The 71,543-nt window shown below is 43.2% G+C and overlaps 3 protein-coding genes and 2 long non-coding RNA genes across 10 annotated transcripts in view; 1 reads left to right on the top strand and 4 right to left on the bottom strand.

The window, feature by feature from the left end:
• Positions 1 to 2,551, bottom strand: part of LOC111859013 (uncharacterized) — a 6,141-nt gene extending 3,590 nt beyond the window's left edge. Inside the window, exons 1-2 of one of the 2 annotated variants that reach the window (XR_002841722.2) lie at positions 1,410 to 2,551; positions 1 to 524 (exon numbers count right to left, since the gene is read on the bottom strand). The exon at positions 1 to 524 is cut by the window's left edge and continues 396 nt beyond it. This is a non-coding gene — a long non-coding RNA (uncharacterized lncRNA). Of the gene's footprint in view, positions 525 to 1,409 lie in introns of those variants that run through there. The other variant, XR_002841723.2, reaches the window with a different exon arrangement.
• Positions 619 to 6,536, top strand: LOC111859012 (actin-related protein 2/3 complex subunit 5-like protein). The gene is made up of 4 exons (XM_023841298.2): positions 619 to 925; positions 4,424 to 4,496; positions 4,951 to 5,127; positions 5,812 to 6,536. Exons 1-4 carry the CDS (start codon positions 786 to 788, stop codon positions 5,872 to 5,874), a joined length of 453 nt encoding a protein of 150 aa, XP_023697066.1. The 5' UTR covers positions 619 to 785; the 3' UTR covers positions 5,875 to 6,536.
• A 10,723-nt stretch (positions 6,537 to 17,259) lies between these two features.
• Positions 17,260 to 17,647, bottom strand: LOC140592046 (uncharacterized). Its single transcript, XR_011992277.1, has 2 exons — positions 17,505 to 17,647; positions 17,260 to 17,299 (listed from the first exon to the last, which is right to left on the bottom strand). It is a non-coding gene; the product is annotated as an uncharacterized lncRNA (long non-coding RNA).
• A 2,919-nt stretch (positions 17,648 to 20,566) lies between these two features.
• LOC111859008 (protein SCAI-like) lies at positions 20,567 to 62,345 on the bottom strand. Of its 5 annotated transcripts, none has more exons than XR_002841721.1 (18): positions 61,499 to 62,345; positions 47,508 to 47,636; positions 43,965 to 44,060; positions 43,337 to 43,423; positions 42,867 to 42,965; positions 42,152 to 42,248; positions 41,226 to 41,324; positions 40,986 to 41,138; positions 40,771 to 40,872; positions 35,535 to 35,639; positions 28,549 to 28,639; positions 27,222 to 27,321; positions 26,873 to 26,954; positions 26,410 to 26,482; positions 23,982 to 24,155; positions 23,775 to 23,875; positions 22,195 to 23,544; positions 20,567 to 21,969 (listed from the first exon to the last, which is right to left on the bottom strand). XR_002841721.1 is itself a non-coding variant. In XM_023841288.1 (18 exons), exons 3-18 carry the CDS (start codon positions 47,612 to 47,614, stop codon positions 23,395 to 23,397), a joined length of 1,716 nt encoding a protein of 571 aa, XP_023697056.1. In that variant the 5' UTR covers positions 47,615 to 47,636; positions 61,499 to 61,582; positions 61,678 to 62,345; the 3' UTR covers positions 20,567 to 23,394. The 5 variants fall into 5 exon arrangements, 4 of the variants coding, with proteins under 4 accessions (XP_023697056.1, XP_023697057.1, XP_023697058.1 ...); XM_023841288.1 differs by having other exon boundaries at positions 20,567 to 23,544; positions 61,499 to 61,582; positions 61,678 to 62,345; XM_023841289.1 differs by having other exon boundaries at positions 20,567 to 23,541.
• A 113-nt stretch (positions 62,346 to 62,458) lies between these two features.
• Positions 62,459 to 69,119, bottom strand: LOC111859009 (serine/threonine-protein phosphatase 6 catalytic subunit-like). Its single transcript, XM_023841293.2, has 7 exons — positions 68,973 to 69,119; positions 68,198 to 68,293; positions 68,025 to 68,090; positions 67,476 to 67,617; positions 66,982 to 67,061; positions 64,815 to 65,024; positions 62,459 to 63,636 (listed from the first exon to the last, which is right to left on the bottom strand). The coding sequence occupies exons 1-7, from the start codon at positions 69,045 to 69,047 to the stop codon at positions 63,388 to 63,390; spliced, it is 918 nt and encodes a 305-aa protein (XP_023697061.1). The 5' UTR covers positions 69,048 to 69,119; the 3' UTR covers positions 62,459 to 63,387.
• Between the last annotated feature and the right edge of the window lie 2,424 nt (positions 69,120 to 71,543).

Genomic DNA, 71,543 nt, shown 5'->3' with positions numbered 1-71,543 from the left:
TGAATGACAGGTTGCCCGGTTTTCTCTGAAGTTTTGAACGATAACAGGTTTCATACATACTGGGGCAAAAAGTGCTTACTCATAATTGTTTATTCTAAGCTGATTAAGCATTTTGTATCTCCGTCCATCCATGTTACAAATCGCAATGTCAGTGTGTGTGTGTGGTTGTGTCAAGGGCGTGGATTTGATTTCAACACTGTTGCGGACCAAATCAATCCGAAACCCCCCGTCCCCATAAACACACACGGTACTCTAACAATATTGGTCGGGACATGTTCTAACCATCCATACCCAAATCTACGTCCTTGATATATGTATATGCATATATAATATATAATGGGTTCTATAATGCGATGAGCGCCGGTGTTACCGCGTCCCCAGTTCCGCACCGGGATGCGTTGCTGATCCAGGTGCTTTGTTTGGACTCTAGGGCACCGGTAAACATCCCGCTGCATCTGTCCTGAGAGTTTAGACACTGGACCGGGGCCGTGAGGTAATTCCGTTTCCGCAGTGAACACCATCAGCTGGGACAGTCGCAGATCCCGAAAAGAGAGTGAGTGAAGGAGGGAGGGGGAAGGAGGGGAGGGAGTGAGTGACTGACTGACTGTGTATATGTGTGTGAGTGTGTAAGTGCGCACGCAGAGACCCAGGCAGCCGCTCGCAGCACTCGGGAGCCGCGCTCTCCCCGGCTCTATCCGCGATCAGTGCCGTACCGGATCGCTGCTACGCCCGACTGCGGCACTTACTCTCGTCCGCCCGGGCTCAGCGCACGGCCACCGGCCCGAATGGCGAAGAACACGCTGTCGTCGCGGTTTCGCAGGGTGGACATCGACGAGTACGACGAAAACAAATTCGTGGACGATCAGGATGAGGCGGCGGAGCACCTCGGACCGGACTCCGCCGAGGTGGACAACCTGATCAGGAAATATCCTTTACCGGAGAGTCGTCAGACATACCGACAGAACAGCACGTATATTTATATACGCGTATAATGTCAGCGCATAAGTGCGTCTCTCTAATCGGGGTGCTGGTGCCCGGTACCCGTTGGCGCACTGCTAAATGTCGGACCCAACAGTCCTTGCACATAAACCTCGATCTGTCACATGCTGGTCCTTAAAAGGTTAATGTGGCGCCGGGTTCGTCGCTCCATAGACAAGCGGACCGGTCCGGCTGCTGCACGGCGGTGCTGAATTTAGCGGCTGTTTGGGGAATCGTTCCATGGAAAGCGGTTGCAGTTGCATGCACACCCGGCATTTTCGTTAAACCTCTTAAAATATGTCCGGACGGGGCTCGGTGCCTGTTTTAAGCAGCACGCCAGCAGGCTGATCGCAAACTGCACACAGAACTGCCCTGTGTTCAATCCGCACCGCGCTGCCGCCGGCCAGGTAGCGAGCTTTCAGGTGACTTACCTGCAGTTCCCCGACTAGAAACAGGTCGGCCCACTTCTCTGAAAAGAGACGTCAGTTCACTGCAGAGGAAATTTAGAGGTCATTTCACAATGAGGCATGGTTGCTTATTTTGTGTCATACCCAGCTGTGGTAAAGTATTTACATAAATTCTTCTTTACGGTTTAAACGGGATATGTTTAAGCGCTTTAGACTACATTACGTTCATGTTTTAATAAAATCCAAAGCTTAGTATCAGCTCATTTATATAAAGAAATGAATCAGCTTCAGTTTGTGTATATAAACGTGTCATTAACACTATTAGAATCACTTTCCGCCGTGGGCGACCTGTCTAGTTCACACCCGTGGACGTTATTCCGATCTGCACAGATTTACAGATTTGTCCCGATTTACTCTCTCATTCTGCTCTCCTGCTCCAGAAGTAGTTTCAGGTGAAGTTTTTGAGTTGCTATAGAAATGGTAGCAGGCTTTCCTCTACAGCTGCATATAGTGTATTGAGGGTTTAAGTGGTGGAGAGATCTGGCACAGTCAGGCATCACGATGGTTGCGACCTGCTGGCATATTCTGGATCACTTCTCACACCTCACCTGGAATCTTGGCATCTCCAGTAGGTTAAAAATGTGTGCCATTTGCCCTCACTTTGTATTAATGTAGTAATTTTTGTTGTATTTGATAGTCTGTTATAGTAATTACATATGTATTCAAAGAAGATTTCTGGGAAGACATAAACAGTCAAATCAGGAATGTCACCATAAATAAGGGCTCTGAATAGATTTATCTGTATCTCAGCGGGTCATTCGGCTTCCGTGATGGGGGGTGATGGTGGTAATTGGAGACTTTGAACGAAGAATGACCTGGCTTGCCGCTTAGTATTTCTCCCTGTCCTGATTTTGGGCTGGTGAGCCAGAGCAGGTCATCATGAGGTCATGGCCGGGCCGTATCAAGGGGGGCCCTGGGCGGGGCACACAAGGCTGTCAAGGTGATGGATTTGCCTGCGGCTGGCTGGCTTTCCACGTTATCCCCATATTGACAAGGTGGGGCGAGATGGCAGTCGCCCGACGGGCGGGCACCTGGGTCAGTGTGATAGCGCCGCTCGGGCCACGTACCCAGGGCGGGAATATGCCATGCAGCCTACACCTTATCATTTGTACATAATTACTTTCCCTCTCTCTCTGTCTCTCTCACTCTCTCATCATGGCACAGAAAAATAAGTTTCTTTCAAAGCTATCTGGGACATCTTTGTGGGGCAGTGGAGGGGTGGGAAGTAGAGGGGGCTCCTCACTCACCCTGACCCCTGTTGGGGTGCTCTGTGTACTGAATCTGCTTATCCAAGGTGACACTTCAAAAATATATAGTTGTTCAGACACACTTTTGTTACAAGTGGTACACGCACACACATATGCACATTTACACGCATGTGCGTGCATGGGCACACACGCACACATTACAGTGCCATTGTCCTATTTATGGACCTTTTGCTGTATCCTTGTGGGACGATGAACAGAACAGGAAGTGTGTTGCTGGCATGGTTTTGCTACTGGACATCTGCCTCTGAGTTTGAAGTTGTGTCCTGGACCAGGGCTTCTGTGTCTGTCTGTGTGTGTGTGGCGGGGGGGGGAGGTTATGTGTATATTTCATTGTGGGAACCAGATGCCCCCACAGTGATAAAAACCTGCTATTTTGACATTGTAGGGACATTTTCCCGGTCATCATAAATTAATAAAAATCTGTGACTGCAATCAAAAAACTAGAAATGCCGAAAGTCTTGCATTTTGTTTGGTTACTTATGGTTAAAGTTAGGGCTGGCTAGTGGTTAAGGTTATCATTGTTGGGATTAGAGTTGTGCCCATAGAAATCAATGGAGAGTCCCCACAAAGTTATAGGTACCTAATCTTTGTGTGCATGCATGTGCTGCAGGATGATATGTATGGTTACACTGACATATGCGACAGTGTGGCTTCTTGTTTTTTTGGGTGTCTCTGGCCCGCTGACGTTTTTTAGCCGATGTAAACGCCGGCTCCTGGTGTAGTTTGGATCACACAGCAGATGCTTAGTTCGTTCTTCCCGTTCGACCTGTCGGCCTGCCTGTCACCCACATACAGGCTGTCCTTCAACCTTTAAATAGAAGGCATTTCTGTGCAAAACCCATTCCTGTCAACCGAGACAGGCAAGGAGGCCTCCTTTAGTGCGTTAACGTGTGGCGGAGCATGGATTTAAAGAACGTGGCCGGTTGGGTCAGACCCAGCCAGGAGGTTAAACCAGCCCCAGAGGAATGTGCACCGGCGAGGATTCCAGCTTGTTCACCGATGCTGGGGTCCTGCCTACAGTCTGTGTGACAGGTTTGTACTCGTAAATCACACGAGCGTGCAGCCTCAGAAACGTGTTTACTGCTCATGGTAACTTCGGTCTTGCTCATAGGCGAGGTGGCCTAGCTCTCTTGGTGGGTGGAGTTGCTGTGACACACCCTGGGGTTACCCAGCAGCCCCTACTCTTTGGCTCCACCCCCATTGAATCAGCCAGGGCTGGTCAGACCCCATGTGGAACACTCGGCGAGCTTCATCCTGTCCAAGACCAAGTGAAATTGGCTTGCTAAGTCAGCACCCCCTTAGAAGGTGGTGCCCTAGGCACCTCAGCGCTAATTTTCACTATTCAAAAGGCCTGGATACCTTAGCCTCCTTCACTCAGTAGAAGAACCTGACACTTACTAAGCCGTTCTTTTCCTTAGCTGATTACAAAGGGTCCTAGTTAGAAGCTGGCTGTTCAAATCAAAGCTGCTTTTCTCACTTGCATCTGCATTTCCTACCTGCTAATTTGTGTAGCAGTGAAAGTGGCATGTGTCCTTTTTTGGGGAAGGTGAAAGACCTCCACTGGATGCCCCAGTCTTCCTGACGTTGTCAGACATGTGGTTGTATGTGCCTGAACATCGCGCTTCTGTGTGGTGGCAGTAAGTGTCCATGGCCCCATCTCCGCCTGAACGTTGTTGCACTTTGCTGGTTCCTTAATGAGCCGTGATGCACTGGGGACATGATGACCGCCTTCCACATCGCCCTGAGGAACCCTCCAATCAATACGAAGAACCCGGCTGTTAAGGTAACCATGTTCCTGTTGGCCCTGGCTGTGCTGAGTTAGTCCTGCAGGTGGTGATCACACTGGTCATTAGTCCTAATTTGCAGTCGTGTTGAGACGGTTCTCCTCTGGCTTGCTTAATGATATGACTGTTGTTATGGGTTTGAATGCAGAAGTCGACTTGTAACTCACATCTGCACCAGCAGCCATGATGCTATAAACCATCGATCACTCTTGTTGGAGCCAGTCGCTGGTCAGCTATCAGTAGCTCTCTCTGATCCTCCCAGAGCAGGTAGTTAGAGGTTTTCATAAAAGCTTCTCAGTAGAGCCCTGGTCAGGTAGATAGTACAGATATAGCCGTGCCATAACTGCTTCCTCCCCACATTCTGACCCACGGTAAACGGCATTCTCCTCCCTGTCCCCGCCTTCTTCCTGTCTCCTCCTCCCCTTCCCCGCCCCCTTCTCCACCTCCCTAAAGGAGCGCGCCCAGGCCATTGTGCTGAAGGTGCTGACATCATTCAGGGCTGGTGACATTGAGCAGGCCGTCCGCTCGCTGGACAGGAATGGCGTGGACCTGCTCATGAAGTACATCTACAGGGGCTTCGAGAAGCCCTCCGACAACAGCAGCGCCATCCTGCTGCAGTGGCATGAGAAGGTGGGTGCCCCTAGCGGGGAGGGGGGGACTTTGCCACAGTGTCTGACAGACCCCTGTACATTGGGCTGGTGCAGGAATCCCATCTTCCATGGTGACATTCCTCACACATGGCAGCGGGTGTTGAATTCCTGCTGGATTCCTGCCCAACCCCCTGCTGACCAGCCAGGCTGCCTGGGGGCCATATCAGGAAGGGTGCAGATGCCAATACAGCTCAGTCCCTCATATACACAGTCACACAGAGTCACACATATTGAGTCGGTCACACAAACTGAATCATACACGGTGTTAGTCACACACGGTGTCGTTCACACAGTGTCAGTCACTCACAGAGTCAGTCACGCAGAGTATGTCACACACACAGAGTTCAGTCCCCGTTCCTACCAGGGTTGGGGTCCAGGTCATCATGTCTCAGGTTGATCCGTCAGGACTGGACGTGAGGTGTCACTCAGTGGGAGCCTGAAGTTTTTGGACTTTTGATGTTCCTGTGGTCCAAACAAAGACATGCCAGGGCTGCATCTGGCTCCCCTCTGATTCCTGCGACTCCTGTCGAGGCAGAGTCTCTGAGAGGCAGTCCTCCCTCGTGGGACATAGCTGGCACGACAAACAGACCATGTGGCGGGGTGGGGGGGGGGTTAGGCATTTATCCTGTTCTCAGAATTGTTTTCTTTATCCTTTTGCTCACAGGCCTTTGCAGTTGGCGGCTTAGGATCCATCGTCCGGGTTCTCACCTCCAGGAAGACCGTCTGAAGGACTCTTTTGAGAGGCACAAAGAACAGACGCGTGCAAACACACACCGCGTCCTCCGGGGGGCGACACATGTCTATTGGACAGAGGAGAGTTTGAATATAAAACTGTTTTTAGAAAAGGAGAGTATCATTTTGTGAATGGGAGCCTCCCCGCCAATGCTTCTTGCCCGTGGCGGATGTGGTGTCGGACGCTGCTGTTGGCCACATTGGCGCTAGCGCCAGCTCTCTCTCCTGCGCCCTGCCTGCCTTCGTTTGTTTCTGTTTTGTGCTTTCGGAGTGGAAAATGCGAGCATTTGCGCCATGGGGAATGGTGACGGATCTGCGGGGTTTCCAGGACTTGGCGCTGTCCCTTGGAATCAATTTTGGATTTTCTTCGTTTGTTTTCTCCTTGTTCCTCATCATCATCATCCTTATCATCAGTATGTTTGTACAGAGGTGCGCTTGGTTAAATGCTAACAGCCGTGTGTAATTGTGTCTGGTTGGGGGGCTTTGCCAGGAGTCCTCCAGCTTTAACACTAACGGCTGCCCCCCCCACCCCCAGCACTTGTTCTGCAATATGTGACATCACTTTAGGCGGGGGGGCAGGGCCAGAATGAAGACCAGGTCCTGAGCTACCCCCACCCAGTAAGGTGTTAGCTCCAATAAATCTTACTGATGATTCTCTTCTGTGGTGAAAAGTGGTCTTCTTTCTGCACTTCTTGCACCAGTGCATTGTGGGGCGGTGGGGGAGGGGGATGCTGAGACAGTCTCAAGGACCATGCAGAAGACCAGCCCCCTTCTGAGAACATAAGAACATAAGAACATAAGAAATTTACAAACGAGAGGAGGCCATTCGGCCCATCAAGCTCGTTTGGGGAGAACTTAGCTAATAGCTCAGAGTTGTTAAAATCTTATCTAGCTCTGATTTAAAGGAACCCATGGTTTTAGCTTCCACTACAATAGCAGGAAGACTATTCCATACTCTGACTACACGCTGTGTAAAGAAGTGCTTCCTCAAATTTGTTTTAAAATGTTCTCCCGCTAATTTCCACTTATGGCCACGAGTTCTAGTATTTAGACTAATATTGAAATAGTCATTTGGCTGAACGGCATCCAGACCCGTTAGAATCTTATAGACCTGAATCATATCCCCCCTTAGTCTCCTTTGCTCAAGGCTGAACAGATTCAGTTCCGCTAACCTCTCCTCGTAAGACATTCCTCTAAGACCAGGAATCATTCTCGTAGCTCTTCGTTGCACCTTTTCTAAGGCAGCAATGTCCTTCTTGAGGTATGGTGACCAAACCTGCACACAGTATTCTAGGTGGGGTCTTACCAAGGAATTATATAAGTGTAACATCACCTCCCTTGACTTAAACTCCACACATCTAGAGATATAACCCAACATTCTGTTCGCCTTTTTTATTGCTTCCCCACATTGGCGAGAGTGGGACATGGAAGCATCAACATACATACCGAGATCTTTCTCGTAATCAGCTACCTTTATTTCAGTGGAACCCATAAAATATCTGTACTGTATATTTCTGCTCCCTGCATGGATTACCTTACATTTATCTGTGTTAAATTTCATCTGCCAAGTATCAGCCCATTCGCTAATTAAATCCAGATCCCGTTGGAGCCTCTCTGCTGCTAGATTAGTATCTGCTACCCCGCCCACCTTAGTGTCGTCTGCAAATTTAACCAGTTTACTGTATGTATTCGTGTCAATATCATTAATGTAAATTAGGAACAATAGTGGTCCTAAAATTGAACCCTGCGGTACCCCACTATAAACAGAGGCCCACTGTGACATAGTGCCTCTAATAACTACTCGCTGCTTCCTATCAGTTAGCCAGTTTTTGATCCAAGCTGCCACAGTTCCTAAAATTCCTGCAGCTTTAAGCTTTAACAAGAGCCGTTTGTGGGGGACAACATCAAAGGCTTTCTGGAAATCTAAGTAAATCACATCATAGGCCTTTTTGTGATCAATTTCACTTGTAGCTTCCTCAAAGAACTCAAGCAGATTCGTTAAGCAGGATCTACCTCTCCTAAATCCATGTTGGCTATCCTTTATAATGTTATTTGCATCTAGGTAATCTACCATTTTCACTTGAATTATAGCTTCCATTATTTTTCCAGTAATGCTAGTTAAACTGATTGGCCTATAGTTTGCCGGATTACTTCTATCCCCTTTTTTGAATATGGGTGTTATATTAGCATGCTTCCAATCTGATGGTACCACACCCGCAGATAACGATTTCTGGAATATTAAAGTCAAAGGTTGGCTAATAATATCCCTCATCTCTTTCAAGACTAAAGGTAAGATGCCATCAGGCCCCTGTGATTTATTTATTTTGAGTTTAGCTAGGCTTAGTATCACATCAACCTCAGTTATACATATATTGGTCATAGACGATGCTGTATTCGTATTAATTGGTGGTAAGTTACTTGTGTTCTCTATTGTGAACACCCTTGAAAAATAATCATTAAACTCATTTACCATATCAATTTCGTTATCAATTATAAGGCCCTTACTATCCTGTAAATTAGTGATTTCAGCTTTTAGTGCTCTCTTGGAGTTAAAATATTGGAAGAAACCTTTACTGTCATGCTTAGCCTCCAATGCAATTTTTCTTTCTACATCCCTCTTTGATAGCCTAATGTCATTTTTTAACTCTGCCTGTAGACTTAGATACTCCTGCTTGATTTTGAAATCATTAGTTATTTTCCAGTTGTGGAACAGAGCCCTTTTCCTCCTGACTTTATTCTTAATTTCCTTAGTAAACCACCTTGGTTGTCGTTTCCTAGATTTAGTTTTGCTGGAAACAGGTATGAAGTCCTCTTGCACTTGCAACAATGTGCTTTTGAAAAATTCCCATGCCTCTTCTACTGTTTTGCTATTTAACTCTGTCCAGTTTACAGTTTCTAATTTCCGTCTCATACCATTAAAGTTAGCCTTCCTAACATTGTATACTTTTAATTTAGACTTTGCTCTTTGGACACTAAAATTAACCTCGAATTTAACCATGTTATGATCACTACCGTACAATGGGTCTAAAACCTCTAATTTTCCAATCCTATCCTGGTTATTACAAAAAACGAGATCAAGAAGGGCTTCTCCCCTGGTAGGAGTATTAACAAACTGAGTAAAAAAACAATCCTGTACTAATTCCACCATCTCAAGTTCATTTACAGAAGAGCCAGAGACTGTGTCCCACTGTATCCCAGGTAAATTAAAATCACCCATAACCACCACATCATTTTTATTACTCATAATCCTGATATCATCATACAATATTCTGCTTTCCTCTACAGCTACATTAGGTGCCCTATAACAAACCCCGACAATTAGGCCATTTGAATCTTTAGCATCAAGTTTGATCCATACAGCTTCTGAATTTTTATTTTTATCAGTGAGATCCCTTGCCTGCAAGTTTTCTTTTACGTATACTGCAACACCACCTCCCTTCTTGCCTATCCGGTCTCTACGGAACAACGTATAACCATCCATATTATATTCATCACCATCATTGTCACTCATCCATGTTTCAGTTATTCCTATAATGTCATAATTGTCTGAAGAAATTAAAGCCTCTAAGTCATTAATTTTGTTTCTAATACTCCTAGCATTCAAATACAGACCACTAATGGTAGGCCTTTTACAGTGTCTACTTTTAATTTTTATTTGGGCTTTCCGTCTCTCCCCACATAAATTCTTAACTGACCTCCCTGCCCCCCCAGTCCCTAGTTTAAACATTCCTCAACTATTCTGCACATACGCCTCCCCAATACACTGGTTCCCCTATGGTTCAGATGCAACCCGTCCGGCTTGAACAGGTCCCACCTGTTCCAGAAGGTCTTCCAGTGCCCCATAAACCTGAACCCCTCTTTCCTACACCACCATTTTAGCCACGCATTTAATCCCCTTATCTCAGCTAATTTTGCCTGACTTGCACGTGGCACGGGAAGTACTCCAGAGAATACCACCGTGGATGTTCTGCTTCTAAGCTTATCCGCGACTTCTATAAATTTATCTTGCAGAACAGCCCTTCTGCCCTTTCCTATGTCATTGGTGCCAACATGCACCACGACCACTGGATCCACCCCGGCTGGGGCCAAAAGCCTGTCCACTCGATCTGGAAGGTCCCCTACCTGGGCACCAGGCAGGCAAGACACCGTACGGGACCCTCTATCACGGGTGCACACATAACTATCTACACCTCTTATAATTGAATCCCCAACTACCACAACCTCCCTCCTACTAGGGTTAGGTGGCTCCTTGGTGCCCAAGGGCCCACCTGCCTCCCCAGTCTCTTCCGGCTCTAAAGCTGGAAGCACCTGAAAGCGGTTAGAAACCGTTACTTCAGGTGATGCCGCCTCTGTGAACTGTGTACGTCCTTTTCTACCTCTACGACCTACGTTCACCCAGCTCTCTCGACCTACCTGTTCATCATTCTCCCCCCTCCCCGCTTGTGACGTACACATAGTCTCCCTAGAAGGCGTATTAACTCTCTCCTTTAACTCATTGCTATGCTGGATGAGAGCCAGCCGCTCCTCTAGGTCACGAACCTGGACCATGAGTGAGTCAACTAACCCACATCGCTCGCAGACGAAGTCCGACTGGACGCAAGCATCCAGAAGGGCAAACATCTTGCAAACACAACACTGAGCTGGCCCCATAATTACCTAACTCACTATGTTCCCGTCCTTTACTCCCAGCCCAGTATATTAATAGAGAATATATAAACTTTTAGTTGATCTAATTAACGTATAGTTAAAACAAAGTGCCGAGTACACTAAAACACTAAATTAACACTTGCGTTAAATCGGTACTTTATTATAAATTATCCGGCAGCGTCAGCGATAACAACCTTTAAATTTAACTTTTAAAATAACCAAATTTACAATTACTTACCCGAGATTAACTTCCTGCTGAACCACGTTTAGCTTAAACTAAAGCGAAGTTGCTCTAGGGAGGCCAAAAAACCACAAAAACCCTCTCAAAGCAGGCTACTGCCGGAGCGGGAAAAAAAGTGGAAAATGTCCTCCCGGCCCCGACCGGCGACCGAGCAAAGCTCCGGAGCAACTGACCTTTTAGAGTTAATGTTACCGATGTTCGATAATATTACCCGCGGGTGTTTGATGCGAAGGACGCAAACAGAAACGCCACTCGCGCCCGCAGCTGTCGGTAACACTCACAAGGACAGACAAGTACACACGTAAAAATAAGAGTAAAAAATGAAAACAACAACAACCACCCACGTAACCGTGCTGGCACACAAACGCTCAAATATACTTTACAGATAATTCAAATCAAATCAACCGCTTCAACAGGCACACAACGCAACCCGTCCGGCTTGAACAGTACAGCAATCCCAGCAGCCTCTACAGCAATCCCAGCAGCCTCCAATCCCTCCAATCCTGGAGAACTACGTCTGGCTCCTTAACAACTGAACTACCTGCTGGCCCTTCCATACCCAAGGGGGATTACCTGAGCCAGATATAGTCTGTCGGGGTGTCGTTGGTGGCTGAGGGCCCCAAACCTGCAGTGACGAATTATGGGCCGGTGAAACTGGAGCACCCTGAAAAGCACTTCTCTGGAGGTCTGCATCCTCACATGATCCCATTTAGTAGCAGCTGCAGAAGAACCATGTGGTTGTATCTGACTGCCAGACCTAGAATGCCGCTGGGCTGCACTGAGCGGTGCCCCCCCCCCCCCCCCCCTTTGCACACGGTCCTGAGCCCAATCGAGGACAGAACCTCTTATTTGGGAAAATGCAACCTGGCGACCGTGTGTGGACCGAGCGGGACCATCAGAGGCAAAAGATAGAGGTGTTGTATTGGTGCTGGTAGGGAAATCCACGCTATCTGGAAAGAGCCATCCAGCCTGCATGCTGCCGCCAGACCTGCTACAACCTGGCCATCATCAGCCTTCGCCACTTTGTGCTTTAACAAGGCACTGTAGAAGTGCGGCCTATTAGTCTTTGAGGCTCGTTTGCTGACCTTTGACTGGATGTGCAAAAATATTGAGTTAGGTTACATCCCTACCACCACACAGGTGCTCAGGTTTACATCAGCTCCCCCTTTTCTGAAAAGTATTTTTTAGTTATATGACCCCCCCCTCCCACAACTGTAACAAATCAGGCTTGCTTGTGGTGAGCTTTTTGGTATGTAGGCCAGCACCCCCCCAACCAGAAGCTTGTGGGAAGGTTTCCCATGTAGTGATGACACTGAAATTCATGAAGGAGAAATTATGCTTTATTTGCCATTTGCACAATTATGAGCGTGGGAAAGTGTTGGTTTTCACCTGCCCTTCTTCCTCTCCTTTGAGAGAAACACAAGAGTAAAGCTTTGAGACTGAGCACAGGATCATTCATCTATCTGGTACCCCCAGAGTATCTTTCAGGGGGGTTAAGGGGCTTGTTCAAGGCCCCAGCAGAGATGTGACTACCCTGCCAAACATGGTATTTTAACCAGTGACCAGTGACGTTCTGATCACAGACATAGGGGCCTAACCCAATGTGCCACCCACCATCCCCAAGTCCTCAGCTAGTTTTACACTTTGGAGAAAGAGCAGCTGTTCCTCTGAAATATCACGTGCTACATGGGGACCTTCAGGTCGATAATCACAGATTAAAATTTTTGCACCCTGCAGAGCTGGTGTAATCAGAGCAGATACAGATTTACATAACATTTAACAGTGTAAAAGACAGCATTCTCATCTATGACTATACAAAGCAGCCCCCTTCCTGATGTGGGATTTAGCTGTCCTGTTCTGTGTCGTTACCTTTGCTGCATATTTGCATTTCCTGTCTTTGCACTTGTTTGATAGTAGACAGTCAGGAATTCAAGGTCAAAGGTCACGACCACACATAGATATCACTCAGGGAAGATTTGCCTCGTCATTAAAACTCTTTGATAGTTCGATGGTCCAAGTCAGGATGTGTGGGTGGGGTCCTGTTATGTTTTCTTTTGGCCAGAAGGGGGTGTTTTACACATCATGTTCCTCAGTCCTGATGGACAAAAACTCTAAACAACTAGCGGCTTCCACGGCAGAGACAAGGTTAAAATTAGGCCAATCAGAGAAGCAATTATTTCACCTATTACTCAAGGGCTCATGGGAACTGCAGGGCCATTGCACCATTGCTGAGATGTTACTAGTGAAGCAGTGGAAGGTGGCACAGTGCTTCTGGAATACGTTCGTCACTATTTCTGCTATAACTCCAGGCTGTGCTAAACACAGCAGTCTGTGATCATCTCTACCTGCTTTTTGCTGGCTCAGTGGACAGCACTCTTGCCTCATAGCTCCAGAGTTGTGGGTTTGAATTGCATCTCTGTTCTGTCTGTGTGCAGTTGGTATGTTCTCTCTATGGTGTGCTGGTTTCCTATGACACTACAAAGAGATGCAGTTATGCAGACTGATGTCTGACCCTGTGAGGGACTTGCTTCCTGGCCAGGGTGTGCCCCTAACTCATTCAGGCTGGGATAAGCTCCAGGAAATGGATGGATGTGTCAAACTGAAGCTGCAGTTAGCTTTTCTCTTGTGGGAGCCTTTGGCAGACTCAGAGCAGAGTAATGTGTGGCCAGTGACTAAAATGCTGCTGAAAGGTGTGTCTGTGCCTGCATGTGTTCACTGCCATCTCATGGTCTGCACATGACCCAAAACCAATGGCGTCATCTTCTGGAAAGGCTCAGTTTTGTGATTCCTCAAAAGGGGGTGCTAGAAAGCCGTGACACTAAAAAGCTGGCGTCAATACACCCAAAATGTGAGCAGAAGCTGGTGGACAGAGCCAGGCCGTGCCCGACCTGCCAGATGGGGGCACCACAGGGCCGGAGGTTGTGGTGTTAAAGAGAGAGTTGGTGGGGGGGACCAGCCTGCCGTGTTTCACAGCCTAAAAGCAGACCCCCGACCTTCCCAGCTCTGTGTGGAGGTGGACAGATGGTCCCCACAGCCAGAGGGCGGCGCCAGCGAGATAAACAAACCGATTGCCAGATTAGACAGGCGTGTATCGGAGGTGATGTAATGTTGGGGAATGTGGTGTCAGCGAGTCGGGAGGACTGTGCGCTTATTTTGCTTAAGTAATTCTATTAAAAATAAGGTGAAACAGCTCCTGTGGGCAGTGGCAGTATTTACCACCACTTAAACCATGCACAGTCATTACATTAAATATTTTAAAAATGCATTCTTTCATCTTAGCCTGGTCAGGGTCACAGGGTCCCTGGGAATCTTCAGTCACGAAAGCTGAAGAATGAGCCAGGCTTTGCAGTGCCATTTCTGAGTGAAGCTGATGACTGCCAACATGGTCCAGCTGATGAATGTAGCCTCTCAATGCACCTCTTCCAGATTAAACTCCCTGGCCCAAAGCTAGCTCATCTTTTCTCATTCCCAGACACGCATGCTATACTTTCACCAGGAGGGCACACACCGGTTGACAAACTTGTAAAAGAGGGTATCACATTCCTCGATGTGGGGGGGCTTGCGTGAATGACTTCAGTAAAATGTATAAATTACGGATAAATGGCAAAAGCACATCTTTAAAACTCTGCATAAGACCCCCCTGTGTAGTGTTACGCCAGCACATACCAGTACTGCCTCACACTTCCATTGTGGGGGGGTGGCTCGGGGGGTTTCTCAGGCTGCTCTGTTTTCATTGTGCAAAAAGCTCTTTCTAAACTGCCCATAATGAGTGCCCTGAACTGGATACATGGTTTTAAGTTGGCTGAAATTATCTGCTATTAAAAACAATTATAAGACTGAGATTTATGGGACTGATGGCTTTGCAAACAGGACAGGCTCTCACTTACATGCAGGATTCTTCCCGTCCAAGTTGATGAGACCCAGGGTTAAGGTTCTTCAGGCAGGGGCTGGATCCATTGCCGATGGCCGTACCCGTTTTGCTGGTTCTTCCAGTTCCATTCCCATGGAGGTGCTCCCAGAGGGTGAGTCAGCGTGCTTCCAGGCTGGAAACAGAATGTCATCAGTTTGAACCTGTCACTGTGTGTGAATGTACACCACCCTCATTACCGGCCTGTCATCCCTAAGGTCAGCAATGGTGTCTCAGAAAGAAACTGCCAAACCCTGAGCTACCCTCTATGTGTGGAGATGAATGTAGTCTTACTGTCACACCATTGTCTGACTGGACATCACACCTGATCCTTACGGATACACTGAGTCCTGGTCATGAAGTCTGAAACCAACAGGATGATTCAGTCCAGATGTCAGAGCACTATCTGATGGAGAACAAGCAGGAGAATGACATGAAGATCTATCAGCAAACCCTGGCTATTCTGAGCTCTATTACACAGCCTGTGGTGGCCTGATCTTCTGTGGGCAAGTACAGTACTGACTGAAGTATTTCCAGGCTGGCCCACCAAATCACAATCTTGGCTGACCTGCTCTGCCTCAGGAAAAAAATCAAACAGTTACATTTATCAATCTACTAACCCAGTGTTTCCCAGCCCGGTCCTGGGGGACCTCCAGATAGTCCATGTTTTTGCTCCAAAAATGCAGACTGCCTGGCAGGGAGCTTAGAGGGACAAAAACATAGTGCATCTGTGAGCCTCCGAGGACCAGATTGGGAAACACTACACAGTGGTACCTCGGTTCTCGAACTCACTAGAACTCGAATTTCTTGAAAGTCGAACAAAGCAGTTTGACCTAGAACTCGATCTGAATATCAGAAGTCGAACCGTGAATGCTGACCTAATATAAATTGTACGCGCCAGGAAATGAGTCATACTACAATGCAATTCTTACTTGAATGCCTTCTTCACAGACTGAACGATTAACCAAATAAAGCACTGCAACATTACAGTAACTAACAATAAATAAACCACTAACTTACGTGTACTATTAGAGCACTTATGTGATTTATTTAAACTTTATTTTACCAGGTAAATTAACTGAAAACCAGTTCTCACTGCTTTACGTGATATTCGGGATAGTTGCAGTTTTATTAATACATTTTATCTCCACCCAAAAACAGTTCAGCACCAATCACTGTTATCTATGCACAATATCAGAGGTGTCACATTTTTTGACTGAAATGGTTTGTCATCATGTCGGATCACGATGATTTTCTTTGCTTTGTAAAAAGAAAAAAAAAAAGAAGCACAAGTTGATAAACTGACAATAGAAAAAAACAAGTTTAAGTGTCTATTTCCAAAAAATGCTTTTATATTTGATAATTAAAAAAGGACAGTTTAGCCGAGGATATTCATGCAGGTTCACCCTGAAGATAAGCTTCTTTATTGCTTGTTCCTGTATTACACTGTTTACCTGTTACATGGTAGAGCCTCCAAAGTGTACTGGTGTGAAATCCAGCACAGAGGAGTGCAGAAAGCTTCCTTTGACTTCACCCCCTTCTCTCCAGAACTGGGACTAATGAGATGAGCATCCAGAAAACTCTCTGAAACTAACAGGGAAAAAAAACAAAGAGAAAATAGCAAAGAAGAATTTTTTAAGTTCATAACAAATAAAAGTTAATTTTGACCATGTAAATAATTACATTTTACTGAGAGCATCTTTCTACACATTCTTAAAGAGTGCCCAGAATCTAGTCCTGGTTGGATATTTTGTCATTTATCCTGCTCAGGGTAACAGAGGGCTGTACCCTATCCCAGGCAGCACAGGGACACACAAGTGAGAGTAAGTTCCCAGAGCATTTTGAGGTGTCATTTTATCAGAAATGACTGTGCTGACCCTAGAACTTCATCTGATGACCTTCCAATCTCAGGCACAGCATGCTAACCTACTGGGTTACAGCCTGAACAAGATGGCCATCCATCCTGGGGCACATACATTCACACACAATCAGAGGCGGAGTCAGACATTTTATACACCCGGGGCTTAGCCCCAAAGGGTAGTATGCATGTGGGATTGGGGGGGGGGGGGGGGGGGGGGGGTCGGGGTTAGAAATGACTGAAAAACATGCTGTGAAGTTGAAGATTTATTAGGCTGTGACTCTACTAACCTATCAGAAGCTTCTTAAGCTCAGAATGGAATCGTCTGGAGTTTTCTTATTAATTAAAGACACAATAAACATAGTGTATATATACGCCTAAATTTGATGAAAGTGATAAAAAATAGACATCTCTCTCTCTCTCTCTTTATTCTGACATTTAACTAATTCAAAAGATATTTCAATATTTATTTATATAAAACAAAAAAGTTTACTCTAAATTGATGTTTAACAGTAAAAAAATGTTTTTATGTTTTTTCCCTAAAGTGTATGTAAATATTTGGTTTCAACTGTGAATATACTGCTGTGTATTGAAATTCCTCTTTTTTTGCATAGAAATATATTGAACAACATACAAAGCATAATATATAAAATAACATTTACCTGAGTTTTTTTCTGTGAAAGAAGCCCCTTATGTCCATTGTTGTGTACACCAGTACATAACTGAAACCGATTTAGAGTGCTTTATTTAGCCGTGGAGGGTAACAACTGAAAATATGAAATAAACACACATGTAACCTAAGACTCTCTAAAAAAAACAGCATTGTTGTTCGGCTTTTCATTTCGCCATTTCTTGATTCACTCGAAGAGCAAGTAACGTAATATGGGTCAAGTGATCAGTTTGATATCAATCTTTTGTCAGTGTCATATTTACATTAGCTATTTGTACAGTACGAATGATTTGCTTTGGTACCTGGTCAAACTTAAGCTCTCCTCTGTCTGCCTGTCTGCACTTCTCCTACAGCAAATTCGCAGGCAGCAGCTTCTCCCCCCTTGCTCACATGCGTAAGTGCTGTGCTCAGTCGCCTAGTGCCTGAGCTCGGATCATACCAAAATTATGGGGAATTTACGACTGTGCGCTATGTGCTTCGAATATTGTGTGTAGTTTTTGTTTTATACAGTTGTCAGTCAGGCATCTAACTATGAAATAAATTACACTCTAAAAGACCCTGGGCTTCTGAAACAACAACCCGGGCTTAAGCCCAGTAAGCCACCCCCCCGCTCCGCCAATGCACACAATCATACACTACAGGTAATTTAGGACGCTAGAGGAAAGCCATGCAGGAGAATGTCACAGACCAAGCTGAGGTGGGATTCAAACCGACATCCCTGGAGACCAGGAAACAATGCCACTTATTGTTTACTGTGTCACTCATCCATTTGCCTTAGATTTAACAATATTATCTGATTTATTTAAATAAATCTATTCATTAAAATATCCCAGGATAATCTGGACAGGAAGCAGCTGTGTGATATGATTAGATAACTAAAGTATTTTCCTCTCCATGTCTTCAGAAAGTTTTTTTTCTCATTTCTATATTTTTTATTTTTCCAGAATTATTTTCTGAATCAGATGTGTTTTGTGTTTCACCAGCCTGCCAGCTGAAAAACAGAAGAACAAAGTAGCTCAAATTTTTGAAGATGATATTAACAATGCAAACTAATGAATTCTGCAGTTACATTTTCAACCAATTAGAAAAGAAAGAGCTTGTGGTTGCCAGGTGGGGAGATGGAAGTCACAGACCCCAGAAGCAATAAGTTTTTACTGGTAGTTTGGTAATGTCTGTTTGTGTGACATTTTATTGAGCTGATACCCAGAGCACTCTTTGTAGCTAAACTTTAAGGGAAATACATTTAATGTTTTCTTCCTGCCCCATTTTTATGTGACCTTGGGGTTGGGACACCTGACAGTAACAGACCTCATCACACCCCGCACTGCACCACGATCTCTCCGATCCTCCAGCACTGCTCGACTGGTCCCACCACCCCTCAAGGCACAAGGAAGACACACCTCTCGGCTCTTCTTCTCTGGCACCAAGTTGGTGGAATGAACTCCCCCTAGATGTCCGAACAGCTGAGTCACTGAATGTCTTCAAAAGACGACTTAAAACACACCTTTTCCAGAAATACCTGAATTAACACTTCTGGCATTATACTCTGTCTTTTCCTTTTATATAAGAAAAAAAAAAAAAAAAAAAAGCACTTTCCCAACAGAGTATTAGATCGATGGTATTCATAGCCTTGGTTTTATTGAGCTAGTATCGGGAAAAATTCATTGTACAGTCTTAAAGCACTTATGTAAGTCACTCTGGCTAAGGGCATCTGCCAAATGCTGTAAATGTAAATGTAAATGTTTACAGCAGTCTGTCTATAGAGCCCCATGGAGGCTCAACTGCAATGAAGGCACTGCCATCTATAGGCAACTTCTGGAAAAGCAATTAGTCTTGCCAAATGATGCTAGAGACTCTTCAATATTCATAAGGCTGGCTGAAGGAGGCCTTGGGGACTAGTGCTATCAGAAATGTCTTATGATATGGTCAATTTGATGATATAGTCAAAAATGGATCATGAAGACAGAAATGTCAACTTTCTAAGTTGCTGTGTAAGTATGTAAGTTTACCCAACACAAAGAGCTCAGTATAGGCATGTGATATTCCTAGTAACCTGCATACTCACATCCTGCAAGTGTGTTCAAAACAACAAATGATGCAGGAACATCACATAATAGACACGTCCTTGTCAAGTTCATATTTTTATTTTTAAACCACACAACTAATAATACCAGAATTCGTCATTTTTCAGTAATTTTTCAACATTGAAAATAAAAGCTATAAAAAAATTGCTTGTGTAAGTTAGTATTTGGGAGGCTACCTGTTGCTACAATGCTACCTCTGAATCTACTGGATAGCATCTAACCAGCTTTGCAGAATGGATGTAAGTGATCTCCCACTTCACTCGAGAGATCTGCTCCAGCTCTCAAGTTCCTGGGACAGACATTTTCAGAGAGAAGATTCCTGATGGGTTTGAGGTTTTTGACTGGAGTGCTGTAGGACAGAACATCTTTTTGTTCCAAAAACCTTTTGCACTTGTCATATTGTTGCTTTTCTCTTTGTGTGCAGGAGCAGAACATTTTGACTGGCTTGTGTATCAGGGATATATCAGCTTTTCATCTGTCGTGTGTGCTGAACTAAAAACCTTGCCATGGAACCAAATACTGGCTGACAGTTGGGATCTATTCTGTTTAATACCCTGAGTAATTACTGTTGTACGTATTCATTACTGTTCATTATGAGTGGTGGTGTGGGTAATATTATTTTATATTACAGGATCTGCAGTGTGGGTAGCTTGAATGGGCAGCCAAATGAAGTATAGGATTTAATAGCTTCTGCTCTGATGCACTCACAATGCCATTCAATGGAGGAAAGGACTGAAATGGGCTGGGTTTGGGTGTATGGGCTTTGTTAGATTAGTGGTGTTTCATTTTGCATGTAATGTGGCCTATACTCTCAGTTACTCAAAGATTAGTGTTAATAAACCCTATTGAAAGTAAAGCAAGCCATGAAAAAGGCAGCTGTCTGCTATGACTGGATAATTTTCACTCTGGGACTTAATGGTGATACAGTAGGCATAAACTGTATATGCCAACTGTAGCCTTTTCTATACATGAGGCCAAATGAAGCTCGCAGGAGTGGGGTGTGTCCTTTAGTGCCCGAAAGGCATTTCTCACTCATTGTATCACACATGTCCTGCATACACACAAGTATTCCACCATCTTGCCATCACAATTGCAGTCCAGCAGACATGTTCACATTTCCCTTGTAGGTTTAGAAGTCTCTTCCAAAGTTTCTTTTAATCAGTGAGACACTGTGCTTGTTCTGCCCAGGTCTTGTTTTATTCGAGTGATATTAACAGGCAGTCAATGTTTCTCAGTGATTCTACCTCGCTGACTGAACATAAAACAAAGACCACAAGAACTCTGTACAAAGGAAACAATACATAGTCCCACTTTTATTACTCTTAAATAGCATTCAGTTAAAACTTTTTAAAGAAAGCTCCATGTTTTGGGATGCTTATGTTTATTTTTTTCTTTTATGAACAATAATATAATTTGGCAACAAATGGGACAAAACATCTTAAGTAATATAACAAAATGAAGCTGGTTAAACTAGTAACTAGTACCAACCCTGAACTTATAAAGCATACTCTCTAACTACTGTCACCTTTATAGCAGTCCCTCGTGCAACAGTAGGAACCATGACAAAATCATTCATACGAACTGAGTAACATTTTAGATCAGCTTACAAATTACGGTGTAAAAAACAGCCTGGAGCATTCGAGTGCTGCGCTTTCACTTTTCACGCTTTACGAGATGCTATCAAGGAAAGGTAGCTATGTTACTTCCATGAGCACATTTTACACACATGAAAAGTGCTGTGTGATGCGTACTTCGCGATCACTTGCACCACAGTTTCATCACTTTGTTGTCTCCTGGAGGAAAACTGTTATTTTTTGCAGGATAAGTACCTTGTTGCTCTCCAAATAAATATGCCTGTGCTTCTTTCTCTGGCCTTTAAATCTGTGCTATTAGCTCCCAAAGCCTGCAATCACTGGACAAACAACTAAGCAGTGACCATTTTGAGAAGGAATGGATGCAGAGCCCACAGACGGAGGCCAGCCTGGCACCATTCAAGGACGCGGTGAAGCTCCACCTGTAAATGGCACTGAGCAATGGTGTCCACGACACAGACTGCCTAGGGTTAGGGTCCAGCTGCTGCATTCTAGGGAATGCTCCTTTTAGTCTGGCAGTGATTAATCCATTGGGATTTCATTTATAGATTCAACTTATCTTTTATACCATAAAACAAACTCAGGACTCGAGAATAATTTTTGCAATGGCAATAAATGCCTCAGCACTTGTTCCAATCCTGTAAATCCAGAGAGGGGTGCATCATGCGACTTTCTGGAAGGTGGCCTATAAGCCCATCATTCAGGGATTCAGGGACAGGCAGCTTCTGTGCATTAAGACTGTATAAAAATTCTTGTGGGTATTCTTGTCCCAAGGTGAAAGGTACAGTCACGTGCAGAGGGGTATGAGAAACAGCACAACTGAGAGGGGGTCACTAACATGCCTGATACCAACAGCACAAGAAACAAAAGGAGCTCATATTTCAATACAGTAAAGTGCAAGGTATTATTATGATTATTATTATCATCAGTCAGATAAAACAGATTAAAAAGTCACAGGAAGAGACAGAGGAATGATTCAGTCCCAAAGTGCTCCAGGGTCACCACCTTAACACGGTGGGGAGGGCAGTGGGAAGCCTCACCCCATCAGCTCGCCCTTCTTGTCCTTGGAATGTAGGCAGGGCCAGGCTCAGCTGACAAAACAGAAGGGGGTGGGGCACAGACAGTATCACGGTCCAATAGCAATGTCTCCAGGGGACATGGAGCCAAACAAGTGTCTTTTAATGGATTCTGTGACAAAATCCCATACATACTAAAAACAAGACCACTCACATGTTTACCACCTATACACTTATATACATATGTATACATTTATAAATGTGAGTGGCTGTTAGCACGGACCCTAGGGTGCAGCTCACCCCCAGCCTCTGAGTGGCACTGGCTTTGGAGGGGTCCATGCCAGCTCCCTTCCCTTTTCCCTTTTGCATGATCATACGTATCTATGTGCACTCGCCTCTCCACTTGCATTCTCCTGCGTTTCTGGGACAGGTGCCATTCACCATAAGGACCATGCCAATTCTGGGGACTTGGCAATGTGGCTGTGAAATGCTGGAGTACAGACAGTATAACACACTAAACAGGCTGCACGCCACAGACTGATGTGCAGGTTTAAGGGGGACGATCTGACCAATGGAAGACCTTTGTGCATAAAGCTCTACTGATACACTGCGAAGCTGTGCATCATGCATGTCCTCTGCCAGGCCTGCCTATGGAGACACATGCGTGGCCAACAAGCTCAACTGGCTGACCTCTACAGACACATGACACTGTCACTCCCGGAAGACCCATTTGGAAAGCAGACAGGGGGGATCAGAGGACGACAATGGCAACCTGCAGCAGCCCCAGGAAGATAACAGAGACAGCAACACCAACCTCTGCATGCAGGGAAGCTACAGTATCGATAATAATAAAAAACAGAACCTTTTAAACAAACATGATTAATTTACATTGTAAAAAGTGAATGTTTCTAAAGTTACAAGGATAGAACTATGTTTGGAAAAAGCGGGTGGGAATGTGCATCTGATGCAGTCTCTTTCCAACGGCGCATGCCGTGATGCCGCTGAACACGGGAGTCCGCCTGGGGGTAACTGTGCAAGCAACTTCAGAGGTAAACTTCAGCAGTTGCTTGCAGGCAGTGATGTCGTCCCAGTGGCCATCGGCTCCGTTCACGTTGCTGTCAGTCAGGGAGCTGCTCTGTTTGCTGGTAGGTGTGATGTATGTATGTATGTATGTAAGTAAGTGTGTGTGTGTGTACACATGTGCGATGTGGGCTGTGTGGCACGTGTGCAGCCCACAGCGTCACTCTGTTCTATCAGCGCATATCTCTTAGTACCGGGAACAAAGCAATGTGACAGCTGCCATGACCTCTTCACAGTTAGCAAGCAGAAGGATGTGGAAAAGTCACTGAAAAGTCACAGATATGAAACTACTGAATCCAATCAATGCTTGTGTATTGGTTTGTAGGAAGCAGCATTCGGTGTGTGTGTGAGTGAGTGTGTGTTTGTGTGCATGCATGTGTGAACATGCCTGTGAGTGTGTGCATGTTTTTACAGCGCCAGTCAGTAGGTGTCCAGCGTGCTGTCATAGAAGAGGTCCTGCACGTCCAGCATGGCCGCGAGCTCCAGCACATGCTTCTGCAGCAGGCTGCTCTCCACCGTGTCCTGCTTGGGCAGCTGCGGGTACGACTCGGGAAAGCTGCGCGACTCCTGCTGGGGACAGATGGAGATACATGCCATCAGTTGTAACATCACACCATTTCAGGACAATTTAAGCCCAGTGCTAGTATTTTTTTAAAGTATTTTCATATTTGAATGTTATATTGCACATTTATTTTTAATCCAGTATTGAGCAATAACTGAGCATTACTTGCAAGCAGATATAGGGCATGGATTCATGTCCCCTTCAAAAGCATGTTTAGACTGTAAGGGGCTGTACCTACCCGGAAAAGCTTGTGCAGCCGGAGTGTGGCCGAGCAAAACATGAAGCGGATGATGAGCAGCCGCAGGAACTCGTCCCCGTAGAACTGCAGGAAGGCCTGGTCTGTGGGAAGAGTACAGGCAGCGTGAGAGGCAGAAAGAAATGACAGGGACTCCTGGAGTGAACAGATGAGGTGTGGTGGCCTGTAAGCCCTTCACAGGTGGGGTACCTATGGAGCGGCAGCGCACAAGTGCCTGCCCGATGTCACGGAACGCCTTGCGCAGCAGATCCTGGGCCTTCTCCCACAGGCTCTGGCGGAGGCTGCTGAGGCCGCATACAGACAGGAAGGCCATCAGTGGGCTGTACAAGAAGAGCGTGAAGAGGCTGCCTCGCTGCGTCTGATCTGGGGAGGAGACGCAGACACAAAGCAGCTGGAGTCAGGCCATAATACTGTGCTACTCACTTGAGAAAATGGCATTGATAAACACACGGAACTGATGACACTCACATGCGAACACCATGTGGGACTGAGACGGTACTGATAATCACACCGAACCAATGTCACTCACAAGTGAATGCTGTGTGGCACTGAGACAGCACTGAGAAACACACCAAACTGCTGCCACTCACGAGTGACGCTGCATGGGGCTGAGAAGGCACTGAGAAACACACAGAACCAACGACTCTCACAAGCAATACAGCACGGGGCCCGAGACAGCACTGAGGAACACACCAAATTGACATTCACGAGGGACGCTGCGCTGGGCTGAGACGGCACCGAGGAACACACCAAACTGACATTCACGAGGGACGCTGCGCTTTCACATAACTCAATAAAAACAATATACAACTGAATACTGAATGAAAGGCCCCCAAACACAGGAGCTCAGCCCAAAGAAACAAAGAAATTCCCGAAAAAACAGCTTACAAACATCTTTTCTTACATTTGGTAGAACACAAAAGCCTTCACATAACACCTTCCTTTCTAGACATAGCGATACAGACAAACTAGGAACCTACAGTATTATGGGCTTAATGTCACAGCTCCATAAAGGGACAGTGAATAGAACAATACCGCACATGTATGTTCATGCTCAGTTAAATCTAGTATGTCTATAGCTGAAATATTAATGCCTGTTCAGTACTTCTGTGCTTGGTGCTTTGCCTCATTGATTTAAGTCCTTGTCGATACTGGTTTATAGTTTGGCTAAGTTATTAATGAATTAGGCTTAATTGAGCTGCTGATTAGACAAGGTAGTAATCTGGGGGGGGATTTTCCATCACCATCAAGGCCATTCACAACCTGGCACCTCCATACCTGCATGATCTCCTTCACATTGCTACCCCCTCCTGCACCCTCAGATCATCTTCTTCTATTCACTTGGCTGTTCCCTCTGCCCGTCTTACCACCATGGGGTACAAGGCCTTCAGTCGCTCTGCTCCACGGCTCTGGAGCTCACTCCCACCAGATATCAGAAACATCAACTCACTTTCACTTTTTTAATCTGCCCTCAAGTCCCATCTTTTCAAATTAGCATTTTCTCTATAATTTTTATATTTATTTACTTAATATTATTACAATTATTTTTATGAAACTCCTTTTATTCTATGTTCCCTGTATTTTATGGTTCTATGCTTCATTGTGCAGTGTCCTTGAGTGCTAGAAAGGCACCTTTTAAATAAAATGTATTATTATTATTATTATTATTATTATTATAGGTATAGCCTGAAAAATTGTGAAAATACTTGTAGCTTTAGCGAGATGCACCACGAACAGAAGTGAGGCTACATGATGGCTAGTTGTTCAGCAACACATGTGCGTCGGAGACATCATGTCGGCTGTGTGGAAATACAGTTACTGTACTTTACTCTGAAGTAAAACTGAAGTAAAAAGTAAGCAAAATTGCCGAGCACAATATAAATAAGGCTAGTGCTCAGTTGGAGTCTGAACACAGTAAATTTTATATAAACTAGATGTTTTCACACTTGTATTCTTTCTAAAGTTTGGTTAAAAAGTTTCATCCCTTCTCCATTGTATATTTTGTACTGGAAATTTAAGCATACTTTTTGACCAGGAATGGCTAGTTGGGGCATACAGAGATATTTCATGATTGATTTCTTTATTTTATTTAATTGTGCTATTTTCACTTTAAGAAATATTTCCATTCATTTCTGCTAAAGTTGTTACTGATAAATCAAACCATGCTGTGTAAATCATACTGCCTATGGATTTCTTCCTATAGAGTTTTGGTAGCTATTTCTTGAGCAACATGACCATTATATTTTCCTGTTCTTAGCATACTCAAACAATGCTGCTGCAACACTAAATGCAGATAGTTTCCCTTGTTAATTGAAATGTATTCATACAAATGTGTCATTTAATACTTAGCAAAATATTGGACTGGTATCAGTGGATACACAAAATTTTAATTTTAGTTTCGGGATCAGACCAGAAAAACTTCAGAGATGCCAGCCAGCCTAACAGAGGCCAGTTAGCCTGAGGGAGGAAACCCATTCATAAAGGGAGAACAATCAAACTCCACATGTACAGTGGTCAGCAAAGAACAATTTTGAGAAACAACTGCATGTATTATTTACAAAACATTCAGCACATTGCTTTGGAATTAAGTGATTTCCTGCATTAGGGCAAAACCAACCTTGCATGCTCTTTGGGTACACTGTGGGAGAGAGCAGGCACACCACTGGCTGTCCAAAGAGGTTCGAGAAATTCTGGGGGGGGAAACCCAAAATGAGAGCCACAGTGAGGACAACAAGCATAATGAAACACAGGCTGTTTTTGCACCTGACTGCTCACACCTCAAAAATTGCATACTTAATTCCTAATTGCAGCAGCTCTTGCACTCCTTTTGTATTAAACCAGCCACCAGAGGGAGCCAAGTTACAAATAAACTCTTTGGTCATAGCCCGAAACCGCCTTCTTTAGCAAAGCAAACTAAATACAGACCCGATTAGCACCATTTGAAAAGTGTACTTTAATTAAAATCCTACGCTCCTGGGCCCCTCTCAGCAAAGTCTGCCAGTCTTCTTCCCAGCAGGCAGCGGGAGACTGAGACGGGTTAGCAGGGGGGGGGGGGGTGGATAGAAGAGAGACCTCCTGACCTTGTAGGCTGTGCTGTTGGAAGAGTCGACAATGATGAAGAGGGGCTTCCTGGTGAAGGGGAAGAGGTCTCCGGGGTGCAGGCTACAATGACATGGGCACAGCACCAAGCCCATATATGCACACTCTTAGAAGGCGATACAGTCTCACTTTAACACATATCCTTCCAAAAAAAACTCATCTATTTATCACATACAAAATATACATAAAAACAAGTACACTCAAGGGACAGGCAACCTGGGCTCTGTAATGGCTCCCAGTGGTTTATACAATAGTTTCTGTGGGGTTTGCAGGTTAATGTTGTGTGGCTAAGCTGATGTACACACTGCAGCTCTGCTCCCTTGCCCTCACCAGTGCATCTCCTTCAGGGCCTGGTTCCTCTTCTGCACGGCCTCTCCGTTCACCACATCCCGGTTCGTATTGGTTAGGACACCCCCGAAATCATACGGCCCTGCCATAAGCAGAATCACAGCTGTTACTTGTCTTATGTAGACATTTAACCACACACACAGACAAACACAGACACACAGACAGAGCTATCTCTGTGAGGGCCATGTTTTGTTAATTATGGATCCCTAACCCTAACCCTATCTCTGTGAGGGCCATGTTTTGTTAATTATGGATCCCTAACCCTAACCCTAACCCTATCTCTGTGAGGGCCATGTTTTGTTAATTATGGATCCCTAACCCTAACCCTATCTCTGTGAGGGCCATGTTTTGTTAATTATGGATCCCTAACCCTAACCCTAACCCTATCTCTGTGAGGGCCATGTTTTGTTAATTATGGATCCCTAACCCTAACCCTATCTCTGTGAGGGTCATGTTTTGTTAATTATGGATCCCTAACCCTAACCCTATCTCTGTGAGGGCCATGTTTTGTTAATTATGGATCCCTAACCCTAACCCTATCTCTGTGAGGGCCATGTTTTGTTAATTATGGATCCCTAACCCTAACCCTATCTCTGTGAGGGCCATGTTTTGTTAATTATGGATCCCTAACCCTAACCCTAACCCCATCTCTGTGAGGGCCATGTTTTGTTAATTATGGATCCCTAACCCTAACCCCATCTCTGTGAGGGCCATGTTTTGTTAATTATGGATCCCTAACCCAAAAGCACAATGTCAGTATTTTTTAAACAGCAGACAGCTACTGTCTGGAGCCCCAGTCATGTTCCAGTTCATTCATAAAAGGAAAAGTGATGCACCTTTAAACACTAAGAAATCAATGGCATGCTGGTTGTTAGTCCACTGTAAGCAAAGCAGAGTGATTGATTAGGGGCATCCAGGGCATTCCTACCACATCAGGGTGCCTGGAACCAAAAACCTATAAGCACTATATGCTTTGACTGAACAGACAGTAGCAGGATTTCATGAACCAGGCCAGGAAAACTAGGAAAAAGAGGACGGACTCATTTTTTATTCCCGACACACAGAGGCAGATTTAGGCAAATTCATCTTGTCAGAAGGCTGACAGTGATTCAGAAGGTTACAGACATGCCCACTCTGGCTGCTCTGAACTCCCAAGAGTATCCAGGGGCAGAATGCGGAAGTGAAAATTGGATATTGTAGTTCTGTGAGAATCTAAAAGTGATGCCAAAATATTTATGCATCAAATAAATATTTAATAAAGTTTACAAAACAAACAAACATGATGCTTATGAAATAAGGGTCACCGTACCGTGGTAGGTGCCTTCATAATCGGAGCGGCCTGTGGGGAAGACGCCAGTGGCTGACAGGTAGACCAGCAGCACGCTGCTTGCTGGCAGCTCCTGTCAAAATGTCACATGCTATACTTCAGCCAATCACAGACTGGATTACAGAGATATCCACACTGCTCAAGCTATCCATCCATCCATCTCCCAATTGCATATCACAGTCAGGGTCAGGCCATGGGCCTATACCACACAGGATGCCAGTCCACCACAGGGTGCATACTAGAGCTGTTACTATCAATTATATAAATAATTGAGTAATCTACTGATTAATCTGATGATTCATCAAGTAATTGTTTATGTTATATTATATTATATTTTACCCATTCCCATATATTATAACCATAGCAGGGTACACACCAGGGGCGGTAAACCGGTATCATAGTTATTAACGGTGTGATTGTGTGCTATGATATGGATTTGCACTATACCGTTAAGACTGCGAGAAGTCAACAGCCCAATTATACCACAGCCTATTAATAAAAATAAAGCATTTTATTTTGTTCCAAACTTCAGTTTTAATCTGAATAGTTGTTCTTAAATAGCATATGTATCTGGTTGATCTGCAATGTGTGAATTTTATGTTAAATATACCCTGACGCTGCATCCTGATAGCACATTAACAAATGAAAAACAGATTTAAAACAGATAGTGTTTAATTATACACATTAAACAATAACTGGATTTTATATATATTAGTAAATATAGTATGTATAATTAAAAGGGGTAGTTTGCAAACCCTACAGACTATTTACATGGTAATAAAACTGTTACGTACATGTAAATGCATGTGCATGTGTGTGCAGTTACATAGTTGGTAACCCTTTGTTTTATTGGAAATGAACTGTAAATTGCACTGTTTTTGGCTGAAACGGCTTATCATTCACTTTGCGTTATGAAATTAATATGAGAAAACATTACTTATCTCACTTTTTATATCTTTTCAAAGACCACCCATACCCAATTGTAATATCGATTAAAGTGTACATATAAAATATATCCTTAAAATTTAAATGGGCAGAACATGCCACTCCTCCCAAAACATGGAAAAAAGTAATACTGTAATATAATACCGTACCTGTCCAAAAAGTGAAAAATACTGTGATAATGATTTTAAGGCATATCGCCCAACCCTAGTGCACACTCAGGCACACATACTGCCAATTTAGGCGCTCCAGTTCTCTTAAACTGCATGTTTTTGGACAGTGGAAGGACACCAAAGGATCCACCGAAAAGCCACACATACATAGGGCGAACAAGAAAATTCCATACACTCAAAGTGGTGATGTGTGGCGACTCCGCTATGCCCAGTGCTGACCTCAACAGGCTTGCATGGTGTGCGATATTAATATCGACATGGCATTTCATGTACATGCAGTCGTCACAACGCAAGCATCATGTCTGCTGGGTTCAAAACTTAGTTTTGCAATTTTAATGATGCTTGTTTTTCAACATTACCTAGGATATGTAAAAAAAAAATCAGTGTAAAGTTTACTGCTGCTTTGCATGAGCCCTGCATGTGCTCTCTGAGACGATTATTAATTATTGTCATTCATAGACTGAAATTAAACAAAAATGACTGGAGATGAGAAAAGCGAATAAGAATGGGTGAAAAACATTAAAGACATTCACCTGTATGGAAATATTTTGTATTGCACAGAAGCAATACTGAGCAAAAGCAAGTGATTTGTCAGAACTGCTTTTTGTCGGTTAACACAACTCATGGTAATGCCACCAACTTATTCAACAGACTGTGCTGGTACAAAAGTTCTATAGCTTCTAAATACAGCAAAAACTTCAAAAATTGCAATGTTATTTGTTCCCAGTATTGTTCAGCTCTATTCAAAACACACTATTTGTTTAGAAAAAAATATATGGTTACTATATAGCTTATTAGGTAAGATTATGTGGCTAAGCGAAGGGTCTAACCTTCATGTCAGCAGTGATCCTTTTGACATACAGGCTAGGCTAGTCCAAGAGGCTAAATGGCACATATCCACGGCTAACCTCACATTGGACGAGCCCATCAACCTGATTTTTTTTTCCAGATATCTTTGTAAGTGCAGTTGTGCTGTGGTGGTATTTGTTTTGCAATACTGACAGATGACTGCATTTTCATTCAGTTTTAAAGAGCTTTTAAAGCGGTATTTCTGCTCTTTATCTGGACCCCCATCCGCTATGCACTGTCGTACTTACACTAAGTTTTCAAGTAATAGAGAAGGATAAAATTTTAATCGATGTTTTTAAAAGAATCGAATAATTGAGTTTAATCGAATAATTATGACAGCTCTGGCACACACACACACAGACACAAAATCATTCACCAATGGAAATTTAAAGACCCTAGTTCACATTGTCTTTGTACTGTGGGAGGAAACCAATATGACATGTGGAGGACAACCAAACTGCACACATCGAGAGCTATGGGTGGGATTTAACACCTAACCCTGGAGATGGGAGCCACCCTTCACAGACATCACAACAGAATATAAGGGTCAGGGTGGTACACAGTGCATTATGATACGATACATACAACAGTATATTGTCGCTGTCCAATTAAAAGTGTGCATGACCATATTTTGATGACTGACCAATGAAACAATGTTTTACAGTGTGATCTATTTCACAAGTACTTGCGTTTGTACTGGTTAATATTTGCATTATTGATGGTAATTTGTATGGATTATTTTATATTGCTAATTTTAACAACTAAATTTTGATAGATAGCTAGCTCACTAACATCTTTGCAAGTTGTGAATGTAAAGCAAGATTAGTTGACACTAATATATTTGTTCATATAAAACGTTACTTGTTCAGTGCAGTGCAGTTCAGAGCTCCGATTGCTGGGGATTGAGACTGCAGTGCTTACCAATAGTACAAAAATCTGTTTGAGTGCTAAGACTGCAGCACCACAGTAACAGCTGGGGCCCTAGGAAGAAGGGCAAGTGATAGTCTGCAGCTATGGGACTCCAGTGAAGTCGAGGGCTCCCCTCAGCTGCTGCGATAGGCCCGTATGTGCAGAATGCTGCCACTGACAGGAAAACCTCACACTTGGTGAATGTGCTACGATCTCGATTGGCAGTGAAAAAGGGGCGGGCACACGAGAGTGCTATGTCATCCGAGGCAGGGGGAAAAGGAGGGAAAAGGGGTGGCCACACAATACTGCTGTACCATCTGAGGCTGGGGGTAGGGGAGGGAAGAAGGGGGCGGGCACACGAGAGTGCTATGTCATCCGAGGCAGGGGGAAAAGGAGGGAAAAGGGGTGGCCACACAATACTGCTGTACCATCTGAGGCTGGGGGTAGGGGAGGGAAGAAGGGGGCGGGCACACGAGAGTGCTATGTCATCCGAGGCAGGGGGAAAAGGAGGGAAAAGGGGTGGCCACACAATACTGCTGTACCATCTGAGGCTGGGGGTAGGGGAGGGAAGAAGGGGGCGGGCACACGAGAGTGCTATGTCATCCGAGGCAGGGGGAAAAGGAGGGAAAAGGGGTGGCCACACAATACTGCTGTACCATCTGAGGCTGGGGGTAGGGGAGGGAAGAAGGGGGCGGGCACACGAGAGTGCTATGTCATCCGAGGCAGGGGGAAAAGGAGGGAAAAGGGGTGGCCACACAATACTGCTGTACCATCTGAGGCTGGGGGTAGGGGAGGGAAGAAGGGGGCGGGCACACGAGAGTGCTATGTCATCCGAGGCAGGGGGAAAAGGAGGGAAAAGGGGTGGCCACACAATACTGCTGTACCATCTGAGGCTGGGGGCAGGGGAGGGAAGAAGGGGGCGGGCACACGAGAGTGCTATGTCATCCGAGGCAGGGGGAAAAGGAGGGAAAAGGGGTGGCCACACAATACTGCTGTACCATCTGAGGCTGGGGGTAGGGGAGGGAAGAAGGGGGCGGCCACACAAGAGTGCTGTGCCATCTGAGGCAGGAGGTAAGGGAGGGAAGAAGGGGCAGCCACGCAAAAGCGCTGTGCCATCTGTTAGAGTGTACTAGGCAATAAGGCAATTATGTACCCACAGAGTAATCAAGCCCAACACTGGATATAAAGCTGCACAGCAGCAGGGCATGACCAGATCTGGGGGCATGTTTAACCTGCTCCCCTAAAGTGGGTGATGTGGGTGCATCAGCGTGGGGCTGCCAGGCTGGGTCTCACATGAATGCAGCAATAACACACAGTCTGGCTTGTAAAGAGGGGTTTTACAAATGTATACCTTTTGTGGAGTTGGGCAACGTCTTTAACGATGAGAGATTTTGCTTCCTCTCCTCTGTCACCTGGCCTTTCTCTATCTCCTTACTAGGGCTGCACGATAACACATCATGATATGTGAAATTTCTGTGAATAACACTGCGATATATATAATAGAAAAAAGAAGATGAAATTACTCAAAAACTATAGTGAAATAGTATCTACCAAGAGAGTGTGTGTGTCAAATAAGTTGGTGGTGTTGTCGCTACTTGTGTCAGCAGACAGAGCAGTGCCGACAAATGCGACGTGAATATTGTGCAAGAGCACAATATATGGAGTTAATTTTGTGCCAAAAGTATTAATCAATATTTTGAAAACCGCAAGCAAATCATTAAGTATCAGAATGAAAATATGTTTTCCAAATATCAAAAAAGTTGAATAAAATATTTTTTTTCCTTCTTCTTTAATTTGTTTTGCTTCTGGAATGCTTTTCTTTGCTTTTGAATTTTTTTTTTTTGCTTCTGCAATTTTTTTTTGCTTTTGGAATGCTTTTTTGCTTCTGACTTTTGGCACTGTTTTAACGGGAGGGCGGGCCTTAGCAGCTGACACGTCTATTGGTCAGCTGGAATTTGGAGTGAACACGCCTTTAACCATCTGAGCACGCCCACTCCATGACGCTTCAGAACATCGCAACATGGCGGGAAGCTCCGGAGCCAGTTTACAGCATTGAATTGCATCTTTGTAGTTCTATAATAGTGTACTTTTATTAGGAATCGGTGTATGCAACACATATTTCACGTTCATAAAATGTCACCAACCCATCCAATTCAGTAACTTTCGCTATTCCACCAACGCGCTGACCAGGGAAGTTTCTAGCTAAAGCTTCTAGCTTCCAGCTGAAGTTTGCCTTGATCAGGGGAACCTGGGGGACAATGCACACCCCTTACATTTTCAGAATAACTTTCTCTCTAACAGGTATTAATTAGTGCGCTGTATCCATATTACATGCCATTGAGGCAACACACTAAAGCTTAATGCTAATGTATTAAATGTGACGAAACACGTAATCAAGCCATTCAGCTGCGGTACATTTGCTTTGTCCCATGGTGCACTGCCTTAATCACACTTTACAACTTATTTATGGATTAATATGTGTTGTCTCTATTATATCCATGGGCGTCCGAAGCATTTTGAATGTGGGGGGAGGGGGACACACTGGCATAAAATTAAAAGCGCATATTTTATGTTAAATGTGGGGGGGGGTCCAAATGAATAAAAATGGAATGTGAGGGGGACACGTCCCCTTCAGATTTAATGGTGGCGACGCCCATGATTATATCAGGTATCGACCATATATAATATGGATACAGCGTACTAATTAATAACTTAGAAAGTTAATCTGAAAATGCAAGGGGTGTGCATTGTCCCCCAGAGTCCACTGATCAAGGCACACTTCATAGGACATGGCTGTCTCATTTTGTTTCAGAGCTGTTAACCCCTTATAGTGTGTTGCCCCATTGCACTTTAAATGAATGCAATATAATAATTAATAACTATTACAGACAAAAATAATCTGAAAATCCAAGGGGTGTGCATTGTTCCCTGTAGTCCACTGATCAAAGCACACTTCACTAGATGTGCCTGTCTTATCTAGTTTTAAAGTTATTAACCCATTCATGTATTATCCCATTGCACATTATACGGATACCTTCGAACATTCAAAAATTAATTAAAAATCGTACGTAAAGCAATCTGGGAAATAAAGGGGTGTGCAACAGTCACCATGAGCCCAAAATGCTAAACCACCATGCCATGTGATTATAGCTGACAGGAACTATTATATTAGCTATTAACACGATTTTGCACAAATCACGAAATGGTTTGTAATAATCAGTGTGCATCGTTGTCTGTGTACTGGATATCAAGATTCTGACATTAAAAACGCCCTACCTTACTTCCGTTAAATGTTATTAAAGCCTGAAAACTGAATATTGAATATGAAGTTAACTTAACTGCAGTGCCCCAGGTAAACTTGACCTAGCCCCTCATCTTTTCAATAGCTAGAAACTTCCCTGGTCAGCGCGTTGGTGGAATAGCGAAAGTTACTGAACTGGATGGGTTGGTGACATTTTATGAACGCGAAATATGTGTTGCATACACCGATTCCTAATAAAAGTACACTATTATAGAACTACAAAGATGCAATTCCATGCTGTAAACTGGCTCCGGAGCTTCCCGCCATGATGCGATGTTCTGAAGCGTCATGGAGTGGGCGTGCTCAGATGGTTAAAGGCGTGTTCACTCCAAATTCCAGCTGACCAATAGACGTGTCAGCTGCTAAGGCCCGCCCACCCGTTAAAACAGTGCCAAAAGTCAGAAGCAAAAAAGCATTCCAAAAGCAAAAAAAAATTGCAGAAGCTAAAAAAAAAAATTCAAAAGCATTCCAGAAGCAAAACAAATTAGAGAAGAAGAAGGAAAAAAAATGATTTTAATCAACTTTTTTGATATTTGGAAAACATATTTTCATTCTGACACTTAATGATTTGCTTGCGGTTTTCAAAATTTTGATTAATACTTTTGGCACAAAATAAACTCCAAAACAATATATCATGCAGCCCTGAAATGATAAACTGTACTACTCCTAATATTATATCACACCACCGTAATGCCACAGTATGCAATGAAAGGCTTAAACTGAATGACAGTTAAGCAGGAGTAAATGGAAGTGCATGCGAAAGTGAAGGGGAAGTAGCGTGTGGCTGGGCGCACCTTGAAGGAGGCGGACAGGAAGGTGTACAGCTGGCTGAAGGTGGGCTTGTACAGCAGGTACTTGTGGGGGTTCTCCCGCTTGGCTGGTTTCTCGCTCGGCTCCTGCTGGGAAAGATAACAGACAAATAAACAGCGACATGTATCAAGCAAACATGGGAGTTACACAAACAGCATTAGATGAAATTTAAAGGGGCAATTCACGCCAAAACTGAAAAAAGTGTGTTTTAGAGGGACTGTAGTGGTATCTATTCAATTATGTTGTTCTGCTGGGAGCTGCCAAGTTTTGAAGATAACCGTCATAGAAATGTCAAGCTTCTCTCAAATATAATGGGAATGAATAGCATTCTTTTTGTACCAAAAAAAAAAATAAAAAATATATATATATATATATATATATATATATATATATGTGAATAATTCAACAGCAATGTCTCTTACCAGAAATCATGACCCGGTTATTGAAGATAATCCACAGACTTAAAAATAAACTGCTCCCCACAAACTCCACACACACATCATATTACTCATATAAGCACGAGCACCCCGTTGCCATCTTCACCATATCACTCATACAAGCACGAGCACCCCAGTGCCATCTTCACCATATCACTCATACAAGCACGAGCACCCCAGTGCCATCTTCATCATATCACTCATACAAGCACGAGCACCCCGGTGCCATCTTCATCATATCACTCATACAAGCACGAGCACCCCGGTGTCATCTTCATCATATCACTCATACAAGCACGAGCACCCCGGTGCCATCTTCATCATATCACTCATACAAGCACGAGCACCACGGTGCCATCTTCATCATATCACTCATACAAGCACGAGCACCACGGTGCCATCCTCATCATATCACTCATACAAGCACGAGCACCCCGGTGCCATCTTCATCATATCACTCATACAAGCACGAGCACCCCGGTGCCATCTTCATCATATCACTCATACAAGCACGAGCACCCCGGTGCCATCTTCATCATATCACTCATACAAGCACGAGCACCCCGGTGCCATCCTCATCATAGGTCGAGAGAGCTGGGTGACCGTAGGTCGTAGACGCAGGAAAAGGCGTACACACGTTACAGAGGCGGCATCACCTGAGGTGTCTGTGTCTAACAGGTTTCAGGTGCTTCCAGCTTTAGAGCCGGAAGGGACTGGGGAAGCAGGTGGGCCCTTGGGCACTGAGGAGCCCCCTCCCCCCAGAAAGAGGGAGGTTGTGGTAGTGGGGGATTCAATTATTAGGGGAGTAGACAGTTATGTGTGCACGCGTGATAGAGGGTCCCGTACGGTGTCTTGCCTGCCTGGTGCCCAGGTAGGAGACCTTCCAGATCGTGTGGACAAGCTTTTGGCCCCAGCTGGGGTGGATCCAGTTGTCGTGGTGCATGTTGGCACCAACGACATAGGCAAGGGTAGAAGGGCTGTTCTGCAGGATAAATTTATAGAAGTCGCCAATAAGCTTAGAAGCAGAACGTCCATGGTGGTATTTTCCGAAATACTCCCCGTGCCACGCGCAAGTGAGGCTAAGTTAGCTGAGATAAGGAGATTAAATGCGTGGCTAAAAGGATGGTGTAGGAAAGAGGGGTTTAGGTTTATGGGGCACTGGAGGACCTTCTGGAACAGGTGGGACCTGTTCAAGCCGGATGGGTTGCATCTGAACCGGAGGGGAACCAGTGTACTGGGAAGGCGTATTTGTAGAGTAGTTGAGGAATGTTTAAACTAGGGACTGGGGGGGCAGGGAGGTTAGTTAAGTATGTAACTGGGGGGAAACGGAAAGCCCAAAAAAAATCATATTATAAGTAGGCACTGTAATAAGCCTACCCTTTGTTGTCTGTATTTAAACGCCAGGAGTATTAGGAATAAAATTCATGATTTAGAGGCTCTTATCTCATCGGACTCTTATGATATTATAGCAATAACTGAAACGTGGTTGAGTGATAAGGATGGACAAGAATATAATATGGATGGTTACACATTGTTCCGTAAAGACCGTATAGGTAAGAAGGGAGGTGGTGTTGCAGTATATGTAAAGGAAATCTTGCAGGCAAGGGAGCTTACTGATATAAGTAAAAGTACGGAAGCTATATGGGTAAAATTAGATGCTACAAACTCAAATAGCCTAATTGTCGGTGTTTGTTACAGAGCACCCAATGTAGCTGCTGAGGAAAGCAGATTGTTATACAGTGATATTAGGATTATGAGCAATAAAAATGATGTGGTAGTTATGGGTGATTTTAATCTACCGGGGATACAGTGGGACATTGTTGCTGGCTCTTCTGAAAATGAACTTGAGATGGTGGAATTAGTACAGGATTGTTTTTTTACTCAGTTTGTTAACACCCCTACCAGGGGAGATGCCATTCTTGATCTTGTTTTGTCTAATAACCAGGACAGGATTGGTAAATTAGATGTTTTAGAACCACTTGACAGTAGCGATCATAACATGGTTAAATTTGAGGTTAAGTTTAGTGCCCGAAGAGCAAAGTCCAAATCAAAAATATATAATGTTAGGAAGGCTAACTTCAATTGTATGAGATTAAAACTAGAAACCGTGAACTGGATGGAGTTAAATAACAAAACTGTTGAAGAGGCATGGGAATTTTTTAAAAGCACATTATTGCAAGTACAAGAGGACTTCATACCTGTTTCTAGCAAGAATAAATCTAGGAAATTGCAACCTAGGTGGTTTAATAGGGACATAAAGTATAAAGTAAGGAGGAAAAGGGCTTTGTTCCAGAGATGGAAAATAACTGATGATGACATAATAAAGCAAGAGTATCTAAATCTACAGGCTGAATTAAAAAATGACATTAGACGAGCTAAAAGGAATGTCGAAAGGAAGATCGCATTGGAGGCTAAGGATGACGTTAAAAGTTTCTTCCAGTATTTTAACTCTAAAAGAGCTCTAAAAGCTGAAATTACTAATCTGCAGGATAGTAAGGGTCTTATAATTGAAAACGACATTGACATAGTAAATGAGTTCAATGATAGTTTTGCACGGGTATTCACTGTCGAGGACACTAGTAACTTACCAGTTCTTATTACTAATTCAACATCGTCTATAACTAATATATATATAACTGAAGCTGATGTTTTGCAAAGCCTAGCTAAGCTCAAAATAAATAAATCACAGGGCCCTGATGGCATCTTACCTATAGTGTTAAAAGAGATGAGGGATATTATTTGCCGACCCTTAACATTACTGTTTCAAAAATCCTTATCTGAAGGTGTGGTACCTTCTGATTGGAAGCATGCCAACATAACGCCCATTTTCAAAAAAGGGGATAGAAGTAATTTGTCAAACTATAGGCCAATCAGTCTAACTTGTATAACTGGTAAAGTTATGGAGGCTATAATCAAAGAGAAAATGGTAGATTACCTGGACTCAAATAACATTTTGAGGGATAGCCAGCATGGATTTAGGAGAGGTAGATCCTGTTTAACAAATCTGTTGGAGTTTTTTGAGGAAGCTACTCAGGAAGTTGATGATAAGAAGGCCTATGATGTCATCTATTTAGATTTCCAAAAGGCTTTTGATGTTGTTCCCCACAAGAGGCTCTCACTTAAACTCAAAGCGACAGGTATTTTAGGAACTGTAGCGACTTGGATTGATAACTGGTTAACGGATAGGAAGCAGCGAGTAGTTATAAGAGGCTCGATGTCACAGTGGGCCTGCGTTCATAGTGGGGTACCGCAGGGTTCAATTTTAGGACCACTTTTGTTCCTAATTTACATAAATGATATAGACACCAATATATACAGTAAACTGGTGAAATTTGCAGATGACACCAAGGTGGGTGGTGTAGCAGATACTGAACTAGCGGCTCAGCAGCTACAGCGGGATCTTAATTTAATTAGTGACTGGGCTGACACCTGGCAGATGAAATTTAACATAGACAAATGTAAGGTACTCCATGTAGGGAGCAGAAATATAAAGTACAGGTATTTTATGGGACCTACTGAAATAAAGGTAGCTGATTATGAGAAAGACCTTGGTGTGTATGTTGATGCTTCCATGTCTCATTCTCGCCAGTGTGGGGAAGCAATAAAAAAGGCCAATAGGATGTTGGGGTACATCTCCAGGTGTGTGGAGTTTAAGTCAAGGGAGGTAATGCTAAGATTATACAATTCCTTGGTGAGACCTCACCTAGAATATTGTGTACAGGTTTGGTCACCATATCTTAAAAAGGACATAGCGGCCTTAGAAAAGGTGCAGCGTAGGGCCACAAGAATGATTCCTGGTCTTAGAGGAATGTCATACGAGGAAAGGTTATTTGAGCTAAATCTGTTCAGCCTCAAGCAAAGGAGACTGAGGGGGGACATGATCCAGGTCTATAAGATTCTAACAGGTTTGGATGCTGTTCAACCGAATAGTTACTTCAGCATTAGTTCAAATACAAGAACTCGTGGCCATAGGTGGAAATTAGCGGGAGAACATTTCAAACTGGATTTAAGGAAGCACTTCTTTACACAGCGTGTAGTCAGAGTATGGAATAGTCTTCCTGATAACGTAGTGCAAGCTGAATCCTTGGGTTCCTTTAAATCAGAGCTAGATAAGATTTTAACAACTCTGAGCTATTAGTTAAGTTCTCCCCAAGCGAGCTCGATGGGCCGAATGGCCTCCTCTCGTTTGTATAGTTCTTATGTTCTTATGTTCTTATATCACTCATACAAGCACGAGCAGCCCGGTGCCATCTTCATCATATCACTCATACAAGCACGAGCACCCCGGTGCCATCTTCATCATATCACTCATACAAGCACGAGCACCCAGGTGCCATCCTCATCATATCACTCATACAAGCACGAGCACCCCGGTGCCATCTTCATCATATCACTCATACAAGCACGAGCATCCCGGTGCCATCTTCATCATATCACTCATACAAGCACGAGGACCCCGGTGCCATCTTCATCATATCACTCATACAAGCACGAGCACCCCGGTGCCCTCTTCTGCACAGTCATACGATTGGTATGTGGAATTTAGTAGAAGTAAATAGCTCCTACATTGAACTGCTAAATGTAGTGGATTTACAGTTAGTGAAACTAAATTTAAAGGAAGCTAACTGGTTCGCTAACGGTTTTCAGTTTCAAGTTAGCAGAAACGCTAATCCGCCAACGAAAAAGTTAGCTTCGCTAATTAGTGGTTATGGATGAATTAGGGTTTATCCCACAAAGATATGAATACAAACACGTGTGTCCGTGCTCATGCCATATCCCTCACCAGCGTCCCTGGCTTAGTCATCTGTGCAGCCAGGTTGACAGGCTCCCTTTCCAATGCCTGCAGCATACGGAACATGTCAATGGTCAGCTCACTGAACTTTACCTGTTAGAGAGAGAGAGAGAGAGAAAGGGGGGGGGTGGTCATTACAAAGCCATAAATCATTAGGAGGGAGACGAGGCAAAAGCAGTCAGAGTGTGATCTGCGGTGAGAGATACCTGGTTGTTGCAGTTACCGATGATGAGCGCATCAGCCAGGGTGAGCTGGCCCACCACCATGCCTTGCTCTAGCTGGGGCACAATGCCTTCCTGCAGCCGGTTGGACATGATCACCACCGCGTTGTCATCATTCAGCACCATCACAGGGTCTGCCTGGGTGTACGTGAGAATACATTTAGGCTTAGGCTTTCACCATGTGCTTCAGACAGCACTGAGGGCTAGGCAGGGCGTGTCTCTCACCTCCACAAAGGCTGCCACCTCTTGCAGCACCAGGTTCCACTCCAGCTGATCCTCCGTATTGAAGCGCTGGGTGTAGTCCTCGATCTCCTCTGACAGCTCCTGCACACAAAGGGAAAAATAAAACACATTAATGAATGAAAATTATATAGATGGATAAACGCAGGTTGCAGTTAGAGGCCTTGACCCAAATGCACTCACAGCTCCATATCATGACTGCTTTTCAGACACTACAGATATGTTTAGAGTAAAGGTGTGGTCACACTAGCATGAAAAAATATTCACCACTCATTCAGTTTCATTCTAGCCGCTTGATGCGACAAACAGAAAATCCACTTCTGATATTGCAGCAAACTCAAAGGGTGTTTTCTCACAGAGTTCATTTAAATGCATTTTGACTGGCAAATCTGAGTTGCTAAACCAATCTGGTGTGGCATGGGTGGGGCTGACCCCTCAGTTTCACAGAAGTGCAATAGAGGAGGATATTCATTTTATGTGCATTTGCATCATTATGGCAAATCAGTTCTTTAATAATTTAAAAAACTGCAGGAGAACACATTTGTGCTATTACAACAAGAAATAACAGGTACATTTAACTCTTTACACCACTAATGTCTACTTGCGTACCAGTTATATCAATCCCTGTTTATAACACATTGCTAACTAGCATGCTTCTCAAGTATCGCGCCATATTTTCAAAAGCAACACTATTCATTTGCTAAATGAAAACCATGGTATACCCAAACTGCTGATATATACCATATTATCCAGTCCTGTCCATTTTTGCTCAGCTCTGACACTGGGTATTTTTTCATGCTAGTGTGACCACACCACATCCAAGACCCTGAGGATCACAGTTCAGTACTCCAACACATACTGTCCCCTGAACCCACAACCAGAAGGAATCCACAACTGCTGCCTGTCCTGACCTTCACCAGCACTTTGACCAGGTCCATCTTGTTAAGCAGCAAGCAAACAACGATGTAGCGAGCATAGTACCTCAACTTCTTCACCACCAGCTCAGGCCTAGGAGAGGAGCATGAGTGAATGAACATAAGCAAGTGAAGGGTGAAGTGGTGCACAGCCAGAGATGACAACCTTCCTCAACAAGAAACTCCTGCACATCAGCAGTATCTGAGTGGGGTTCAGTGCAACATGGAAAAGGCAGAGCAGGAGATATTCACACATTCAAAACACCTATTTTAAGGAGACCACAACCTACAAACCTCTTTTCCTACATTTGAGAAACAACTATGCTACAGTATGAGATGTGCTACAGAATTTAGACTCCTTGGTTTGCAGATAATGGACTTCCAGGCTAAGCATGTAATCATTTTGCCTGTTTCTCTCCATGTGCTCCTCTTGGCTTCCTCTAGGTAGCCCAATATCCTCCCACAACCCAGACCTCAATCCAAGTACAGTTGTGACTTCAAATTATTACTGCTGCATGAATGCCCTGTAATGGACTGGCATGTAACCTACTCTTCACTACGTCCCTTGCCGAATACGACATGCTTCCCTGGATATGCATCAAATAATTGTGTCTTGGACCTAATGAATCATTGGAGAAAATGTTCAAATGCCAGAATCACTGTAAGCTCTGTTCATTTCAGCTTCAGAAATGTAAGAGATCAGAAGCCTCACCTGTCTTCCTTATTGACCTGGTAATAGTAGGACCGCTGGCGGATGGCGGAGTAAAAAGAGAACGCCTCATTCAGGTAACTCGTCTCAGAGGTACGGAGGCTGCAACAGTGAACCAGCAAGACCAAAGTGATTCAGTGAAATGAGTGATCACGTAACAGAAATGTTAAGCACACCCACTGATCCCCTTAAAGACAGATTTTCAGTACAAGAGGTGCTGAATTGTTCTGTCAGGGGTTTCTGGTAAGTCTTGCCTAGGAGTGCATGAATTAAACTTAGCAGTTTGACAGCATACCCCAAATCATCACACTTTAGGTTTCAAAGCTTCCATTCATACTGTTTTTCAGTGCACAAGAAATAACATCACTGAATGCATTTCTAGAGGGCTCCCTTCCAAACACTTGTGAAGCCTAACGCTATCCGGCACTGACACACAAACAAACGCCAAGGGCTATGTCAGGAGCGGGCCTTACTAATAGTGGTAGTACAGTTGTCCAATCTTGGAAGCCACCTCCCCAATCTGCCACCTCTTCAGACCATACCTGTTATCCAGCACCTGCCTGTTCACACAAAACAACATTATATTGATGCTGGGGGAGATGGTATGGGTGTTTTCCAGCAGGGTAGATAGTTATACCTTCCCCAAAGGATTTCTTTTAGCCCAAATTATAGTCTGAATTTTTAGAATAAAGGGACTATACCCAGTCACTGTGCTGCTCTCACTTCCATCTTTATCTGTATCTAAAATTCTCTCCTACTCTGGTGCACCTTTATACGCAGCCCAAAGGTAAATTGCTGAATTGAATTGCAGATGGCAAGTGACATTAAGGGTGTGTGATGGACTGGCGTATCTTCTGTGGACCTGGAACAGGATAAGCCCACCCAGAGACTAATGGGTCATGGAAAATGCAATAAATAAAATGTGAGGTCTAATATGTGGGTCCTGATGCTTCTGGCTTATTCACTATCAGACTGAAGCAGTAATTATTAGATCATTTTCAGTCGTGTGTGAACACCATGTAGGGTTTGGGGGAGAGGTCAAGGAGGTAGGTCATAGAAAGCGGGAATTTATGAGGGTGAGCAATGGAGGCATTGATTTACCTGTGTTGCTGCTGAAATTTCCACAGCTTGGTGTAGACATCAAATGTGCGGCCAAAATAGGATTGCCACTGCTTATGGCCATACTGAGGCAGGTCTCTACAGGAAGGAGGGGCATGGACAGAGTCAGAATGGCAGTCATTTAAGGAACAGGCCGCTTCTTTCGCTGCCATATGACTGGCCAATGCAACAAATAGGCCTGGCAGCAGCAGTGCATCCTGGACCCTGCTGCATCCTGCCATCTTGGGCCAGGAGGAACAAACTAGAGCTGAAAGAGGCAGAAGGACAAGCATGAAAGAATAAGAGTAAAGGATAAATGCAGTGATGACAGGCTCACTGTGAAAGCAATATACTCCACCAACAAGAGGCTCAGTGCTCAGAACTGGTTAGCTGGCAGGAAGGAGTCACTTTGGAAGGGGCAACTGCTCTCTGTTCTCTTTTGAACAGGGTCCTACCCTTGAAGAGATCCAGGCAAGCTAGCTGCAATCTGAAAGTGGGTGCAAAACTGCACTTTCCTGGGCCAGCTGTGATAAAGCAAAAGCCGACATATAACCAGATCTGAGTAAGCCTTCTGACATCAGCACTGAGCTGCACCAGCTGACCGACTTGCCATGTTTATCTTTATTTAAATATTACATAAACAGCCCAACAGGAGGGCTGCAAAGCATGCAGCTACTGAGATGCTTTCTTATGACCCACTTGTGAATAAACAGACAGAGATGTGTGTCGTTATGACGTGTTGGTCGAACGCTCTGGCTATTTGCCGCAAGTCAGAGGCCGATGACAGGATGCGATCTGACTGCCAAAATGCTAGCGGAAGATGGCTGCAGTCCCTCCCGTCTGTTTCTATTATGAAATCTGTTTATTTTTATCACCCCTCCACTAACTGTGCTTCAGGCATTGCCATAGTAACGTATCCGGAGAACCAAAACTACCAAGAATGACACTAGTCACAGGACCGGCATGCATATCAGTGGATCTCATTTCTGTGAAGAAATGTGTCTCCACCAGGGCCTTCCCAGTATGTACAGTATCACACAAGCTACCAAGCTGCCTGCGACTGCAGTCAGTGGACTGGTTTGGCTGCAAGCATTTCTTTGCTGCAAATGAGTCTTGCAGGTGGGTCCGGGCATAGCTTAGGGTCATGATGTGGTGTGGGCAGGAACGTTGTTGACATTTATGCACATGTGCAAACATCTTGCAATAAAGAAGCCAACCTTTGTTAAACATCACATTCAGTGGATGACAAGGACCTTAAAAAGGCTGGCACAGCTTCCTGGGGCACCATAAATCTGATTTACTAACTGAAACAACTTGTTGAGCTCATGGCCATATCTGCGGCAGCCCCTAATAAATTTTCTGCTCTGCCAGTGAAGGTACCCTGTGGGCATTAATCCTTCCACCGGCAATGGGAAATAAATGGTCCGAGGAATGACATGAGATCCATCCTGATGAGAACTCCCATGTGTACCCCATGACCTTGCTTTGCACAGCTGCCAAGGGCACTTGGGGAAGAGAAGAGTCTAACCACAGGGTCCACAGGGGGTGTGGATGTGCCTAAGTAATACATACATACATCCACACACAGACACACACACATCCCACTCCACCCTGTTTCCCTACAAATGCAAGGATGAAGTGGAGTTTAGAGTGCGTGTGGCGCAAACTGCGGGCATCACAAGTCTATCAATTCAATGATGCCTCAGTGGACAGAAATGATTATGTATGAAAAAGATCATTCCTAATAAGGAAGAGAAAAATACACCCAACAGAGGCACACGAGGCGGAGAGCGCACTGACGTCAGAGGCGAGGTGTGGGATGTTGAGAATGACGAATCGCCTTTTGCTCAGAACTGCTTAAGTTCAATCTGGAGGCTTGGTGATAACCTGCCCCCCCCCAAAAGAAGCTTAAAAGCATCATCTACATTTGAATAAGTCTCACTCTAAGCTTTGTCAGCAACCATATGTTGGCTCTGTAGAGTGGAAGTAGCCAAGCTGATGAGAAAAAAGGAGCTGAAAGAGAAGTTGAGACTACCTCAAAGTACTGTTCATCAGCCATCTCCATACAGACATTTATTGTATATGTATTTAATCATCTCAATTTGAATCATTTTAAATAGGAGTTCCCACCCTCGGTGTGCAGACCCGTACCGATGCATGGCCAGTATTCCAGAGGGTCACAGAAAGCTGGGGGCTTGAAGAGGTGAATATCCAAAAATTAACTATATATTTGCATATTTAATGATCCCTCTCATTCATGTGGTCTGTTCGCACCTGAAAAAGGAAATGGTTAAACTTATTAAATTGCACCACCAGTATTCCCGTCAGCTAAAATCAAAATGTTGGGAAGCGCAAATTTAAGATGCGCAGAGGTCCAAAGATGCCTGCCATCACATATTCCCACCATGAGACAGCCCTGCTGTGGCTGAGCCGTGGTCCTGTCATGAGCAATACACAGAAGATATGTGTGTACTCTTTGTTTTTATCCCCTGTGAGACCAGCCATTGAAGACTATGCCTATACAAAGAAGAGGAAGTGATAGAGAAAGAGAGACAGGGAGATTGTCAAAAAAGACCATGAAAAAAACCACCTGAAGGGACCAAATAAGTGATTCAGTGAAGCAGAAGCCATTGGTCACAGAGGAACATTGAAAAACCAACAGCCACGATTCTCAACCTCCCATTGATTAGAAGAACAAACACAAACATCCACCCATCCATTTTCCATATCTGCTAGTCCAATACTGGGTCCCAAGCCTATACTAGAAGCTATGGGCGCAAGGCAGGAAAGAACCCAGTACGGGGTCCCAACCCATTGTAGGGCACACACACCATTCACTTTTTTTGGTGCGGAAAACTCTGAGAACTCAGAGGAACTCCACAATGACATGGGGAGAACATGAAACTCCACACACACAGAGTCAGGGCAGAGTGTCGAACTCTGGGCTCCAGAGGTGTGAAAAAACTGTGCTGCCCCCAAACACAAACATCTCAGGTGGTTATGTGGTTGGGGGGTACAGTGCAACTTGGAGGCAAGCCCAGACCAAACACCACAATCAAAATCTGTTATAGTCTAAAAACACTTTGCCAGATACAACTGTTACTTCAAAGCTGCACACCTCACAAGGCAGGTAAAGTCAAAAAATGACTGGAGAGTTAAGCTATTTTAGCCATGTTCATAAAATTATGAGCAATAGTGAAATAGAGTGCAAGAAAGGTTGAGCTGAAAAGTTCATTTTTGTATGATGTATTTACCCAAATTAGATATCAGGTTGCAGTCCATTCTATTTTTTTCATGTTCTGAATTTGATTAAGGGGAATTCTAAGGGAATTTTATGGAAAAATTGAGCTTTGAAGTAAAAAAAAACACTTGAATTATATTGTGATAGTTATTGATAATAGACTGATATTAAAAAAATCACTGTGATAAAATATTTTGTCATATCGTTCAGCCCTAGCCTGAACAGGGGACAGGGGCCTGAACAAGGGATGGGTCATGGCCAAAACAATGAGGGAAACCAATGAACAAGGTGAGTAGGAGGCTGACCTTAAGCCATTGAAGAGCTGCTTAGACTTGTCCAGCAAGTAGCAGAAATCTGTGACAGTTTTCCTCTCGCCGGGTGGGATGTCATCCTCTGTCCCCACTCCAGTCATGGCTGCCGCTCACTGCTTGCTCCTGTAATTGAGGAGCACAATGTTGGACATAAAAAATGTGCAGAGCCTTCATATCCAGACAGTAGAGGTAGACACACACTGCAGCAGGGAAGAAACCTGAAGCGTACATTACAGTAAGATGTGTGAAATGAGAGGAAGAGGATATATGGCACAAGAAAGCTGGATTAGTAGGAATGTATGAATTGTGAATCATTTCTAGCGTGAAGTAGAGTGAGAGCTGATATGGACATGTATGCTAATGTCCCGTTTAAAAAAAACTCCCTTAAGCCTATCTATATTCTTACCCTCCCAACAAGACAATGCAGTGTGGCATCATACACCTTAATTTTTACATTTTATTATTGTGTGCACAATACATAAATCACAGAATGTAATGATGCACTCTCATCTGCTTTGTAAATGAATGTGTGTGCACACTTTGGGAATGTGTGTGTGTGTGTGTCGCAATCTGTCTCCGCATACAGCACACAGCAGAGAGAGGAAAGTAACACATGGCAAATCCCTCCGGTGTGCCAACCCGAGCAGCCTCCGCAATCGGCTAGGTGACAAGCACCTCAGTAACCATGGAAGAGAAAAGCAGGAGTTTCTGGATTTGTGACAGAAAACCAGAGTCACTAGAGATGAATTTCATCTGCTAAAAACAAGAAAGGCAGCTGAAAAATGGATGGTGTGGCACAGTAAAACTTGAGCCCAGGGCTGACTCATTCTGGAAATGCTGGTCCTAAACAATGCAGCATGACAAATCTTCTTTTTTTGTCTTTGCCCATGTAGAACCTCAGACTAGTATAGGACATATGACTGATCTCAAATCTAAGGCAAGTTGGAATCCAAGCTAGGGGAATCGACAGGGAATAAAGAGGACAAAAATGTCTGGCTGTGTTACTAATGATGTTAGTGGAGGGGTCCTTGTCAGAGCCATTACTCTTAATAATCTCAACAAATCTGTTAATTGACAGTAATCCAACTCTGCTAGCTCAGCAAATCTGCTAGCTAAGGATTTAGAAAAAAACTCGGACCATGGAGCAGGTGGACATTAAGCATGAAATTTAAAATATAGAGGAGCAACAGCTTTTACTAAAGAATATGTCTTCATTTAGATAACTCAGTCTGTAATGGAAAAGAAGAACAATATACAATTAAGACTTCTCCTGGGTTATGGTGTACAACTTTTGTCAATTTCAATAAAATATTATTGCTTTAGAAGAAACTCAGAAAACAGAAACTCCTTAAATCTCCCTTGGGAATTAATAGAACTGCACAACATTTTTTTTTTAAAGTTTTGCTTCTTGGAAAGTTTTTGCTGATTGAGACAGGTACCTGTTGGGTTTGCACATATGTAATTTTGGTTTTGCTGCATCACGTAGGAACTCTGAGAAATAGACCGTTAACTCTTTACCAGCAATAACGTATTTAATCGCGTTTATGTTTCTCATATGCTATTAAATTCAACATAATTGGAAGTGTTTTGCTCTTGATTTTCATTTGTATTCAATGTCAGGTACATCACGTTACAGTGTTAAACAGTAGTCAGCAGAAATATTCATACCTGGTGACATCAAACGCCATTCCAACAGTCTCGAACCCAGCAATTTGGCGTTTGCTTTTGACAGACCCAAATTCTGACTGTGTTATGAGATGTGGATCACCGGATGAGCACGGTTCAAAATCTGTATCAATGTCCCTGCCAGTTCCCTGCATTGCAGTTTCTTCATCTGGCTCGTCTAAGGTCCATTCCTCTTGTGGTTTCGGAATTGGAAGACTGTGGTCATGTGGCATGGGTCTCATTGCTTAAGGCATATTAGGGTATTCAATTGGCTACTTGTTTTTGGTAGAGAAACCAGACACATTAGTCAAACAGAAGTAACAGCCTGCCACATGGTCTTTCTGTTCTTGCCATATCATCGGGACAGCAAACGACATTGTCTTTCGAGTGCCTCTGAGGCAAGGTCTCAGACAGACAGCACATGTCGTTCAACAAATGTGAGGAGTCCATTACTTGCCTTGATCACTGATTTTACAGTTGTACCGATGATATGCTTTCTTCACGAGAGCAGTCATTGAGCATCTGTGAGGCGCAAGCGCATATTCGCAACAAATATAGCAAAATGTATTGCGGCTGTTAAGACATTGATAAGACATATCGACCGACACCAATCATCCTGCAAATGTCTATAGCATCTACCTGACTTGTTACATTGCTATTGAGGCAATGCTATATTCTGAAACAATACATACACACTATCAGTTCTATATTAACCCATTGAGCAGCATCTGCGTATGCAAGCCACTTTTATAGCCTGCTGAGGCAGTGTCAAACTGGCTCCGGCCTGTCCAGGCATGCCCAGGCTGCAAACTTCCAAAGAACAGCTTCCAACCTGACCCGATTCCATTCTCATTCTGTAAAAAACATTGTCGATAGGTCTCTTACAGAAGTGAACATTTTTGGACGCAAATCTGAGAAAAATACATGACAAAACTGAAGATTTCGATGAATACGTGATGGGCAAATCTGGATGTGATCAGCAGCCAAAAATCTATAAGAAACACCCAACAGCGTTCAAGAAGCAAAAACTTTATTGTGCAGTGTAGTTTATCTGTCTAAAAGAATCCTCAAAAAAGCTTAATAGAGAGGAGAAAATGCACCTAAATGTTTAAATTATGTTCATGTCTGTCACCTATATAGAGCTGGGTGAAATGGGCAAAAATGTTATCATGATAAAAAAAAATCATATCAGCCGATAACGATAATTACCGTGATAAATGTTTTCATTATTTCTCTCCAGTTTAAAGGCTGTTTTTTACTCCTGAATAAAAACTGCAGAAACCAGGTGGTTAATCATGGTTATAACATTTTCCTCATCGTCAGAACATAGCAAACACTTGCCAAACAGTAGTGACTGCCAAAACAACGCTTCCGGAACAATTTAAAATATAAACATTTTATATTTTTCTGACCCCTCTCTGTTCAAACAAGGGCTCAAAGTATACACCTAAGGAAACCAAAAGTGCCACGTGTACTCAAAAGTATTTTGCATTTCTCAAGTCCAAGATGGACAGGTTATTTTAGCCATCACTGGGAATCTTCCTATCATTTCTTAATTCTCTGTGGATCATTATTGTCGGAGTTTCTCATGGACTGAATTATACTTTGGACTTCCCTTTTGGATTTCTATGGATTACCCTTATTGAACCGGTTGCTTTAGACTTATTGGCTCTCCCCATGAGTTGCCAAGTTGTTTTGATGGTTTTGTTTGTTATCTGCCTACCTGCCTCATTACATTCTGTTATTTGTTCACTATTATTAGGTATACTGTTGCTTGTTAAATATGAGTGTTCTAGGGCCCATCTGCGGTTCCAGAAATCAGTCATAAACATGAAAAAAAAAATCATAAAACATTGTTATTTCAAAATAACGTCCAAAAATGATTTCATCATAAAAATATAAAAGTTTCTATCATTAAGTCATTTACCAATCATAATGCCATTAAAGGAAATATATTTCAACATGATTGTCAGTCCAAATGTGCACTTCTAGTTTGTTTATATGAATTTTAAAGCTGTCCCAAACGATTATTCTTTAAACGATTAATCTAGCGATTTTTTTTTATATTTGTTTTCAGATTTTTCGACTAATCTAACAACTTATTTTTTCGATTCATCTGATAAATTTATTGATAAGCAATTATTTTCAAGTTAGTCACTCAATACAACAATTCACCCCCTCCCACACACACACAGATCTGAAACTCTCATTAACATTTCAATTTATAAAAACATTTCTTAAACATTAGAGCATTATTAACAAAAAGGGCTAATCTTAAGAGATTCAACAGGATTTCTATTTTAGACTGAAGTTAATAATCACTGCAATAGTTTTTACTTAATTATTTCAGTACACCAATTTGACTTTAATGTTGAAATAGATGCTAAAACATGGAATGATTTCAACTAGAGAAACATGTTTTTAACAAACACTAGCAAAGGTAGCTTATCGCGGACAGCTTGCTCTACAAAGTGCAAGTTGAGGGAGGCGTAAAAACAATTTCCCCACAGGGATCAATAAAGTACCAATTATTATTATTATTATTATAGTTAAGCTTACTTCAGTGAGCAAGGAACGATTCAGGCTACAGTGTGTGAGAGTAGTCTAAAATCATAATTTGTCTCACTCTTACATGACAGAATAAGTAAACAGAAAATATAAAATGGCTGAAACTGCGTCATTAACAAAACTATATCGGAATTCAGTCTATAATTGATATAGTTTTAACAGTGCCAGCAGTGAAACAACTAGCCAGCTTATTAGCAGAATATCTTTGTATTGTAAAAGAAAACCATGCAGCAGGTCCAATAAATAAAATATTGTAGCTCTCGAGTGGCAAAGAGATCATCAAGTGGACAGTAAAGTTCAGTTATTAGCAGACTGTTTTATTGCACGATTCTTAAAAGGACAGCATTAACGTGCTCTCGAAGTGATAAAGTACTTTCCCTTACAACATGATTAGCGCATCACATAGTGCATTGCAATTACAAAACATTTACATAGTTTAAAATTCCACGTCGATGCATTTTTATAGTAGACATCGTCAATTACTTCGAATAATCGTCCCAGCCCTAAAGCACCCACCACTCAAAGTATGCAGACATCAGTGTTGGTACCTCGTTGAGGGTCGAATGATTGATATCTGTTATATAATCCTTTATTTTAAAAAAATGCTAAATTGGGCAAACACAGACAAAAGTGGCGAAGAAGTCAGAAGTGGCCCAAAAAGACTGCGTATAGACCCACAAACAGCAAACACGTGAAACCCAAGGAAAATATTGAATTCACGGTGCAGAAAAAAATACTGATTCCACTACTGAGCTATAAGTGAATTGTCTTCCTATTTGTTTCAGAAAGGTCCTATCATCAATATAACCAGTGACCTCCTTTTAAACACCAGCAGCGACATACTTCGACATACAAAGAAAAGCCTCGCTTTAACATAAATACTAAAAGAATAGATTGTTTTAATCACTATTACAGTTGGGTATGGGTAAGCGGTCTTATTATTTAGAAAAGAGATGCATATAATGTTTATTCATTCGTTTTGTATTTGTCTGAGTAAAAAAGCAAAGGAATGATAGGCCGCTTCAGTCGAAAACTGCATTATACTTCTCATTTCAAATAAAATGCAGGGTTGCCAACTTTGGTCAGCTGCATGAAGTGAGATTTTCTGTTCTCTGTTCTTCACACACATTTACAGTGGTACCTTGATTTACGAGCATAATTCGTTCCGGAAACATGCTTGTAATCCAAAGCACTCGTATATCAAAGCGAATTTTCAATGGAAACTCATATGATCCGTTCCACAACTCAAAAATATTCATATAAAAATTAATACAAAATATAAAGTAAAAATACATTAAACAAATTAACCTGTGCTTTACCTTTGAAAAGAATCGTGGATGGTGTGAGGGAGACGAGAGAGGAGAAGAGGAGGGTTATTTTGTAGGACGACTTTCACTATAATTAATGGAATCACTGCTATCTGTTGGCTCACTGGAATCTTTTTCTGTTTGTGCGACTTTAACAAGGAACCCATCCAATGACAGCCTCTTTTGCCTCCTTTACGATTTCGTAAAAATGTGGACATTGCATTGTCGTTAAACAGATTCATCGCTCACACTGCTACGCCCTTATTCAGGTGGTGCTTTTCTACTAAATTTTGACTATACGAGTGAGGCATGCCGACTGAGACAGAGCATGGGAGACGATTACCCACAATTCCGCAGCGGGAGAAAGTGAATAACCATTGGTTCAGTTGTGATGGCGTGCGCTCGGCGTCAAAACAAGAAGCGCACGCATGCGCTTCCTGTTTTGAAGCCGAGCGCACGTAAAAACAAGAAAAACATATGATTTTTGATGATACTTGGCGCTCGTAAACCAGGACTTGCTCGGTTTCCAAGTGAAAATGTCATACGAGGAAAGGTTAGTTGAGCTAAATCTTTTCAGCCTCAAGCAAAGGAGACTGAGGGGGGACATGATCCAGGTCTATAAGATTCTAACAGGTTTGGATGCTGTTCAACCGAAGTTATTTCAGCATTAGTTCAAATACAAGAACTCGTGGCCATAGGTGGAAATTAGCGGGAGAAAATTTCAAACTGGATTTAAGGAAGCACTTCTTTACACAGAGTATGGAATAGTCTTCCTGATAACATAGTGCAAGCTGAATCTTTGGGTTCCTTTAAATCAGAGCTAGATAAGATTTTAACAACTCTGAGCTATTAGTTAAGTTCTCCCCAAGCGAGCTCGATGGGCCGAATGGCTTCCTCTCGTTTGTATAGTTCTTATGTTCTTATGAAAAGAACTGTTGGGCGATTGTACAAATAGATTTAACACAAAATAGGAGCCGTCTTTTTAGAGACTGCCAAAAACTAAATAAGTAAGTATCGGACGTGGATTGGTCACGTATGGCCGATAACCAATCCGTCAAATACGCATGGATCAGTGCCAATACCGATCTGAATATCAGATTGGTTTATCTATATCGGAAACATAAACCAGCAACAGCAAATTTTACAGTAACAAACTGGGACATATTATTGGACATAAAGAAAATCTCTTTCTGAATAATGAGAGGAAAATCAGTAAACAGCTGATGTTTGACTTTGGAAATGACCATCAAATAAAAATGTAAAACCATGTTGCAATGATGCCCACAATACAAACTTAACACCATCTTTATTCAGTGTCAGTAGAATGCCCTGACAAACAGAAAGGCATGTATGCTTAAATGTGTGCACACTATCCATTAACACACAACAGTCCAACAGAATCCAGTACCTATTTGATCAATGGAAAGAGCCCATTAATCACTATCACTAAGAGGTTATAATTTTACATTACTATTTTTGCAGTTTTGTGTCAGGTCTTATTTTTAGAACTGTATTTATAGTGCTGGCACTACTACCTGTATGTATGCCATTCCTATAACCCATGCAGAACTGGACTATGGGGTGGGGGACCGTGAAAGAGAAACTCAGTAGGGGGGACATGCACAGTCAGCAGAATCTGAAGCTGCACAGCACTGTTCAGCTGTTAAATTAGCTCTGTTGTGGGGCAACAGAAAGGAAACCTTGCACGCACACAAACACACACTAAATGCGAGTGACATTGGTTGATCTGGCAGTGGTACTCAGTAGTTAGTGTTGGCCTACCAATTCAAGAATCAAAACTCCTCTCACAATAACAACAACAACAACACTCACACACACCCAGGAGAAAGATACTCTAGGATCAACTTTCTATTTGCATGTAGATCAGATTCACCCAATTCAATGATTTGCCCAAGGGCACAAACCCAGATACGAAATCTGTTCTATACATGCATTGCAAAGCTAGGTAACATGAAGAACTAAATGAGGAAAGACCAAAGGAAGAGACAGATTATAGGGCCGTGATCTAAGGAATTTTATTTTTTAATCTTTTTTACCATAGATGAAGGCACTTAATTGTTAAAGAGTTTGAAAAAATCCAATCAGGTATCCCTTAAAAAGGTGAATTCACCAAATCTCAACTTACTCACCTACAAAAATATTACAAAAAAAGGTAACATTTAATTATTTTGTGAATTGTGTGTACATCAAAGAGAAGTTAGCAAACAGAACTATGGGCATTGCTCGAATTTAACGGCTGTCTGGTCATCTGTGACTACCAAATTATCTCTTGGGAAACAATAGGTACTGACGGTAACTTGCTAGACAACCATGAAAATTTTCACCTAGTCCCTTTATTGGTTTTTATCGAAGCCGTCAAACCATATGTCCTTGATTGGATCAATCACCATCCCATCAGTCCGGGCACTGATATGCAATCTATCCAGTAAGCCCCACATGCTCGGCTTGTCTGCCGCGTTGTCAGCCTTGACACTTACCTCACAGATGTTGCGCTGCTGGTGAACACACATGTATATGTAACACATTAAATATGTATGTCTTAAGTACCCATCATGTGCTTTATGCGCAACTGCGATGTGGTATTTCAGACAGTACATTTGTGTGGGTATCAACTTGTGTGGTAGTGATGGGAATTCCAGCTGTTTTTAGTGAGCCAGATAATTTGGCTCTGATCAGCAGTAAAAGCCAGCTCTTTCAGTTGCCAAACACTTCATTTAGTACAATATCTGGTTATTATAATTAAGGTTGTCACCTGTCCCTTACTGAAATGCCGCATGCCATATTATAAGGGATGGATGGCAACTCTTCTTATAAATCGGCCAGAATTAGTAATGCTGAACTTTGTAAATTACTGTTCTGCTACAAACACTAAACACGGTGTATCTGGTCTTCATGCATAAATGTATGCTGTGTGTCCATATGTAATAAAATAAATACAGTCAAACCCTGGAAGTACATGGGTTTGGACAGAGCAGGTACACTTTTACATAGATTTTATTTTCAGTAAAAATATTGGATTTTTTTGTCTTGTGCAGTTTGTCATAAATGCGTAAAATATGTATTGGGATGTTTTTTCTCGAACAAATATAATATGTTTTACACAAATCTATTACATAAAAGGTTATTTATTTTAAAAAAGTTGGTCTACAAAACAATAGTGTTCTGCATGGTTTATGGGACGACACTAATCACCTGCGCACATTATAAATTTCTATAAATTATAAATTTCTTTTTAATTTTTGATATCAAGTGTTAGTGATGTGTAACATCTACAAACAATGTTTTGTATCATATAAGGCAATATTGATGTAGGTACTGACAGACAGACGATTCATGTTGTAAATAGACAACGCAAACTTAAAATATTGATGCAGCCGTCTTTTGCAGGGCAGTATCATTTATCAGTGGGCAAGTCCAGGTTATGCAGGTGGTAACCCTATGGACAACTGGGAAAAAAATCCTTAAAAATGAGCACCGACTATGGGGGCTGTCAGGTTTACTAGTGGCGCTTTTCCACTGCCACCAAGAACTGGCAGTTTTCCTTTGTGCATGGATTATCCATCCATCCATCCATTGTCCAACCCGCTTATCCTACTGGGTCGCGGGGGGTCCGGAGCCTATCCCAGAAGCAATGGGCACGAGGCAGGGAACAACCATGGATGGGGGGCCAGCCCATCGCAGGGCACACTCACACACCATTCACTCACACATGCACACCTAAGGGCAATTTAGCAACTCCAATTAGCCTCAGCATGTCTTTGGACTGTGGGGGGAAAACCGGAGTACCCGGAGGAAACCCCACAACGACATGGGGAGAACATACAAACTCCACACACATGTGACCCAAGCAGAGACTCGAACCCAGGTCCCAGAGGTGTGAGGCAACAGTGCTAACCACTGCACCACCATGCATGGATTACATGAAGGAAAAAAAGGGTATATTTTATATATTATTCATTATTACTAGTGTCGCACATCGAGATGTACCGGTCCATTCCCAATAACTAGGAACTCCAGTTATCTTCCAACCTCCTACTTAAAAAAAGTACAGTGGTACCTCGGTTCTCAAACTCACTAGAACTCAAATTTCTTGAAAGTCGAACAAACCAGTTTGACCTAGAACTCGATCTGAATATCAGAAGTCGACCGTGAACGCTGACCTAATATAAATTGTACGCGCCGGGAAATGAGTCACACGGCACGTCTCTGAGCGGAAACAAAAGGTAACGCTTCCGTGTCAGCCTCGCATTTGTTAGCCATTGCTCACCAAAAAGTTACGTAATAGTTGTAGAAAAGTTTGCTATTCACGAACAAATTAACGAATACAGAGTAATAATAAAAATAAACAATGGACCGCATGGCATAGTCTAGCGTTGGCGCAGTGTTGGGGCATGGCTTGGGGTTGTCACAATCTACAGTTCTCCCCATCCAGTCTGTGACATAGATGCAATATGGAGGAGAACTCAAACACAGAGCTGTTTGAGCAAATCAAGCAGCTTGTCCGAAGAAAAATACTGTGTCTGTCGTTTGGACAAATTTTGGTTTTAGTGAAGACGACAGAACAAATGTAAAAACTGTGGAAAATCAGTTTAAGCGATCAGTCTATACAATCTTTTGTTAGAAAAAAATATCCCAGTTTTAATAGTTAAGCATATTTACAGTACAAACCTTGTCAGTGAACTATGAGGCCAAAAAACAAACACAAAAACAAAACAATCGTTTATTAATCATAATCGAGGTAAAATGTTCAATATGCTCAGTGATATTGATTTGAGATCATATCGCCCAGCCCTAGGGTCAATCTTGAAGTCCAAATTACTAGAGGTAAAAACAGTAATGAGAACAAATGAAATGGTTACTTTATTGTTCCTAAGACAGCAGGTGACCATGAACTATTGCCAACAAAGCTATTTTTTGGTCTTGTTCTGGTGATAAAGACAAAACACTTCATGGCAGTTTAGTCTGATGCAGTCAATGGAGTTGAGGGCTCACACAATACAGTACCTTAAAAACAAGACACCTCAAATCACTGCAGAGGGACACACAGAAAATGAGTCCAAGAATAGAGTACCACCTTCATTATTCTTACACGAAAGCAGATATCCATAATGTTTTGTTAGATAATGAAGATAAACAATGAACAAACCTAGGAAATGATATGCATAGAAGTGCATTGGGAGAATGAACATTAAGTGTATGCTCAGTGAGTACAGTACATACATTACACAATTCAAAAAATCAATAGAGATATATCAACACAATAATATAAACTCAGTGTTAATGAGCCGATAAACAGCAGAAATTCAGAAAAAGTAATGCAAAATATATTAGAAGAGAAAACATGACAACACATGCAAACTTCCCTCAGTTTCTAAGACCATGGGGTACCACATTAAACTTCTTCAAAATATACACCAGATATTAAGGAAAAAGTTTTATTATTTAAATCAGTGACATTAGAAAACAGAAATAAAACAAAGCTGATACACTGTGTTTACAAATCAACAAAAAGAAAGGTGGCTTTCCTTTTGTGCCTTATAATGAACTGCTATACTGTGGGCAAATAACCACAGCATGCAGAGCTACTTGCCGTTTTGTTGTTAGAATATCTAAATTCAATAGTCCTAGTTTACCATTACACAGATCATCTTGCAAAAAATCAAAATTCTAACTTCCACCATAATTCAACAATATATGTATACATGTGTATGTGAGTGGGGAGGGGATTTAGCTGACCTTCAGGACCGGGACAGAACTGTTCTTTGGGAAGAGACAGGGGTGGCAAGAAATGTCCTGACTGCAAGGCTTGCAGATATTTTTGCTTTGGACTAAAATGATTAAGTGATTTGAATTCTTTTACTTTCTTTTTATGTTTTCAAGGGTCAGTCAAGGAAACAAGACAGGCTATGGCACTGTCCCACCCATTTAAAAATTCTGCCACCACAAACCTCTTATTGAATCTTAACCACTACATGACCTGCCTTGGCATCTATCTCTACATTTGTTATAAGAACAAATCCCCCCCCCATTGGAATTTGGGTTGCAAAACTCTCTGTCCATTAGCAGCAGCCCTTCATCAGGGCACAGCTGGAGAAACTGGCTAGGTCATGCAATATGCAATTAATTAGAGTCCCATTAGGGAAACACTGAAATTGGGACACTTGTATGTAAGTATGCAGGCAACCTCTGGGATATGGAACTATTCCCTATTTCTAATAATTTTGACTGAACTCATTAAGAAAATAAAGAGTATTTGTGTATTTTATGCTTAAATTGAACTGCTTTATTTGGAAAAAGTCCTGTCAGTCAGTGGCTAAAATGTAAATCTGTAAGTTCTCCATGTCATTTTCAATGGAAAGCCAGTTCAAAGTGATCAGTAAAATAAAATGGAAGGGCAGAGTCCAACAAACTCCACCTAGCTGCCTCTGTGTCACAGTGGGAAACACAGATTTAACTGCCTTATTGCAAGATGAATCACAAACATGTAACAGGAATAAGTTACACTTGCACTTAATTTAAAGTGGTGTAAGCAAACATCTCAGCATCTATTTGTGTACAATGACAAACCTGTGAAGGGACATATGGGGAAAAAAGTTAAAACCACAGCTTCTAAAAGGCCACCTCCTGCTCTGTGACTAACAGAGCTAACAGTTATACCATGTTTTCAGTATGTCTGCAATGTTATACAGGTTAAAAATGAAATGTGTGGAGAAAGGTGACATCTAAGCAGTGAAATAATTCATTTACTAACCATTCCTATTAGTGTATTACTAAGTTTCAGGCCCTTTGGGCATCAATCCATTGCAGTCTGACACAATCCTTCAGAATTAATTTGGTGCCGGAACAGGCCCAGCAAATAAAAGCTTTCTAGACAACTCTGTCAGTGCAGGAATACTGGCCAGCACCAAACCACTAAATGCATGTATTTAATAAAGTCTCAGGTGGGTTGTTTTAAAGGGAAATTAAAAGACTGAACTGGCTGACCTGGCACTTCAATTAGATAAATTTTCTTGATGTGCATAGACAGTGCTCAAACAGGGCACAGAAGGCTAAAACCAAAGTTGGACTAATGTTCTCATTGACAATTGAAGCAAAGTACAGAACAGTATTATTGGTGAAAAACAGAAATATAAGGGGCGGGGGTGGAGACAAAAAAAGGCCTCAGTTCAAGATCTTGGAACTGAGGAATTAAAAGTCATTTCTGTTGATGGTTCTTGTATAAACTCTACATAAAGCAACACAATCAAGATCCATCATTGACAGAGCTGTAACAACCCCCTACCCAAACTTCAGAAATTCAGAGACTGACTTCATAATGAGAATATTAAAATGGAGACAAAGAAAGTAGGGCAATGGTGTCATTTAATCTAGGAAAAGATCAGACAGGCCTGTAGCAATGCCTCCTTCTTTTGAAGCTGATTTACATGTTTACTTCCAGTATAACATTGTGCTCTGCTCCAACAAAAAAGTAGCTTCAACCAGCAAAAAAGGAAAATGTAACATGACAAAGACCCCACTGCTTTTTATTAAAGTATGGGATTAAAAACAACCACTATAACAACAGAACAGTTAATTTCTAAAAGATGCAGAGAATAACCCATTTCCTTGCATCAGCGCACATTACTGCTCATATCGTCACGGCAGTAGTTAAGCATGACGTCAGTAAAACAGGGTGAAGTAGCGGGCTGATGGCTCCTGGATTCTTTCCTTGGTGCGTTATGCGTATCGCTTGTTCCGCGATTTCACCCAGATCATTCACCAATTTGACACTTAGAGATGAACAGCATCGTGTACCGGCTACATTTTCAGCCAGCATCAACTGTTTCCATGACACCCTTCGGAGCGCCTACCTGTGTACAACAGCTCTTCCAGCGCGCGCGCACACACACCTCGTATTATGGCTGTGTGTCACTGAATCAGGAAAAGACTGATGCGTTTCTCACTAAATCCAAAATAAAAGCGTATGTCACGTTTTCCAGAAACCAAAGATTTCCACAAAAGGGGCTTGAAAGACGCACATGCATCGGATTCCTATATACCTCGACAGCCACAAAAATGAAGGGACCGAACAGCTTGCCATCCGCATCGCTCTATCTGGGGCGACTGCGGAGGCGGAGTACGGTGATCCAAGTCCATTTGCTAAAATAGGCAAATTGACGATCCAACGGATTATATGGCGCTTCACTTAAATGGTGAGAATTGTGGCATGGAGGCGCCCAAAAGTGCTTAATGTCCTGCCACGTTCATAATGATAAGGACGATGAATATCAGTGCTGGGTCCCACAGGTCGATGCAATGGACAAGACAGGTGCCCTTAATGAAACTGCTACCTGGCAAATACCAAATCCCACCCAGGCATGCTGATGCAAAACCGAATATAAAATAGCACAAAGGGATTATTTAAAGAAAAAGCCAAGCACCTACCGCCTTCCTTTGAACGGTTTGAGTGCGCCGCCGTGCGTCCCTTCCACTCCCGCTGCGGCGACACGAGACGCGGCTGCTGTCCCGCTTTCGGTCAGTGCCGAAACGACAGGAAAATTGAGGTACGGGAAGACCCTTCAGCTACGGAGCAGACTAGGCAGACGAAGAGCGGTCTGGCTTACCTACACCACCACAGCGCTGCCGCCCGCTGCGCAACAGCTACCTGTCAGCCCCACTGACACGTCCAAAACAAAACAATAACCACCCCTCCCAAAATCAGGATAATTATTTTTTGGCATGCAGCGGGTCTCAAATGCTGAGCTTAAGTGACAATACGTGGTGTGAGTGAAGGAGCGGATTTAAGATGGTTCACGCCGGGTGAAAAGTGCCGGCTGCTCCGGAACGTGACTGAAAGCCGGACCGCCGCATATCAGTGCCTTCGCGCTGTCACCCGCGCGAGCAAGCGACCCGTTTAAACTTTAAACTGCATTAACTGCACGCGCTGGCGAGCCAACCAGCTACCTGAGATGGGCTCCCGCCCTCAGTGTCCGCTTTTCCTCGCCAGGTAGAAAACGTATGTTAATTTGACTAACTCCAGGCATCAAATTCGGTGCCTCATGGCCATTCACAGCTTCCCATTTTCATCTGCTATGCGCATCGCTTAAGCCTTGGCCGTGATTACAAGCAGGCCACAGTTTCTACTCCCCCCCGAAATACGTCCACGCACCATTCGATTCACGTTGATCTCAGATGACGTCTGCAACTGCTTACAAGCATTTCATTGGCCCATGGCTCTGCCATTTCAACAAAACGTCACGAAAATGTGGTCCCAGGCCCAGGGCACCGGCCTGATTGGTCAACTGACAGTTACAGTCCCGCACCGCCACCTCGTGGCTACCACGGAGCGACGGTGAAAAAAGGAAGAAAAAAAAAGCTCAAAATCAAGATACCGGTAAAAACATATAAAGTTCATAATAAAGGCGTTTTATTTTCAATATTTAATTACCTGGGGGTTGCAGTTTAAACAATAAAACAAATCCAAGAAAAGCAGGGAGAAAATCAAAACGATTACTAGAACGTACAGATGAATCGCATCCCACCAAGTTCCTCTTGCTGGACCCTCTATCCATCTGTCTTAATTTAACAGCAAGTGGACACTGTGGACTGTAATTCTGGCCCTGTTGTAAAAGTGGGTGAAATAAAGGAAATTCACCGTTTTTTTTTGTTTTTGTTTTTTTTTTAACACAAAAAAACCTTTCCTCACCACTTCCAACCTCTATACATACTACAAATAGGAAAAAAATATTGCCGGTTTTAAATCTATAATTTACATAAATTCAGGTGCAACCCTTTTCAGTTTAGGGTCACTTCTACTACGCAGAGCAGAATTTGGGAGAGGTTGTTTTGACTGCAGAAGGCAACTTGGATCATTTAAGTTGTATTACATTGCTCACAGTTCATCCTCTCTGCATACTGCCACCCCCAGACACAGCAGCCCAAAGTAAGAAAGACTCTGAAGTGGCCCATCATGAGAGACAGCGAGTACAAGGAACACGTACAGAGACAGGAAAAAGACCTGACAGAGGACACTACATGAGAATGGGCGGTGGGCATATCGAGAGCTGTATGGTCATGTGACTGGTGGATCATTTTTGGTTTGCAAGTGTTTCAGGTGGCAAGTGGCAAAAAAAAAAAAAAAACTCAAAATAAATATAAGGTCTTTGTAACAAACCAGGCCTTCAAAGGAAGGACTGAGAATGCAAGTCTAAGTATTTAAAAAAGATGTAATACAATAATTAAAAATTGAAGAGGGGAAATCCTAGAAGGAAGCTGAGGTACACATAGAAGTGAATGGGGGAAGAGGGCAGAGGCAAGGGTAACTGGCCCCGTGTTTACAGGAAGTACGGCGTTGTCGTCCTTGGTGGGATGACGCGCTCCGAGTCCGGCACGGCACGGAACAGCTTAGGCTCCCGCGTGCAGGCGTCCTTGAACACCATGATGGAGGCGATGTTCCCGCAGCGGTAGCAGTAGTTGGGTGCCGACCACACCGTCACCAGCTTCTCGTCGAACATGAACTTGTAGCCCTCATGGACGAGCTGGTGGGCGCGGCAGATGAGCTTCAGGTTGTTGATGTGGACAAACTGAGGGGTTAAGAAGTTCAAAGAACAGGTCAGGCAGGAGCTGAGCTACCTACCAGACCCTGTCACCCAAAGCCCAGGCCTCCAGCTGAAAGGGGGGATGGGGGACATGTCACAACAGACCTGCTGAAAATCTCAGGGCACACTCCGTTTTGGGCACTCCTTCAGAATAAAAAAAACAATACAACACTGAACCTACACCAACGCTATAATACATAATGTGAGAGGAGTAAAAGGATTAAAATCTAACTAATGTCACTTGTTTTCATGACACTACTGCCTTTTGTTTTCTGACGGTTCTATCTTGCACGGAGTGAAGCTGAACCACTAAGCGTTCCCCTAGTCTCACATTAGTTTCATGTAACCAATAAAATGTTTTGAATCTTGAAAGAAAACACTCCCAAAACTAAGCAACCAATCAGTTTTACACATCTATTGGTGCTTTTCCACTGGCATATAGGAACCAGGCTGTAACTGACTGAGAAGAGAGCCTAGTTACAGCACGCTCCAGCTCTTTTCGGATTTCCACTGCAGAAGGGTCGGCCCGGTAAAGGCGCCACCAGGTTTGGAGAGTGACATTGTTGCAAAACCGAAGAGATGCTTATATACTGTTCACATGGTGTACATCTTGACTTACTATGTGCTAATTTCCTAATTTTCCATCTGTAATTATCGCTGTTTTATGTTAGCAGCAAATGCTAGCAGAATTAACACTAACTTGCATAAATTTGCATTATGAATCCATTCTTTTCAGTCAGTAATTCTCCCGTATTTTAAGTAGGAGACTGGAAATTTTCAAGTTCCGAGTTATCGGATATGTGATACTACCAAAAAGGAATAATATATAGAATATTCTCCATGCATTTCAACTAATCAGAATGTGGTGACGCAACCAACTCGGTTTAGTGGCGCTGTCGGCCCTGCTAGTAAGCAAGGCCATGTCAGCACGGGTACGGGTCAGGTACAGCTCACATAGTGGACAATGGAAAACCGTCCCTTTGTGGTTCGGCTTGGTTCTTGGTGGCAGGGGAAAAGCACTATATGGATAACATGATACAGGCCCGTTTTTCCAGGTTTTCATTGTTTCTGAATACTCCATTTAAGATAAGCAACAATACTGAGCTATATTTTTGTAAACAGACAAGCAGGTCGGATGAAATGGCAAATGGCAATCTGCTGACCTCATTGGTGACCTTGGCACCAAACAGCCACCCGGCACCCCTTGGGCTGATGGCCCAGGTGTCTACGTCCTCCGGGTCTGACCACACCAGATCACAGAACGCCCCCTTGTGCGGGATCTCCTGGTTGCGCTCAATCGTCCGGATCTGGTCCAGTGTCTTGATGTCGGGAGAAAGTCCACCGTGGACACACAGGATCTGCTCGTCGATAAGCTGTTCACAAAGGAGCTTGTAATGAGATGCAGGCTGAAAATGTCCATTTTCTAGATTTGACCATAACCATTGAACCAGCTCTGGTCAAACTTAGCTATAAATCAAACACCAATATTGAACCAACTAGGGGCTCTTCTTCTCTGGATTCCTAAAGCTCCACAGTTCAGCAGACTGCAGAAATGAAGTTAACAAATTCAGGGTTCAATTGGAAAACCTCCCATACTGAAACTCAAACAGAATGGGACAGAGAGAGCCCAGCTTGGTGCAGCAGTACCAAAGACCACACAAACCGTATTACTCACTCTACAGGAGTCCCACAGGCATTCACCACTGTAAGCAGGTACAGGCAGGTAAATGCAGTGACTAGGAGAAAGTGTAAAAACCGGCCCACAATCTTAGTTTTCCTGTCCAGAATTATCAGGTTTAAATAATTCATTGAATGTCAATAAATGATACTTCAATCTTTTTCCAACCTGTGCCTTGTCATTTCTTTCAAAAATTGAACAAAAAATATTCTTTGAAAGTCTTAATTTTTTCCAGCATTCTTCTGTAAAAATTTTGGTTAATTTCACCGTCAATTTTCTCTTTGATGCCTACAAAAACCCCACTAGACTAAGGGCGCTTTTCCACCACACGAGGTACTGTACTTTTGGTACTATACTTCTGCTTTTCCTGTATTTCTGGTCGAGTACCAGTACAAAAAGTTCCAGAACTCAAAATACCAAAGCAACTGGGTTATTTTTTTAGTACTTCAAAACTTTGGGGTAAGACTTGCAAACGTGTTCGTTGTCGAATGGTTAAGGAAATAGCCTGCTTCCGAAACACTATACAACTGCAGTCTTCAAAAAAAGTTACAAAACAATATATTTCTCAAAGTATTAGTAATGGATTAGTGGACAAATGAAGTGAGCGAGCTTTATTTGCGATCTGGTCAGAAGAACAGATTCAACAAGATCAGGACGGCATAACATGAAATAAAAGTATTTTGTATAATAAACTAGGGGGCAGCACAACATTTGAATGCTTGTCAAATACTGTAACGTGATTGCATTGTAATAAATATTGGGGTATTTATAAAGCAAAAAAGCAGTTCAACAAATTTATGACAAACCAGTTTATGAGTGATTTAAGCAGCAAAGATGAAAATGATTATGACTGTATAGTAGAATGCATGTAGGACACATGCAAAAGCACTGGAGGTAAACTTTAAACTGATTTTTTAAACATTTACTAGATAATCTTGAAAAGGAAGAATCATGAAAACTGCAGTGCTTGCTGAGTTTTGTTGCCTATGACAATGTAAAAAAACTATAATGCCCGGACAGCATTAATCCTGATCTCAACCCAGTTGACTATCACGGTCCTTGTGATATGAGAATTGCATGTGTATAACATGTGATGCTGGTATTAATCGCAAAATTAACCCAACACCTTGAAGTACCGTACTTTTCATACCTTCTTGAAGTACCAAAAGCACGTTACCTAGAGCAGGGCAAAAGTGCCCCAAGTACCAAGATAAAGTGTGAAAATGTTTTTCAGGAGATTTGTAGTGAAATCCCACGATTAACCACAGATACCCACCATGGAAATGAAAGTGAGGTCCCCAAACATCAAGTTTGGGCCATACCCAAAATCCACTAAAAACAGCCCCTTTATCTGTACATCTTTAGGTGGTATCGAAACAATACATTCATATATTACATGCAACCTGTGGGAATTTTCAATTTCATCCTGCCGGCACCTACTTTTACAACATTTTGGCCATTTATGGCAGCTGCATATGTAGGTGCAGCTATCTCAGAGCAGCCAACCCTGGCTCCCAAACCACCACACCAACTACTTACCCCCTCTACGTGAGGGGCGCAGGCAGAGCGAAGCAGACCCTGCACTGACAGAGCTGCCTGTAGGCGTGCTGTGCCCAGGCAGATCCAGCAGAGGGGGGAAGCATTGCACTCACCGCCGCTACAGTCAGCATGTCGAACACCTTTGTGCAGTATCGCCAAGCATTCGCATTGCCGTATTTTGTTTGGCACTCATCTGGAATGGAAGAGGAAGTCAGAGCTCAGTGGGGATTTTCATTATGATTTCTTATAGAAGAGATACCTTAGGGAAATTGAGTAGCTTTCGCACAACCCTATATACAGGTGTTTTGGGGTCAGAGCACAGGGTCAGCCAGCGTCTAGCACCCCCAGAGCAGCTGGGGTTAGGGTCTTGCTCAAGAGTCAACATTGAGATGATCATTTTAAGAACATTTGTTTAATGTGAATATAAGGCCAAAGGCAGCATTTAACCTACTGCCAGCGGCTCTCTGCCTCATCATAATAGACCATTTATGCAATTCAGTGACAAGAAACTTGAAGACTTAAAGAGGCAGATATTGATGCTCGAGTGCCTTGACTGATTGTGGAAGAGCCTTTTCTCAGTTAGGGGTGGGCGCCACAGCCGACTCACCATAGAAGCCGTAAACCTGCGTGATCTGCCGGCTCTCGTGGTTCCCGCGCAGCAGCGTGATGCGATCTGGCCACTTGGCCTTTAAGGCCAGCAGGTATGTGAAGGTCTCCAAGCTGTAGTATCCCCGGTCGACAAAGTCACCCTGCGGGAAGGGAAGCGCTGCCTGGTGATGCGACTTGGGGCACTGCTCCAACACAATGGGCCAAACACCACTGCACCATCATGCACATCAGCTCCCGAGTACAGCATACATTTGGGATACAAAATGCCCCCAGACAGTCCACATTTTTGCCCTACTGGGAGCTGGGAGAGAGCAGAGGTGTGGACTGTCTGACAGGGAGCTGGAAGTGAGCAAAAATGCAAAACAGTCTGAAGGTCCCCAAAGAACAGGTTGTGAAACACTTACTTAAAGTAAGAGGACATAAACACAAACAGAATTATGCTACAAAATCCTAAAACATGATTAAATTGACCCATATTTTTGGCTTGGCAATGACCAACCATTCAATTTTATGGAAAAATTCTTCGACTTCAGATCTCCATACTTACCATAAAAATGTAGTTTGTATCTGGAACCTGTCCTCCGGTTCTGAATAGTTCACACAGGTCATAAAACTGGGGCAGAACAGGAAATAGAAGAGAAGGGAATCAGATTTGACTGTACCACTCAACCGGATGTGTTAATCATTAGTGGGTGGGAGAAGGGGGACTCTGGGGGTTACCTGGCCGTGGATGTCTCCACACACTGTGACTGGGGTGGACACGGGCTGCACATTGGACTCCTCTAGTAGCAGGTCACATACATAGTCACATAATCGCTGGAAGAGGGATATTTCAGAGGACAGAGTGAGCACCCCGTGCTTCGCCTAATTAAAATACTCTCAGTTACACCTTAACATTGTAGCCTGTACATCATTAGATAGACGTGTGCATTTGAAACCACCCAAAAATGAAATAGGGTTGCATTAAGCGACGAGGTTCACATATCTAATAATCAGGCTGCCGCACTCACAAATAAACTCTCCCCAGCAAAGTTCATGCAGAACGGGCTATACCGAGCACCACGATTACCATTATGCACTGTTGTCTATGTAATCATACAGCAGAATTACTAACCGGTGCCAAAAGTAAACAGTAGTTACTACAGTTCACTTGTTGGACAGCGAAATAACTGCCTAATTAGCTAACCAACCACCTTTAAACAGCTAAGAGGAACCGGCATATCAAATAAAATAAATTCAAATACCTAAAGAGTCCTATCTGTGCGGGATGATAACCCTACATCGTAATCATGGCCCAAATAGCCAAAATACCCTGGAGATCCCTCTAGCTAGCTTGCTAACATGCTAATGCAGGAAGAATGCAAGTATTCAAGTTCCGCTTAGCAGAAGCCGGGAAATCAGTCGGATTTTTTTCTTTTTGTCTCAGGACTTCGCATTATTAGATCGCCAAATTAAGCAATTAAATTATACGACCAGGAAGTGGCGGAAAACCCACCTTCAGGTCATTTTCTGGTAGATATTTGCACTGTCTTGCGATTTCCACATACTTATCTAAGTCCAACGGCGCCATTTTGAGAACAACAACAGTAGCGGAGACAGGAGCCGCACCAATGCGTCACTTCCTGTCAGATCAGCGCGCCGATCGGCCTGAATTTGTACGTGTGTGCAGTGCGCGAGTTACTTCTTGTAAATTTGTAGGATAGGAAGTGTTGTCATTACACTGTAGTACAACAAGATTAAGGTGCATTTACCTGATCGGTGCTAATATAGAGGAATGAAAGGAAAAAAATTAGTACTACATTTAAAATACAGAACTGTAGTATATGCACAAAACAAAATTATGAATTATATTGAATAATTAATTATGAACTATTGTGAATTATACCCAATAAAAAGATCTAATTACAGTGTATGCTAGTTAATTAACAGGGGTGCTTTTCCCGATAACAGTGATTGTTAGTGTTTTAGGAAGACTTGAAAACTATACCTTTTTTACGTGGTCCCCAAACTATCCCTGGTTGCTTTAGTTACTAGATGAAATACATTTTTTTGAATATGTCGAATATATTGAATATAAAACTTTACCACGGTAGGCATCTGTATGGTGTCATCATTCACTTACACTTACAGAAATCTTACAGTCACTGACAGCTGTCATGACCTGCTTGTCCGATCCTCTCGTGTGCCACGCCCCCCTCGTTAACCTCGTGTGAAATCCCGATGTCAACAGCTGTTTCTTGTTATTTCCAATTAGTCCTGTGTATTTCAGTCCGCGTTCGAGTATGTTTCCCTAGTCTTGTCATTGAAGTCCTGAAGTCTCATGGTATTGTGCTGCCTGCTTAATGTCCTGCTCCCTGTCTCCATTAAATCCCGTATTCCCCAGTCTTATGTGTCCCTCTCCTGCTTTCGCGTTCCGTGCACCGCGCCTGGATGCAACAACCGCTTTGTACCCTTCATCTTTAAACTTTTTCTCGGAAAAACTTTAATGTGAAAACTGTCGATTTCATCTTCGAAATGTGTAATATTATTCCCTTTAAGGGGCTCTGTGCTCTTTAGTATTGATGGAATATAACAATTAAGTGCCATATTTATACTTTACAAGGCCAAGAGGCAGGGGCGGATCTACAGGGGTAAAGATGGGGCAGTTGCCACTCCATCCCACCCTGTGTGTCTTGCGCCCCCAAACTTTTCTGTTGCTAAAACTGCAGTCATAAAAACGGATTCGCCATTACATCCATAAGCTGCTCTAATCACTGAAAATTTTAACTGTAAATGCAATCTTAGGTCCCGCAGAAACTTGCACTGCGCTAAAAGGTGCACGGCGTAGCGAGCTCAGAGCGCGAGCCTGCCTATACGTAGAGTTATTTCTAGGCGCATTTTAGATTACTAAAACGAAAGCTAGCTCTTTAAAGACAAAAGACCTGCAAAACACTGGTTTGTTTGAAACCACAACTTTTAAACAGTGGGTTACTAGTGGGGTCTGTAGGGTGTGAGACTGAGTGCAGCTTTTCAGCTATGGGTACGGAAGTCTGTAGAGGCCATGCATCAACTTTTTTTTTCTTCGTTATCTTGTGATCTCGACATAACCACTGTCACTTTCCTGTGATCTCGCGACAGGTTTAGTATTATCCTCATGGACGAATGCATCAGATTTTACACATATACATTTTTATCACATATAAACACGAAGACAAGTACAATACAATATAAGTATAAAAATAGTGTAAGAAATCCTCTGTGGGTATTAAAGATATATCCTTTAGCTATCCTAGCCCGCTTCCCCACAGATTACCCACCCAGCAAGCCCAAGGGATACACGCCACCAATTTAGGGATCAAATACTTTAATTAATTCATCTCCACTCAGCCGACCCATAGCACAGTACAACCAGCCTGGGAGCAGATAAACGGGCTATAACCCCGCCGCCAGAGTGTGAAACACAGCAACGCAGATTCACCAGCATCCCACTCACAGAAGCACAGCAAGCCAGGAATAATCGTAATTCACATTCAGTTATACCAAACACCCCCCTCCGAGGCAGCAGCGTACTCCCTTCCTTCCAGCCCTCCCTTAACACACACCGTATTGCACAAACCCGATCAGCTGACCATCCTAAACACACACACGGAGAATTTTAAAAAGGACACTTCCCTTTCCTCCACCAGACCCACCCACGGGGTCTAAGGGATTAAACACGGCTGGGAACCAACTTTCTCCTACCATAACAATAGTCTAACCAACAGGTGTTACACCAAATTCTGTGACCATCGAATTCTGTGACTGCTGTACATGTTCGCGAGGTTCCCGTCCACGTGCACGAGCACTCTCCGCATTTTACGCAACGCAATTTAACTGTATGTTCTCGCAAAATATGTAGAAGGGTACGAGAGTGGCTATTTCTGAGCTCCGAAACACGTCGGCAGTGCTGTGTCTAATTTCCCCGTTTATTCGCTTTAATTTTACTTCATATTATTTTATTTAGTTTTAATTTTTTGTTCATTCAGTGATTAGCAGACACTGTTGCTTGAATGTCCTCACACAGAAATGTTCATCACGGAAACTGTTT

Source organism: Paramormyrops kingsleyae, chromosome 7 (assembly GCF_048594095.1).
Source record: "Paramormyrops kingsleyae isolate MSU_618 chromosome 7, PKINGS_0.4, whole genome shotgun sequence".
Lineage (NCBI taxonomy): Eukaryota > Metazoa > Chordata > Actinopteri > Osteoglossiformes > Mormyridae > Paramormyrops > Paramormyrops kingsleyae.
Note: the sequence above shows the minus strand (reverse complement) of the source record. Positions and strands in the feature narration are given on the sequence as shown.

Excerpts from the sequence above, each read along its gene's own strand:
- LOC111859012 (XM_023841298.2), top strand. The coding sequence starts at position 786 with ATGGCGAAGAACACGCTGTCGTCGCGGTTTCGCAGGGTGGACATCGAC. Across the intron at positions 926-4,423 it reads GTGGACAACCTGATCAGGAA|TGGGGACATGATGACCGCCT; the intron begins ATATCCTTTACC and ends GCCGTGATGCAC. Across the intron at positions 4,497-4,950 it reads CGAAGAACCCGGCTGTTAAG|GAGCGCGCCCAGGCCATTGT; the intron begins GTAACCATGTTC and ends ACCTCCCTAAAG.
- LOC111859008 (XM_023841288.1), bottom strand. The coding sequence starts at position 47,614 with ATGACTGGAGTGGGGACAGAGGATGACATCCCACCCGGCGAGAGGAAA. Across the intron at positions 26,483-26,872 it reads CCAACAGCACAGCCTACAAG|AATTTCTCGAACCTCTTTGG; the intron begins GTCAGGAGGTCT and ends TTCCCCCCCCAG. Across the intron at positions 23,545-23,774 it reads GGCTGCACAAGCTTTTCCGG|CAGGAGTCGCGCAGCTTTCC; the intron begins GTAGGTACAGCC and ends ATCTGTCCCCAG.
- LOC111859009 (XM_023841293.2), bottom strand. The coding sequence starts at position 69,047 with ATGGCGCCGTTGGACTTAGATAAGTATGTGGAAATCGCAAGACAGTGC. Across the intron at positions 68,294-68,972 it reads TACCAGAAAATGACCTGAAG|CGATTATGTGACTATGTATG; the intron begins GTGGGTTTTCCG and ends TCCCTCTTCCAG. Across the intron at positions 65,025-66,981 it reads ACATGCTGACTGTAGCGGCG|CTTATCGACGAGCAGATCCT; the intron begins GTGAGTGCAATG and ends CTTTGTGAACAG.